This window comes from Rattus norvegicus, chromosome 18 (genome assembly GCF_036323735.1).
Source record: "Rattus norvegicus strain BN/NHsdMcwi chromosome 18, GRCr8, whole genome shotgun sequence".
NCBI lineage: Eukaryota > Metazoa > Chordata > Mammalia > Rodentia > Muridae > Rattus > Rattus norvegicus.
In genome coordinates, this window is record NC_086036.1 from 17,552,578 (window position 1) to 17,624,666 (window position 72,089).

Sequence of the window (72,089 nt, forward strand, 5' to 3'; positions counted from 1 at the left end):
AGTTCAGGCCTGTTCTCAAACTTGCAAGTGTGTTCACTCAGCTTCGTAAGCATTGGGGTGACAAACATGTGTTCTTTGCTTGGGTAGCATCTGGCTTATACTTGTACTAAGCACTCAGCAACCTGCAGCATCGATGAGCTGCTATGCTCATTGAGATCAAAGCAAGAGAAAGAACATCGAACTCTTTATTTGTATCAGGCAACTTCACTAAAAAATGTGTGTGGCCTCCTCATTCACTTTGTGTTTGTTGACGTCTCAGAAGCCCAGGATGCAAGGTAAAGTATCTTGTCCAAGTAGAGAAGAAACCGCCAACATTGCATGCAAAAGATAAGGAAGTCAGTGCAATTTTACTTCATTTTGTGCTTTTAGCTCTGGTTCACTTCCTGTTTTCTCTGTGGTTACTGAGGAATTTCAGGATTAGCAAATTAATAATTAATCATTTTTTACATTATTCATATTCTTCTAACTAAAACTGTTTTCATTTTGTCTTGAGCCCATTTTCCTTCAGCCACACTTCTGGAACTTGCCACTATTCCCTTTGAACGTTTATATTTTATTCTAAATTATTTACTATAATTTATTATTGCATTAGCTAATGTGTTTTAGGTCATTTTTAATTCACTGTTTTTATACAATAATCCTGTAGCTGTTGTATAGAATTTCTGAGGAAAACAGTCTAAGTGTTTCTTCTGTGTTTTTGAGTATTTAGGGCTTTGTATGCTTAGTGTTTTCTTTTTTAATAATATTCTTTGTTTAGACTAAAGTTTGATAGTGACTTTTTTACTCAATTAGTTTTTATCCCTCAAGTAACTCCTGACAATATCCTCCTCCTAAATATTAAAATCCTGTGGATTTAAAGAAATTGTGTTTGATCAACTGCCAGAAATGACTTTATCCGGATATAAAAGAAGAAGTCTTTAAGCAATATTTACACAGTGTAATCTATGAATCTGTGTGTGCCCATTGGCATGTTCTCAGATAACAATCTTACTGTATTATAGTGTGAATGTAGCCATGTGACTATTCTGGATTTTATTTATAAATGCACCATTAAATATGTTCTTAGAGAACTTTTTAAAAATTGCCCTTTTAAGTTTACATTTTAAATGCTATCCCATTTCCTGGTTTCCCCTTCAGAAACCTACTATCCACCCTCCCCCCACTGTTTCTATGAGTGCTCCCTCACCTACCCACCCACTCCCTCCCACCTCCACACCTTGACATTCCTCTACACTGGGTCATCCAGCCTTGACAGGACTAAGGGCCTTTCCTCCCACTGATGATCAACAAGGCCATCCTCTGCTACATATGCGGTTGGAGCCATAGGTCTAACCCTGTGTTCTCTTGGGATGGCAGTTTAGTCCCTGGGAGCTCTGGAGGGTCTGGTGGTTGATATTGTGTTCTTCTTATGAACTTAAACCCTTTAAACTACTTCAGTCCTCTCTCTAACTCCTCCACTGGGGACCCTGTTCTCAGTTCAATGGTTGGCTGCGAGCATCAGCCTCTGTATTTGTAAGGCTCTGGCAGGGCCTCTCGGCAGACAGCTATATCAGGCTCTTGTCAGCATGTACTTCTTGGCATCTTCAAAAATGAAAAATAAGTGTTGTATTTGCTGAATCTATCTGCCCAACTGGAGGCTGGGTGGATGTATTCAAGTTAGAGTAAGTTAACTCATAATATTGGGTTGGCTTGTAGTCTTAAACACATTTTCAGCTTATATCACTTTCTGTTTACTATGCGTCTATTTATCTTAGACTTTTTCTCTTAAGAAGAGGAACTACTGCTCCTGAATTACAGACTATTATAATTGTAGTGTTAGTACAGGTGAAAGGGAGTTGGGGAATATACATGGAATGTGTCAGCAGTAAATTCTACGGGTGGGTGAGAAATAGGTCCATAGTAAACTGGGAATATAAGAAAGAGGATATCTCAAGAAAGGTTAATGCCAATTCTCCTCAAATTATTCTACAATATAGAAACAGAAGAAACATTCTCAACTAATTTTATGAAGCCACACTTACCCTGATATCCAAATCAAATCACATAGATATCCAACAAAGAAAGAAAATTACAAACCAATTTTTTATGAACATAGATATAAAAATAATAAAATACACACAAACCAAATCCAAGACCACGTCACAAAGATCATCCACCATGATCAACTAGACTTCATCCCTGACATTTAGGGATGGTTCAATATCTAAAAATCAGATGTAATGTAATGTAATCTACCATATAAACACATTGAACGAAAAAAGTCCCACATAATTATCTCATCAGATGTAGAAAAGTCCTTTGACAAAATCCAACACCTTTACATCATAAAAGTCCTGGAGAGACTAGGAATACATGGGACATACTTGAACACAATAAAGGCAATTTACATCAAGATTATAGTCAACATCAAACTAAATGAAGAGAAACTCAAAGCAATTCCACTAAAATCAGGAACAAGAGAGGTTGTCTATTCGCTCCATGTGTATTCAATATAGTACTTGAAGTTTAGATATACCAATAAGACAAACAAAGAATAAGGGGATACGAATTAGAAAGGAAGAAGTATCATTATTTACAGATGATATGATAGTATACCTAAGTGAACCTAAAAACTTTACTGGGAAACTCCTACAGCTGTTAAGTATTTTTGGCAAAGTGACTGAATACAAGGTTACAGCAATAATAACAAGAGCAAAAAATCAGTAGCTCTACTTGATATAAATGACAATGGAGTAAAAAGAGAAATTAGGAAAACAATCCCTCTCACACTAGCCTCTAAGAATATAAAATATCTTGCTGTAAGTCTAAGCAAGCAAGTGAACTACCTTTATGACAAGAACTTCAAATCTTTGAAGAAAGAAATTGAAGACGATCTCAGAAGATGAAAAGATCTTTCATCCTCGTGGATCTGTAGGGTTAACATAGTAAAAATGGCCATCCTACCAAAGAAATCCACATATTCAAGGCAAGCCCATCAAAATTACAACACTATTCTTACAGACCTTGAAAGAACAATTCTCAATTTCATATGGACAAACAAACAAACAAACAAACAAACAAACAACCTAGATAGCTAAAACAACCCTGAACAATTTAAGAACTGCTGGAGGCATCACCATTCATGACTTCAGCTTGTCCTACAGAACTATAGTAATGAAAACCACGTGGTATTGGTGTAAAAGCAAACATATTGATCAATGGAATTGCATAGAAAACCCAGACACAATACAGATATCTGATTTTTGATAAAGAAGTCAGAAATACACATTGGAAAAAGAAAGCATGGTCAACAAATTGTTCTGGTCAAGCTGTAGAAGAATCCAAGCAGATCCATATCTATCAGCCTGCACAAAACTTAAAGTCCAAGTGGATCAAATGCCTGAACCAGATACACTGAATTTGATAGAAAAGAAACTGGGGTATAGCTTTCAATGCATTAGGACAGGAGCTGACTTTCCAAACAGAGTACAGTTAACAAAGGCACTAAGAACAACAATTAATATATTGGGCCTCATGAAATGTTTCTGTAAGGCAAAGGACACTGTCAATAGGACAAAACAGCAGCAGCCTATAGAATGGGAAAAACGTTTACCACCCCACGTCCAATAGAAAAGTAATATTCGAAATACATTAAGGACTCAAGAAACTAGATATTAAAAATTAAATTTAAAAATGGGGTACAGATCTTAACAGAGAACTCAAGAGAGGAATCTCAAAAGACTGAAAATCACTTAAAGAAATATTCAACATCCTTAGCTATCAGAGAAATGCAAATCAAACTACTTTGAGATTCTATATTACACAGATGAGAATGCTAAGATCAATAACTCAAGTGATAGTTCATGCTAGGTGGAACAAGGGGAACGAACACTCTTCTGTTGCTGGTGGGAATGCAAACTTATACAGACACTATCGAAATCAATATGGCAGTTTTCCCAGGGAGCTGGAAATCAATCTACCTCAAGACCCATCTATACCACCCTTTGAAATATACCCAAATGGACACTCCATTTTACTCCAAGGATACTTGCTCAATCATGTTCACTGCAACTTCCTTCATAATATACAGAAACTGGAAACAACCTAGATGCCTGTCACCAGAAGAATGGATAAAGAAAATGTGGTATAGGTACACCATAGAGTATTAAAAACAATGACACCATCAAATTTGCAGGCAGATGGATAGAACAAGAAAAAAAAATTATTCTCACTGAAGTAACTCAAACCCTAGGATGATAAAAATCGGATGGACTCAGTCATAAGATACTCATTAATTAGCAAAGATCATTTTGTTACATGATAAGAAATTTACAATCCATAGATCCAGAGAGGTTAGGTAAAAAGGAAGTGTCAGAAGGGGAGTGACACAAGGATCTTCCTGGGAGGGGGAAATAGATTTTTATAGGCAGACTGGGGGCTAGTGGAAATAAGAGTGGATGGATCAGGGTGAAGAGATGGGCTAGATGGACAAAGTATAGGGAGAGATGGCTGAAATTGGGGAGCTTTTGTTGGGAAGTGAAGAAACCGAGTGCAGTGAGAACTTCCTGGAATCCATGAAGGTGATCCTAATGAGGACTCCTAGTAATGGGGGCTATGGAGTCTCAAGAGGCCTTCTTTTGTTGCCAGGCAAGAGGCAAGGCTTACAGTAATAGGATTGTGTTGTAGTCAATTGAGTTGTTGGCCAAGGGATCCCCATGGAAATCCCTAACAACTCAGGTTGTTGCTCTCCCAAAACTGAGAGTGAGGTCTGATTGCTAAGGAAAACACACACACAAAACTCCTTTTGGTGACTAGGTGGGGCCTTTATTCCTATGTTCTAGTCTCTTTGGTGAGGAAAGTAGTCTGTAGGTTACAGAAAGAAAATGTTGAAACCAGCCCAGTCACACGACCTTTGAGTTCTGATCTTGTCTGTCCTGTCTCTAAAACATGTGAGGACAATGATGGTGCAGAGCTAGTGGGAGTAACCAACCAATGTCTGAATTGACGTAAAGCCCACTACACAAGGAGGAACCCCCTAACTGACACTACGGGTAACTAAGAACAAGAGATTAGATAGCCTATAGACATAGGGTAAAACTGTAGTGGCATAAAAAAGCATTTATAAAAGGGCTCCTAATGACATTCTACTATATTGATACATCAATGCCTTATCCAGTTATCACCAGTGATTGTTCATCTGGTAGCATATTGGAACAGATGCAGAGATCCACAACCAGACATTACATGGAAAGACAGTCTAAATGGGATGTCTCCATCAAATCCTTTCCTTTAGAGCTCAGGAAATCCTAAGGAAGAGGAGGTGGAAAAATCGTAAGAGCCAGAGGAGTCAGTGGACACTAGGAGAACAAGGTCCTGGGAATGTACTAAGGAAGGTACATATGAGCTCATGGAGACTAAAGTCTCAAATATCAGGTGTGCATGAGTCTGTTCTAGTTTTTGTGTGTATGTTATAGCTATCAGCTTAGTACTTTGACAGTGAAAACAAATGTGTCTCTGAGTCTTTTGAGTGTTGTTGGGACTCTGTTCCTTCTGCTTGCTTGCTGTGTCTAATTTTGATATTGATAGTTTTTACTTCATCTTATTATATTTCGTTTTGTTATGTTTGGTTGTTGTTTCTAGGAAGCCTGTTCTTTTCTAATGAGAAATAGAAAGAGAATGGATCCAGAGGGGAGTAGAGGAGATGGGGAGGAATGGGGAAGAACAGAGGGAGAAAAAATTGTAATAAGGATGTATTATATGAGGAAATATTGCTATTGCAATGTCAAGCTTGAGGACAGTCATATGACAAGGTATCACAGGAGGGGGTGGGGCTATCTTCTCAAGCTTTTGCCATACTTTTTTCTTATCAGGTTCATCTACCCAATTAATTTTTACTTCAACTCTACAGCTTATGAAACCGGTGAAAATTCTTCTCAATGCTGATTCTTACTGAGATGAATTTATTGCTTGGTATTCTTAGCTCCCACCTCATTTTTTTCAGTCTAACTTTGGAAAAATAAGATTATTTAATTATATAAGTGTTGGTATTTTTTGTTTTGGTGGTTTTTCTTTTTGTCAAGCAGACACAAGCAGAGCCATGTGGGAAGGGGGGAGGGTGCTCAATTAAGAAACTTCCTCCATCAGATTGAGCTGTAGGCAAGTCTGTGGGACATTGTCTTAATGATTGAGGTTGGAGATCCCCAGCCCACTATGGGTGGTGACTCCCTTGGGCTGGCAGGCCTGAGTAAGCCATAGCTGCACTCCTTTATGGTCTCCGCATAAGTCTCTGCATCCAGATTCCTGCTTGAGTTCCAGCTATGACTTCCCTCAATGATAGACTATAATGTGGGCTCTACAAATAAAACAAATAAATCCTTTTTCGCCCTAAGTTGCTTTTGTTTATGATGTTTGTCATAGCAATAGAAAGTTAACTTGGACAGCATAGCAAGAGGCAATCCTGGTGAGAAATTAGGACAGGCTGCCCTGAACAGGCAGGTTGCTGGAATGCCAGGGTTCCAGAAAATGAAGCAACAAGCCTTTCCCCAGCACACTTCCAATCTTTCCATAAATAAAGAGGGATGCCTCTATTCAAGATAAGCCAGATTTGTGTTGAAGAAGGGCTGACACTGTAGCAAAGAGAGGCAAAGAATGAATTTGAGCATTCTCTAGTCTGAGCTCAAGAACAGACTCTAGAATGATCCCACCTAGTTTACCTTCTGTGCCCAGTTTCTTAGGGATCCCATAAGATTTGGTTTCCCAAGTGAGCCAATTTAGTGAGAACATGTTTTCTCATTTTAATTGCTCCCAGGACTTCCAAAGAGCATGTGATTTTCAGATTACCACACTAAGCTGCTGTCATTCTTGGCAACTGCTGGGGAAGCTATCTCTTGAGCCCAGAGAACTTGCTGTGGGTAGAAATCTGAGCCAGACTTTTAGGAGTTTGGGAGACAGAACAATTTACTAACTTGTATGATATACATAATGGTGGCATCCGTGTTTTTAAAAGAACAAAGGAACAGAGAAGTGGAGATTTCTGCATTGCTGTGTCTCTAGGGTGGAGAAGTTATAGATCCCCCATGTTGAGTGCCTTGCTCCCTACCACAGCCATTCCAATCTGTTGCCTTTCTTATTTCATTTTAACACTTACTACACTCTACAATTATAGTGGGCAGCTTTCTGCTTGTCCATCATTCCCTGTGGAATGTATGTTCAGTGATCATTGAGGTCCTGTTTGTCTCATTGTCTGCAGTTGAATGAAGATAGTTCTCACAAAGGAGACATTCAATGAATGCTTTCAATTTGCCAAGTGAACATCTATATTAGATACCAAATGATGGAACATGACGTCAGCTCTGGCAGTGTCTAGCTTATAGTAGAAAAGCTTCCAGACCCCACTTGCCTTTTAGCTTTGGGCCAAAGGAAGGGCTTTTCATTTTAACCCATGAAGGTTAATGTCTGCAAGTTGGAACAATGAGACAAGATAAACACGAACACAGAATAATCTCGAATTTGGGTTCAATTACAAGTTTCATAAGTAAAAGGTAAGAGAAATAATGTTAACTATACAAGAATTTGTGGGAAAATTATGTCTTTCTACACCTATTATGAGTTAACAGCACAGACAGTAACTACAGAAACATAAACTAACCTTGTACTATAACATCCAGTGACATAAGTTGAACTGGCATTCATTGTGACTGTCAGTTATTTTGTAGTAACCATAGATTTTGAGAGTTAACTTGTCCCAGCATACACACGTAGGATATGGGATAGCTAAATTTATCATACTACAGAAACTGTTCCCAAGGAGTGAGTGCCTCGATGGCCTGTGTGGCTCTGAACACGACTGTGACTTTGTGGTAGAATCCACATTTTAAGATAGACAAAGCCCAAAGAGTGGCTTCATAGGGAAGGCACTTTTATGGTAAGGGATAAAGCAATTGTAGCTTACAGGGAACATTTAAAGAAAAAGGGGCACTTAGTTGCAAAATGATGGGAGGTGGGTGTCATGAATAAGAGGACATGGGATGGAAGGGAGCAAACCTGTCCTGTGTGACTCCACACGACATATTTGAAAGGACAGATGGAAGTTCGAGTGAGACATATTTCAGCTTGACACAAGTACCAACTGTCTGAGGATTAGGGGTGTGGCTTGCGGTTCTTGAACCCACTCCTTCTCTTCCAAGCCCATACAGCCATCTGTCTAAAATACTGGTTTCAGAAGGAAGTCATACTGTCCTCTAAGAGTCTAGGATTATCCAAACGAGTTTAGAGTGTATCTGAAAGAGGTAAAGGCTATATGAACTGATTTAACTGGCGAGTGTTCAAGGGCAGGGTGGGTTTAGCACTCTCTACAGACCTGTCCACCCTTTGATTTTCTGCTGCGGCTGAAACTGGAGCACATTTGATGTCAGAATAAAGACTTGTACTTGTTATGAACATAAAAATCCTTAAAATAATAATAATTCATGGACCATATTCATGTATTGAGTCCGCGTCAGTACATTTTCTCTGCATTTGTACTTGATCCTGACAGCTACCAATTTTTCCACCCCATCTTAAGTGCATTCCTGAGCCAAGACTGTGCTTCTTGTAGCTTTTTCTAAGCCTCTTGTGCCTTAGTGTACACAGACATTATGCATATGAGAGTTACATGTGTGTACTGTGAATAATCCTTAAAGAGTACCAGAGAGAAGAGGAATGAATCTCATGTGACAACAGAAGAGAGGGACTAAGCTGGCTCTAAGTGTATTCATACAGACTGGAAGGAGCCGGGTCTTATCTAGCAAAAGGTGTTTATTTTCAGCTTCCCACCAGTTTCGTGGTGTAGAGAACCTCTGGGAGTGCTAGATGAAACTAGATTCTATGCCATCTCACAGGGTATTCAAAGGGAATATCAACTCTTGGCATAAGACTTGACAAGCTGCTTCCTCTGAAATTGTCCTTCTGTGGTTCTGAAACCCTACAGTCAGAACACTGGCATCCAAGTTCTGCGTTTTCCTAGATGTTCTACAAGCCGTTCAGCTCCTGGAGTCATTTGGATGGGAGTCCTCACCCACTAGATATCAGTGGCCTGCTGCTCACTCTCTTTCCTGCCAGGTACCACCTTATGCTATAGTGTGCTTCGTTATTCACACCTCTGTAATTATACTCTGCACTGCATAGAGGAGGAAACTGAGGCTAGCAGGTTTAAATACCTCTTCTACACAACTAGTAAATGATGGAGTCTGGATTTGACTTCAGAATCTGTTCTCTTAACAAAGCAATACCATTTTTCAGACCCTCTAACTATAAGAATCATTGGCTTCTCAGTTCCAGAGGAGCTCTGGGCTTAGTATAAGAATGCTGTAGGTTGAGGGTGATGGTTAACAAGATGGTAAATGTGAATTGAACCTGATTCTGACCATATGTCTGTTACTAATTTAAATTTTCTTCAGATGGTCAAGGTAATCCTGAATGATATTAAGGTCACAGATAACGTTTTATTGTTTTCCTCAAAGTCAACTGAAGCAGTGTCATTCACTAACCTATGCATTTGCATCTCCAGTCTTCTTCTTTCCCTTCTTCTCTTCTCAGGTATCCAGTTAGTTCTCCATATTTTTGTGAGCCTGATACTGTGCTATGCACAAAAACAAAATGAATGAATTTCAATTTATATCCTCAGGGACCCTGCAACCTGGAAAGAGACTTAAAAAATAATTACTATTCTTTGTGGCTATGGCTAAAGAGGAAACATTTTTCCAACCTGGAGCTCTAGAGAGCAATCTTTGGCAGGGAACTAAGTAAGTATACAATGGGAAAGAAGTATTTTGCGTTAAAATAAGTTTAGAAAATCCTGTTAAAGAAAATTAAGTGGATTTTCTTCTTACTGGGAAATTTTCATACCTGTCTAACTGCTAATGAGCCACATGGATCTCTAATAAAGGGAAGGAGCATACTTTCTTTCTTTTTTTTTTTTTTTTGGTCTTTTTTTTTTTCGGAGCTGGGGACCGAACCCAGGGCCTTGTGCTTCCTAGGCAAGCGCTCTACCACTGAGCTAAATCCCCAGCCCCGGAGCATACTTTCTAAACCTACTTGAACTTGGAACCTTCTTTTCATTGACACACTTAAATATTTTTCATTTTTTCTAGTCATTTACAATCTACGTACTCACTTGTTCTTCCATGCATCCATCATCCATACACCTACCAAACTACCCATTACTCCCTGAATACTCACCGTGCACTAGATATTGAGCCAAATACATCCCGATATCCAACAGGAAAAAGATGTGCATGGCATTGCTGTGAAAAGACATGTGACCATGACAAGTCCTTTAAAGGAAAATATTTAATTGGGACTAGCGTATGGCTCAGCGGTTTAGTCCATTATTATCATGGTGAGAACATGGACGCATGCAGGGAGCCATGGTGCTGGAGAAGGAGCTGCGAGTTTTACATCTGGATCACCACATAGCAGGAAGAGAAAGTCTTGGGCTTCTGAGACCCCAAAACCTCCCCACACAATGACACATCTCTTCCATCAAGGGCACCTACTCTAAAGGCCCTCCTCCTAATAGTGCCATTTCCTAAGCACCAAGCATTTAAACACATGAGCTTATGGGGGTCTTTTCTAGTCAAAGCACCACAGCATTGTCGCTGGGAGAAAAAAGCATCAGGGAAGCAAGTAAATGTATGACATTATCTGAGTGTAGTAAGACTCACGGAGGAGATAAACATGTTGCTAAAATGAGAAGCAGAAGCCAGGTGATCCATTTAAGCAATATTTGAGAAAGCCACTCTGATTAAAATACGTTCACTGCAAGTACCAAAGGAAGAGGGTAGGCCAGTTTTACAGTGAGTGGAAGAGCTGTCCAGGAAGGGGAAATGGCAAGTGCCAAGTCCCTGGATAGCAGAAAGCTTTGGCAAGCTCCAGGAGTTGAGAATCCTCCAGGAGTGTATGGACTTTTTTTTTCTTTAGGCAGAAGGCTGGACTCAACACATTAAAAATACTATCATGTCAGCCTCATAATGTTGGGGGATTGGAGACTGGCAGCATTAATTCCGAGCTCAAGGGGAGCTGGCTCTTTAAGTGCCCACAGTGATGAACTCTCACAAGGATTTTCTTTTTAGGTAAAAGGTCACCTTTAGTTCCAAACAACTGACTAAAGTACTGCTTGTGACATTTCTCTTTCATATGAAATGAGGATCAATAGAAATTAAACACATGCTTGTGTTTTGTGTGTGTGTGTGTGTGTGTGTGTGTGTGTTGTTTTGTTGTTTTTGCTTTGTTTTGTTTTTTAAGGAAAAACTGCTTTTAGAGGTACAATTGTCAGTGTGAATGATTGAAGGAGATGACCTCAGCTCCTTCCTATACTTGGGTGACACGTCTTCAGGGAGAACTGACAAAGAAACTAGTTGCTTACTCTTGCCTCTGTGGCCATGGAGGGAATGTGGCTGACCCTGATCCTTGAAGCTTGGCTGCTTTGCTCCTAGAGATTTCATCTTTCAATTCTTCCCGCAAGATTAAGCATCCCCAAACAACACTTTTTATGGTCTGTGCCCTGGTTCAAGGAGTTAAAATGGATCTTCTTTACTGTCAAATCAACTGAAAAGCTCTCAGCTAGGCATCAGGACTATCTATTAAGGCATTATCGCCATTGGCTTCTCCTGACTGACCTGCCTTCCCTTTGCCCTCTTCTCCTAATACACACATGAAAGAAAGGGAGTGAGGAAGGGGGAGAGGGAAAGAAAGACACAGAGAGAGAGGGCGAGAGACAGAGAGAGAAAAAGAGAGAGAGACAGAGAGACAGAGACAGAGAGACAGAGACAGAGAGAGATAGAGAGAGAGACAGAGACAGAGAGACAGAGACAGAGAGAGAGGGCGAGAGACAGACAGAGAGAGAGAGAGAGAGAGGGAGAGAGAAGAGAGAGAGTTGTTTTCTTTTACTCATGTCATATCCACAAAAGAATAAGGAAGATGGACTTTGGATATCCAGCTCAAGTCCCGGTGTCAATTTGTAGTTTTCTTTCTTCCTCTGGTGAACTACACTCTGTCTTGAAGATCTTCAGCATCTTAATCTGCATTCACAGACAGCAATGATATTTGTGAAGCAATCATGGTCCTGGTTACCTCAAGCTGTCAGAACTGAACTGTTTGCAACACCTTCCAAACTAACTTTAGGAAATGCTTCCTCCTCCGGAACCTGATTCTTCCTTCCTTCTTGCCTTTTGAAAGACCCTTGCTCTTTCAAAAACAAAGCAGTCTTTCTCATATTCCCTCCCTCATTTGAATTTCCTGGTAATTAGCTAGATATAGTTGCCAGTTACAGTGGAAAGATTTGGCACTGGGAAATGGCTCTATCAGTAAAGGGCATGCTACAAAAACATAAGAAAAACAAAGTACATAAATAAATATTAAAAAATAAAAAGCAAGGTTGAAGAACATTAAGAATCCAGAGTACATCACGTGCTAGCTCTTGCAGAGCTCCCACCACAGCCATTGTGACCCTCCCAATCTTACAGATCATCCGTGTACTCTGTCTCCTTTGCACTGTACTATTCCAAATTCCAAAGTGCAGTGGGGGATGGGCTACTCAGGCCCCTTTCCTGGTGTTGCTATAGTTGGAGAAATGGAGCAAAATGTTGACTTCGGTGCTTAGGCCTCCTAGGAAGATGGTCTGGAAGGTGTACTATGGTGTGGTCACAATTTTGCCCCAGACTCCAGCCTAGGTTTGATTTTTCATGGATGCTCGTTTCTCTGGAATCTCAGGTTGAAAGTTTGACTCTCAAAGCTATGGTGTTTAGATGCAAAGGCCTTTGGGAAGTGATCAGACCACTGTGGTTCTGCTTTGCAAGTGGGCGTATGTTCCTGGAAAAAGTGGCCAGATGGAGGCTCCCGTGCTTCTTGTGTGAGGATGGAGTCAGGCATTTTCTGTGTGAAGAAGTAAGATCCATCCAGACACTGGGTCTGCTGGCAACTTGATCTTAGATCTCACATCTTTCAAACTGGAGAAACACAGATGCTTGCTGGGTTTTTTTCCCCCTTTGGATTGCTCAGTATATAATACCCGCAGTGGAACAGTCCTTGCAGCAAGGCTCTCTGTTTATTACAACCACTAACAAAGAACCGAAAGAAGGGGTTGAGACTTAGTAAGGATGGATCAGGGGAGAAGTGTTCTTGTATTCCTCCAGAAAAATGTCATTAAGAGCTCAGTTACACTGTGCCACAAGATCACTCTGAACAGCAAAAACGACCAGGAAATAGTCTGTGAAAATGACTTTCCCCCTTCCCTGGGTTAAATTAGAATTCTGTTTGTAGGATGGCAGTAATAACTGAAAGGCAGCTATATCCTGTACTCCTCTTAGGCACTGGCCTGCTTCCATGGGAAAAGCTGTTAACTTGGAGAATCACTTTTAACCTATGTGGGACTTGATATAAGGACTTCCTAAGCTCCAGCCACAAATAAAGGCCTATGTCAGTCATCTCTTACCCTGACATCAGTGAGATGCTATATCCCTATTTGCTGACAGGATGTCAGTCAGATGCACCCTGCCATCAGCCTACTCTGTCACAGGGAAGGACCTCAACTTTCTTGTTATTTGACCATAGATACCAATTTTAGCTTCGCAAATATATAATTTCCAGAGGGCATAGACCATCTTTAGTTATAGAAAGAATGATCTGTTATTTGGGCTACAGATAATTACTTCCTAATTCTGACTAATTAACCCCTAAGGCTAACTACCCACAGATCCTAAGCTGTGACCCAAGGTTACTCTATAATCACAATCACATAATTTTTACCTTGTTCTCATCACTACTGGACTCTTTCCTTGGTCACCAATAGCTCTGACAAAATATACATGTACACCCTGTTCCTAAAGGGAACCAAGGCTTCTAACTTCAGTCAAGACTCAGGCTCTAACCATAAATTTGAAAGATTGCAAGAACCAGCAACAGATCTTTTTGATGAACAGTTTAAACACACACAGATGCTATGAACCTGACACCTTCCAACTCAGGTACTTCTTTCTCATCCCCAGCAAGTAACGCACCATGGTTTGTGTTTCGTCACGACCACATTTACTCTCCTGCCCTTCTCCTCTTCTCCCTGAAGCACAAAGGCATTGCTGTTTCCTATTGTCTGCATACATGGTAGGCTGTGGCTCCAAACTGTGAGGGCTGTTTTGAAAAAGATTAACCGTTATAAGTCTGACATTCCACCACACATAAAACTTAATACAAATTCATTGTACACAAACATCTCTCAAGTGGACACATTTCTCAAATTGTTTCATATGCAGTTATTTCTAATTCTTTAAAATGCAAGGTATTCATTTACCAGTTCATATATGTTTATATGATGTGTTCGGACATATTCAACCCTATTCTCTTCTATTCCTCTTCCTTATCACCCATTTCTCTCTCTCTCTAAGTCCCCTCCCACTTCCCTGTCTTTTTATTTGTATTTTATTGAGTTTAACAAAAGCATCCAATGTAGGCGTGGGCTAACTGGAGCATGGGGCTTTTACTGGTGGCTCGACACTCCACCTCCCAGCATCCATCAACTGTTAATAGTTTCCCATGGAAGCAGGGAGCTTCATGAACTTCTTCATCTTTATCCATCAGCAAGTGTTGACAGACCTAGTCTTGTGAGTGTTTTCTTAGTTGTTAAGTGAGTAGACATCAGTAGTGTAATATATCTATATTTTTGAATTTATAGACTTCCTGTTGGTCATTATTGATTTTGTACATTTTTGTTGCCTTGTAGCAAGTGTTATTTGGTAGCTACTAAATTAGCTGTAGGGCCATAGTAGCCCTAAGTTCTGGTCACAAACTCTTTTATAGTAGGAAGGCTCTAGTCATGAGAGAAGCTGTCCCAGAAGTGGAAAATGATGACGCAGAGCATAGCCATTAATAGTATTAATAGGTAGAATTCTGCCTGCTGACAATATGTCCTGTTACCACTGCTTCATGACTCAAGGCTTAATAGCAAAAACAATGAGTTCAAACAGCTAATGTTGTGCATATGAAGACTCTAAAATTATGTGGGATGCCCTTGCCCACTATTGGTCTGGTTAAGGTGACATTTCACCTGAAATAGAAAGCACAGTCCATAGCCATGGTTGCCAAAGGATGCCAGCAATCTAGCCAACTTTGTCACTTGAAGTAGTTCAGAGAGGTGAGAGAAACCCGAACCGTATCTTGTATGTGGCAGAAGATTCCAGGTCGACCTGTCCTGGAGAGAACAGGTCCTGATCCTCAACTGGCTTGCCTTTGGGTGGTGACCATACTGAAGATTCTGTGTGCTGGTATGAAGATTAAGTAGCTGGTTTATATTTGAGTGTTGAGATTTTAGAAGCATTTGGCATGATTAATGTTGAGTAAAGTAACAAAAACAGCAGCTTCAGCAACTCTGCGTTGCCTTTAGAGAGGGATGCTCAAACCCCTTGGCAGATATCCAAGTTCCTGTCCGTCATATTCTAGCCTGTTTTGACAACCACATCTTCCTCTATTCTAGTGAAATCTTCTCCAGTCAGACTGAACTTCTTGCTGCTTCCCAACAGCCCACATGTTTCCTGTTTCTTTGCATCTGTTCATATTCTTCTCCACTCTTGGAATGCTCGTTCCACCTCTCTCTGTGCACAAGCCATCCAACTTCAGCATGATAATACTTAGGATAAACTGGAATTTCAAAGACGCTAGAGGAACTTAAAAAGTTCCAAGGTCTGCTTAGATACAAAACAAATGAAATATTTCTTCAGTTGACTGGGATTGTGTGTGTGTGTGTGTGTGTGTGTGTGTGTGTGTGTGTGTGTGTGTGTGTACGTACTTGGGTATGTGTGTCTACGTGTGTTTGTGTGCACAAGTAAAAAATTCATGTGTGTGCCCGTGCATGTGGAGGCTAGACTTCAATCTCAGGAGTTGTTCCTCAGACACTGCCTACTTTGTTTTCTGAGACAGGGTCTCTTACTGGGCACTAACCAATTAGGTGAGATTGCCTAGCCAGAAAACCTCAGAGGTCCTTTTGTCCTATCTCCATAGGGCTGAGACTATAAGCATGCACCAGTTGCCCAGTGTTTTCCATGGCTGCCTAGGTCTGTACTCAGGTCCTCACACTTGCATGATAAGCACTTTACTCTAGTCATCACCTCAAAAGCATGAATAAAATCTTGGTGGTAGAATGTTTCTGAATGTCTTCCAGCTGGAGGAGGAGGAAGAAGAGAAAGAGGAGGAGGGACAAACCTAACTCTGACCTAGTGTATTTGCTATGGCTTATGTCACTCACAAGGAAAGCTTACTAGAAGCAGATTGAGCAAAATCACTCATGTATTTTCTTACTAGAGCTTGCAGATTCAACAGTGGAAGACATTTATTTTGATTTGAATTTCTCCGGTTTTTTAGATACCATTTTCTCTCTCAAACTAGGTCATTTGAATTATCTGCTGATAGTTCAAATCTGTAGATAATTTGCTTTTACTCACATTCCTAAGAACTAATTACCTGTACATATAAAATGATGAAATCTCATTATATTTTCTTTTAAAACTCTGACACGCATTTAATTACATTAGTCAATTATTACCGTACATGCCGAGGATTTGCTATTGACCAGCTCGTGCTGGAATATTTACAGCACAGATGTGTTACTTTAATTAAACAAATGTGATTACACACATATCAATTTTTATTTAGCTTCAAAGCCCAGAATCTAAAAGTGATGTAGTTGGCAGAGCTGCATGGTGCGGTGCTGCTTCCCAGGAACTCAGAGAGAGGCCCTTCACTCCTGGAACACTGCCTGCTGTTCAGAGCAAGGAACTTCAGCCACAAGTGGGCTTTCTGGGTGTGTAAGTGCCATTGAGTGGACTTAAGCAAGAAACAAACAAACTGGCTGTGAATCTTCTTTGCACGTCTTAACTTTCCTCTCTCCTTGGTTGAAATGAGGTACCAGGCTTGAAGGACCTTTAAGAAAACTAATCTAAATTGAGAATGGGAGCTGATTTGGAATGGATACTTGGTTAAATAGGCCAATGGGTATTTGTGTTTAGACTCAGGAGTGAATTAGGACACTGGAATATTGGACTTGATCTCTTGGTCTACTGTTTCTCCCCAACTCTAACTGCTAAGCTGTGAGTTTAGAATTCAGTATGGGTGTCGCTTGGTGCCTAGACACAGTCAAGTGTGTTTGAGAACAATCCAAAGACTTAGTTAAAAAGTCTGAATGCATTTTATACACTGGTAAGAGACAAAATTCAGTGCGATTCCAATTATGACACATATTAGGCACTAAGCAAATAATGTGGACATGCTGCAAACCAATACATTAGTCAACAAAGACTTACTGGTGCTGGCTGCAGGGAAGAGAAGGTGTTTGTATCTGGAGGGTCGTCTGGTTGTTTCTTACACAGGGACCAACAATACTGCTTCTCAAGCAGGTGTTTGTTTTCTCTCTGGGATGCAGAGTTATGGCACCTGAAGAGCTAATCCAATTGGTCAAGTTAATCAAGGGTTCTCCTTAGACACTTCCACTCCTTCCAGGTCTCTTGGATACAGGCAGTCTCTCTGAGGATGATGTCGAGGGGCAGATGGATTGTGATACATCCAGATTCTTAATTTTTTTCTGAGCATGGGGACCTCCCAGAAATGCTGAAGTGACTTTTGTGAAAGGAGACACAGGGGTAATATTTTTTGTTTGTTTGCTTGTTTGTTTTATTCCTTTTTTTTTTCCTTTCCAAAAAAGGAAGAGGTTAGTGATTAATCTTTATTGCCAGTTTGACTATACTTAGAATCACTTAGAGGATGTTTCTAAAGAGATTCGTCTTGAATGTGGGGAGGATGGCACCATCCTGTGGACTTGGATCTGAGACTGAATAAAAGGGTGAAAGTGAGCTGAGCACCGCCAATCATCTCTGTCTGCTTCCGGGTTGTGATTGCCGTGTGACCAGTTGCCATGTACCGTATCGAACTAGGAGCTAATACAAACATTTGCTTTCTTCCTTGGATTGTTTCAGTCAGTTATTTTGTCACAACAACAAGTAGCTAACACAGAACTTATTCCTGAGGTAATGTGAGCTGAATGCATGGGTCATACGCAGCACCAAAATAGCTTGCTTCTGTTGCTTTCAGGTTTTTTGAAACAAGGTCTTTCTGGTAATTCAAGCTCCCTCACATCCACAATGTTCATGCCTCAGCTTCTAGGACACTGAGATTACTGGTTTGTGTAGGTATGCTTTGGGGAGATACTGTACTGTTCCATTTGGTTTTAACCTCCTTTCATGAAAGGTCCTTGTCTAACAGTGACAAAAAAATCCGTGTCACTATGTCCTTACAGGGATTGTGAACCATATATAGGTGACATCTGGAACACAGTAAGTCCTTGGGAAATTGCTGATGATTGCACTGGTAGTAAGAGAGTTGATATGTCTTAGCTATGGTCTATTCACCTCACCTGCTCTTTTTTTGCTTATATCATGCTGGATAGCATTGGGCTAGTTCCACCTCAGGAAGAAAATCCATGAAGGCAATTGCCCGGGTTTTTAAAGAAAGTTCATCTGTTTCAGTTCCCCTGAAGTAAACTGCACAAGAATGGTGACCTATTAGTAAGAGATTTAGGAGTCATGTCTCTTTCTTATTTTCAAGATCAATGTTTCTAACACTGCATTTTGTAAGGAATGAAAGGCATGCATTACCCCCAGAGAACATACTTGAGAAGGGGAATGTGGGGAGGGGGAGAGGGAGACAATGATTAACCCAAACCAGGAGTGCAGAGCATCTCTGTTTGCTCAAGCTGTGCATTGTTGGGATGCTCTCACAATATGGTTGCCTTCCTGAAAGCTCTTAGATTATCCTACCAAAGGGGTCACCATGTTTTTTTTATGGAGTAGACTTGGGGTTTTCAATCCTTATGGATGGAAATATTGATCTTCTTATTCACGGAGGGTGACACATTGATTTTCTTACCCACTGGAGGCTGAAGCATTGATTATTCTTTTATCTAGTAAGGATTGAAACATTGACACCCCCTTATCCATTGGCGGCTGAAGTTTTCATTAGATTCCTCTCCCTTTAATAAGAGTACCACACAAATATTATAATTTTTATGTGTGCCAAGAAGTAGGCAAGCTGGGGCATTGGTCTAATTAAGAGCTATTTCATGGGGTAGTTTCAGCTTTAGCATTGTCTTAGTATATCAAGTATTCTTAATCTGACATATTATTTGAGCTTCATTTTTCCCATTAGCAAAATTGGAATCATTCTGCAGCAAAACCCTGCAGTTTTGCTATAAGGAGTCATTGAGGCCATGCAGGATAGTGTCTGAAACTTCACAGGTCCTCCGTACTGGGAGCCGAATGCATCACATTCATTTAGGGAACTGATGGGATTTTATTCTTTAAGGAAAACAATGGGTTTCTGACTTTCTGCTATACTCACAGTTAGTTGCTAGACAGAGTCAGAAGCTAGCAGTTAAGTTTAGGCTTTGGTAGTTTCCTTTTTAATTCTGTCTGCTCAGTTCTACACCCCAGCTCCACCCAGCTCCCAGATGTTGATCTCACTTTTTTTTTCCAACTAAGACTGATTGTTATTAAAGTTACTTGTAGGAAGAAACACACAAGCACACACAGCCAGGCTTGGAGTTACTTACCTAAAAACAAGTTCTTTTTCCTTCTGCTCCAGTTCTTCAGCCTTCCCCAAAGCAGGGGTGTGGAGAAGAATCAGGGTTTACATGGTGTGTGCTGAGGCAAAGGGATCCTGAACAAGTTACAGACAAGTGGTATCCCTCCATTGTGCTCCATCAGGGCAGCTTCAGGTCACCTGGGGGAGGTCCAGTCCACAGGGAGCCCTGGGTTTCTCCCTCTCTGTGGGGTGGGTCAGTGCAAGTTGAACCCAGCATTGTGGGGGTGAGGGCTGGGCTGCTGGCCCACTGTACTTCATTATGTATTCCTTCATTGTTTCCTATGCAAATTAAGTTAATGAGAATTAGGAACATAATGGAGCCCATTCACCGTTCTAGTCGCTGGAAAATGGGTTTGACTACCAATTTTCCATTACAGCTGTTTTGTAATTACCGTGGAATACTCTGAATTCTAATGGAGACGCTGAGCTGCCTCACAGCCTCTTGACTACTTCTTTTGGAAGGTGAGAGAGAGAGAGAGAGAGAGAGAGAGAGAGAGAGAGAGAGAGAGAGAGAGAGAGAGAAAGAGACTTTGGCTTTGGTGATGGTGACCTGAACTTTAATAGATTGTTAGATTAGCTACAAGGCTGGGCCCCAGTTATCCCTTGACTTGTAAGAAAGCAAAGGAGTATAGGGTCACAGTTAGGAGCAGTCCTATGAGCAGCCCAGAGTCAAAGCTTGCTGCATTCTTTATCTTGTCTCACCCAAGACTCCATAAAACATCTCACCCATACAGCGCTGAGTTTGGAATAGAAGATTATAGTGGCCGTCATAGTCTGTTCAGTTGGTTAAAATGCATTGCCAAAATTTTCACAAAACTCCCATCTGAGTCACCAGATAATATCAGGAAGTCAGGGTCTCCTCTTAAGGGTTTTAATCTCATTAATGAACGAATTTAAATATAAACTCAAAATGAAACTAGGAAGACAATTTTATCAGAGTTTGAAAGCACACCCTATGGTAGGTAAGCTGTAAATCTCAGGAGATGACCAAAGGGATGAGAGAAGGGGAAAAAGCCAAACTGTTTGAATTAAGCCAGCCTGGACACCAGCCACCGGGCAGATAAGCAAACACAGGAAGAGAGGGGAGTGTTGGTTAAGTAAAGAAGCTCAAAGTGCTAGAGCTGACAATGCCTAGAACAGAAGTAAAAGGGGGAAAAAAAGACACATTGTGTTTTATCAAAGTAATTCAGAGAAGTGTGCAGAATTGCTAAGTGACATGGCTGTGATGTTTGTTGTATTAGGGAGAAGGAGTTCTGGGAAGGAAAGTTTGCCTCGTTAGCATTAGCATGCTTGAACTTGCCTTCCTAAGGAGATTCTACCCTTCTGTATGGTTCATCCTGAGCCAGGTCACTAGTCAGGCCAGGTGGAATGTTGTCTCCACCTGGACCGGAATTCACCCTCTTGAACCAGAAGGAATAGTGGGCCTTTAATGATGTTGTTTCAAATGTTCTATGAACTGGGTGCCTTAAAACAGAGGAAAGTCATGCTCCTTCTAAGTCCAAGATCAAGAGGTCAATAGATTTGGTGTCTGGTGCATGTGAGCTTCTTGGATGTGAAGAAGCCCTCCGGGCCTTCTTTCACCTGGCCTTACTCATACCCACAAGTCACTAATTATCTCTAAAGGCGCATCACCAATTACCACATATGATTCGAGGGTCATCACATAATTGGAGGAAAAAAATATATAACATTCTGGCATGACCTCCTCAAATTTATACACATCTCACATGCTATTAATTCAAAAGCATTAAAGTCCAAAATATCATCTAAATATCATCCAAATCAGAAATGGGTGAGATGGGAAATCTGAGTCATCCTTCGTGAGATTTCCTCTCTAGTTATGAACCTGTGAAATCAAGCATGTTGTTGGCTTTCAAAATATGGTAGTGCAACAGACACTGGGCAGAAAATTCATTTCTAAATGAAGGAAATAGGAAAAGAAGAAAAAGTAACAGGTTCTCAGCAAATCCAAAACCCAACAGGGCAAATTGCAGGAGAGCTTATGGCTCAATGACCTAATGAGGTAAGAAACATTAACTTCAAATCCAAAGGGAGCACATTTAAACACAAGGAGGTAAAAAAAATTCCTGTTCAAGGTGGCACAGCCAGGGAGTGGGAGAGTCAGGCCTCAAAGCTGGTGGTCTAGTTTGACAGGTCATGTCTGGCACCCTTGGAAAATGTCTCTGGGGATGGAGATGGGGGTTGGAGGTAGACAAAAAGGTAGAGGAAGAGGGAGAGAGGGAGAAGGAGAAAGACTACACCACAGAAGAGAAAAACTGGTCTTATAATGCTGGGTAATAGGTGTCCATGTGCAAGGCTTAAAATGGTACAAAATCTCTCAGGAAAGGCATATGAGACACTGTGGGCCAAACCATGGGCATAGGAGAAGGCACAGAGACAACGCCTTAAAAATCGGATGAAATAGGATGGAAATGAGTGGTTGCTTACCTCTCTCTGGCATTCTCCTCACTTTCCATGATCTGGCTTTGGGAATTTGTCTGTGTGGTGGTTTGAATGAAGAGGGATCCCACTGGCTCATACATTTGAATGTTTGGTTTCTTAGTTAGTGGTCTGTTTTGGGAAGATTGCATAGTATGGCATGCTGGGAATGGAGTTTAAAAGCCCACATCAGGTTCAGTCCACCTCTGTACTCCCCACTCTTCCTCCGTTCCCCAACCTACTGATTGTGGATAAGGGATAAATCTCAGCTCTTGTTTCAGCGTCCTGTCTGCCTGCCTGTTGCCATGGTCCTCTCCATGATGATCATGGACTAAACTTCTGAGACTGCAAGCAAGCCCTCAGTTAAATGCTTTCATTTATAAGTTGCTTTGGTCGTGGTATCTCTTCACAGTAAAAGAAAAGTACCCAAAACAATCTGGAGGTGAGACTTCTGCAGAGCGACCTCAAGACCAGAACAAGAGGGTCAGGGTCTGAGGAAGAAGGTAGTGAAACTTCAAAACTCTACAATTAAAAAAGGAAGGGTGTATTTCCAGTTGATTCTCTAGGAAGTATAGCCTAAAATAAGAAGCTCACCAGGAGATGTCTGAAGGGGCTTGAACAGGGACTGGCTTCACCTCCACACACATTTTCTAACTGGGGTTTTTCAAAACTATCAAGTCCTGGTTCTATTTATTTAATGTGTGTGTGTGTGTGTGTGTGTGTTTGTGTGTGTGTGTGTGTGTGTGTGTGTTTGTGTGTGTGTGTACAATGTAGAGACCAGGGGACAATCTAGGGTGGTATTTCTTGGACTTGTGCATCTTGATTTTTGAGACAAGGTCTCCACTGGGACCAGGGCTATTGATTGGGTTGTGCTAGCTGGCCAATAAGCACCAGGAATTCTGGCTCTCCAGAACTGGGATGATAAGAAGCCTTCACTATGGCCAGAATACTTTACTCGGGCTTGGGATTCCATCTCAGGTCTTCCTGCTTGCACAACGTGAGTGTTACCTACATCTCTGCCTATCCTTTTGGTTAGTAATTCTTCCCTGTCTCTCTTTACAACATAAGGAGAAAGAAGAGACCTGGTGATGCTGTCAGCATTACTTAATCACAATAGCTGGGTAGCCAGGTTCATATCATTGAAGTTGTCTATTCCTGTACACATATAGAAAATGACAGAGCTTTCTGCTCCTGTACCCAAGACCTGCTAAGCTCCACGGTCTAGAGTATGACCCTCAGCACCATCTGAGTCCCTTCTGGTAGTATTCTTAAGGTCTATTATCTCTCCAGGGAAACTTACCTATCTCTTCTGTGCTTCTTAGAATGCTTCTAGCCTCTATCCAGTGCCTACTCTCACGTTTTTAGGTGTTTATTTCAGCAGTACACATTTGTGGTACCAAATCCTATACTCTTGAGGCTCAGGAGAGAAGGGAGACTTGTAAGAACATGCACATATTTGTATGTTAGAAGATTTACTGCCACGTCACAAAACCATGGGAACTGATGAAGTGGTCTTTATGATGTTCTAAGTTTCCTCATGGGCTGTTGATGATCACATCTCTAAAGTAAGTAGTTGGAAAGGAAACTCATTTTTACAAGAGAACCCATAAACACAGGTTGAAACATCACAACATGGATTAACCCTTTTTGCCAATTACCTCAGTGATAGGATTACCACATAGAAGACAGAGCCCTCCATCTTGGACCTAATCTTAGAACGGTACAAAGTGGCACTGAGGAAAGGGAGAAAAACTAGCCACTCAGCACCCATCTTATGTGGTTGTAATGGACCAGCCAGCCAGCATTACACTTAAACTGTCCAATAGATCCTTGTTCTTTTCTACCTCTTTATGTCTTGAATTCATACATCAAATCTGTGTGTTCTCCTTATTAGAATTAAGGAAGGAAATCTGTATAGTTAAGCCTACTCAGTGGACACATTATGCAGGCAGCACACTCAGACTGTGTTTGTACAACCACAGTTCATCAGTGTTGTTCATGTAACTCACTTTTTCCTGGAGGGCTTTCTTCTTGTCTTCTGTCCTGCCCTGTTTGCTTAGCATCTAGGCAGTGACCATTCCAGGCTCTGATACTCTTACTTTAGCATTAGTCACAGCCATGACCTGCATTCATTTATTTAAGCATCTATCTCCTCTACTAGCTTTTAGGTACCTTAACATAATAAACCACATATTTCCTCATACATCCCTATAAGTTAATGCCTGGTACATACAAAATGCTTTAAATTTGAATGAGTGGAAACAATCACTATTTTTTTCTTAGTGTGTTTGCATAAAATAATGTTCTAACTCACATGATGTTGGTGAAGGTGAGCTATCCTGAGGTCTCATCTTTGATGAGTATATTATGGGAGTTCTGGAACCCTGGGCCTAGCTAGCCATGTATGTGTTAAAGGGTCATCGAGTTCCCTATACTATTGACCCTAAACCATGCCAACATATTCTTCCAGAAACCATCCAGGTCAAGGAGTCATCGAGATCTTGTTCTGATGGGTGACAACTTCCGAAGCAAACATCAATGTTCTCAGTGATAAACGGATAAAGTGTTCAATGTAGTATTTAGCTGGGGAAGTTGTTTCCCTGAATAAAACATCTGGTACTAAGAAAGGAGAGGAGAGTAAACATTGAGTATATAACCTCAGAGACCTGAGCCCCTGTTTCTATCAAAAGCCAAAAGATGACTTCATCTCCAGCTACTTGGATCTTTACAAGAACAAGTAAAATCCAAGTACTTAACAGGTGCTGTTCGGGTCAAAGATAGAGTAAAAAGGGCCTTCAGGGAGCTGGAGAGAAGGTCAGTGGTTAAGAACATTTGGTGTTTTTCTGGAGGCAGCCCCTGGTTCAATTACTAGTACTTGTGTGGTGGCTCACAACTCTCTGTAAACCCAGTCCCTGGGGATGTGAAACCCACTCTGGCCTCCTCAGGTGCTGCACACAAGTGATGCATAGACAATACATGGAGATACAACACCTACATGCATAAAATAAAGATAAAGGATTAACTGGCTTAGAGGTGAGGTTGGGTCATTCTTTGTTGTTTTGTTTTCTACATTTTTATTAGTCCTTTGAGGATTTCATATGATTATATTGATCATATACACTCCTTGCCCTAGCTCCTGCCGGAATACTTCCACCTCCACACTTCCCTAGGAGGTTAGGTTATTTGGCAACCACTTATAGGATGCCAGCTATATGGCATGTCCATCCAGTAATGAAATTTGAAGGCTGACCCATAGAAAATTCTGAACATTTAAAGATAAGATATTGGCCAGCTCGAGTATATCTGTTTATGTCTGCTGGAGCCACTGAGCGAGAAAATTTCTGCTCTGTCAAAAGGGAGACCGACATCAGTTTGAAAAACGGAAAGAGGACACAGCTACCTCTCACCAGGACTCAATTCACACCCAGGGAACATTTGATCCTCAGGCTCTGGGAGAAGTTTAATTGAAATGCAAAAACCAAAGGTCAAAGCCGTGTAAAATTTAAAGGCCATTTTTACTATTTGACAAGGAACAAACTGTAACTTTATATTGCTTTTAGATGCAATTTTGTTCAGTGAAATTAGATTATACTCAACTAAAGCACCTTCTTTAGAGCTTTTAGATTAAATATTAGAACTTATTAGAAGGACCTTGATTTCGTCAGTAAATACCAAGGAAAATATTTGGTGGGAAATGCAGCTGTCTAATTTGCATTAATACAAACGAGAACTATTAAGCTTAGTTGATTAGCATATTCATATGTACTGTAGTCCCCATGTATTTAAAATAGATTCTGCTAGATTCTGATTACAGACCAGGGTATGTGTAACACTGTGAGTCCAGGCTTGGTGACAGAGTACAGGGGTGCATTGCAGGCTGAGGGGGAGGCTGATGATGGCAGAAAACAACCTCTCTCTCTCTCTCTCTCTCTCTCTCTCTCTCTCTTTCTCTTTCTCTCTCTCTGTCGTGTGTGTGTGTGTGTGTGTGTGTGTGTGTGTGTGTGTGTGTGTGTGTGTGGTGTGGTGTAAGCATTCATTTGCTAGCTGAGTATAGAGGTCAAAAGACAGCATGGAATATCAGTCTTATTTGAGACAGGGACTCCTTATGTCGCTTACCTTTGTGTAAGCTAGACTAGGCATGAGATTCTGGGGATTTGCCTGTCTCCACCCCCCATTCCATGAAAGGAGCACTGAAATTACAGACAGGCATCCCTGCACCCTTTATGTGGGTTTCGTGGATTTGAACTTAGGTTTTTATGCTTGCATAGAAAGCACTTTACTCATTGAAGCATCTTCACAGCCTCAGGAGGTAATTTTCAAATAGATGCTAGACTAAGGATTGCTTTGACAACCTGCTACCATGCATACCCATCCTGAAGTGGAAGTTTCTGGATTCTTGGGAGACTCAGTTGTGTCATGTAATATTTTCCTGGAAATTGTCTTATGAGAGGATGTTTTTGCTGAAACAGACATCGTTGTTTTTCTGGAAGCTTCCTGGGAAAAGGGCATGTGGTGTTTTACTACAGTGGACACTTGAGTGGACAGTGGTGTTTGGAAAAGATATAAGTGTGACCAAACAGACAGTAGATGATGCTGTGTGACAGGTCTTGTCCCTCTTTGCTGGTCTTCATTGGGCTTGGCTGACACTGGTCTTTGCTGATGATGCTGTGGCATTGGTTTGCCTTGCCTTTTTTCACTGATCATTTTTTTTTGTCATGACTTTGTAAAGAGAAATGCAACACAGAATTTCTTGTGATATTCCAGCAGTTTCTGTAGACTCTGGCTGATTGGCAGAGCCTTATAGTTTCTTCTGGATTGAACTGCCATTGCTGATTCAAGAAAAGTGTTTGCTAGTGAATCGAGCTACCACTGCTGATTCTCATGAACTGAACTGCTGATATCCTGACAGCAAATATTAGAATAACCCCAAAGAACTATTTCTAAGCAGGTCCACCTCTCCCTTTGCCCTATTAACCTTTCCTTTCCACTACCTCTGGTGAGTGGTGGGCTAGAAGTGTTTAAGAACACTTATTAAAGTAGATTTTGAAAAAAATCTAAGCTCACACCAGCCTATCAGAACGGCTCTGAGAGGATGAACACACAGTCACCAAGGATAGAGCTCAGGTTGCCTGGGTAGAAGGGAAATCTGTATTCGTGTGTGTGTGTGTGTGTGTGTGTGTGTGTGTGTGTGTGTGTGTGTGTGTGTGTATGTGTGTGTGTGTGTGTGTGTGTGTGTGAAGATCCTGCTTCTCTTTAGAAGTAGAAGTAGGTCCATGGTTGTTTGATGACATGGTTGACTGATGATTCTGGCAAGAAAGGAGGCAGCATGGCAGGGCAAGCAGTTTGAATTTAGATACATATTGACTTTTGGGCCAAGAGGAGTTATTGCAAGATTGAGTGGAGGGCATGAGAGAGAAGCAGAGCTGAGTGTGAGCAGCTATGAAGAACCATGACATTTGGTGAGGGGCTGGGAGGTTGTGAGGAGAAGTAGAAGAATTTGTTTCAATTCACATGGCATTTGATGTACTCACCAGTCACTGAATGGTGGTACCAGCTATAGTTACAATAGGGGTTCTCAAGGTATGTTCACAGCACTGAAGACCAATACTGGAGGAAGTAGGTCCCCAAGAGAGGCAGCGTAAACAAGGCAAGGATAAGGTGAAGTTTCAGTTCCCACACAGTGTGCAAGTGAGAAGGAAGAGCAATGGAAGACAGGGTTAAGAAAGAACAGAAAGGCTGTAAATGTAGCTTCATTGCTAGAATGCTTGCCTAACATGAATACCGGGTCTAATTTCCAGCACAAAATATACTGGGGATGGTGGTGGTGGTGCACATCTATAATTCCAGCACTCAGGAAATAAAAGTGAGTGGATACTATATTCAAAGTCCTTTTGTTAAACAGGGTTTACAAGACTAGCCTGGGATATACTAGACCCTCTCTCTGGAGATAAGGCAAGTAATAATACACAGAGTCAAAAGTTAGGTCAGGAAAACATTTGTAGGGTTTTTGAGGCTCTGTCTACTGGGACAGTGACTTTTTAGCAGATTTAGTAGGATAGAAAAAGAGGCCAAGAGATGTCAGCTTGAGACCTGAGAGACTGCTGGATCATGAGCCTTTGAGTTCTAGATGGGGTGTGGGAAGGAGGGAGGATAGAATATGAGAAGATGCTCCCATAGCTGGGCACCTAGAAGCCACTAGCTAGTCTAGGTGACTCTCCTTGCTCCAGGAGTCCCATACTTTGATGACGTTATTCCCAATTGTACCTGCCATGCACCATAACCCCTAAGTATAAGAGGTAAGGAGAGATGGTCTGAGGGTCTCTGGGTAGATTACCAAGGAGAATTTAGGACTTGGAATCAGAGGTCAGATCTAGCTTCTACCTCCTTCTGCTTCAGCCTCTCTGAGCCTTTGTCCTTTGTCCCACAATGGCAGTCTTTACTCCCTGTAGTTCATGTGAGAATTAGAGAAAGTGAGTTATACTGAGACAACTATGGGGACTTCACTGGAAAGTCCACAGTGATCATTTCCATCTTTGTAGTTTTGTCATTTCTTTCTACTTAACCTGGAATGGACAGGGGACTTGTTTACCAAAGGAAAAGGGAAAGGAACAGAGGAAGCAGTCACTGGTTAGGGGGCACTTAAAAAATTTCAAAGAAAAACAAGGACTTGTCTGCAACTGTAGGGGGGGCTCCCGCTTCCTGTATAAAGAGGCAGTGGCTCTGGTAGAATCTGAGATGATGGTGTCTTTGTGATTCATTAGGGAATTTTACAGTCACTCTGTGAAGACAGCCTACTCCAGTGGACCCCTCCCAGGAAAGGGTGTGTAAAACAGAGAAACAATCAGTGAAGATATCTAGAGTCTCTCCTCCTGCCCAGTGAGGTGACTAAGGAGGCATAGCTTCCCTGTTTTCCTCCTGATGCTTATGAATGCTGGCAGAGGACATTTGTGCATAGGACAGTCTGGGTGCTGTCTGCTGATGGTTAGTCACTGTGGGCAAGAACACTAGACTGTACTGCTCTAGTTGATACAGTCCGTGTCTAGATTCAGTTCCCTGTTCCTGCTAGGACATCCTAAGAAGTCTGCTTTCTGTGGTCCAACCATATCAGAAGATGGTGCCCTATCATAGACAACTCCTCCCACTATTCTACCTTCAGACCATACTTTCTGGTAGTCCCCTGCAGTCCCACTATGAAATCAGATGCCCAAAGTGGGGCTTCCTTTGAGAAAGTGCAAGTATGAGCGTCTCTGTCCAATGGCATAGTCCAGCAACATGTATGTGGGCGATGACTCTGGAGTGGTGTGTCCCAAGCTTGAAAGGAAAGGTTGGGTGTGTCAGGCTGAGGCTCTGGGGTGACTGCATGAGGGCGGGACTCACTTTTTTCTTTCCACCTATATCTGTGGCCTTCATAGTCATGCATATGGCTGCATCTATGTACAGACGCCAGGATTAGGTAGTGGTCATATTCAAGCTGGGCATTTGTCACTTAATGTCCGGATACTTCTTCAGGCAGGTGTATGCTGCCCAAGAGCCGACAGAGTGCTGGGTGGGCATTTTAACTTCTGTCAATGCTGAGGCACTCAAGATCACATCCCATGCATAATGGTCATGTGGGTCAGACACATCTCTTCCAGCAGCAGCTCTTTGCATGGCTACTAGAATACCTATGCGGATGATGCTAGGAAGACTGGAGCTGCAGGCCGTGGTGGTAACAGAAATAGCTCAGTGCCAGCAAGCAGGCGTGCATTTCAGACTCCCAGTCTTAGAAATTCTCTCCTTGCTTCCTCCCTTCATCAGAACCTCTGACTCTGGCTGGGTGGACTCAGCTTTATTCGTGGGCCTGAATAAAAGAGTCTACTTATGTTCCCAGACGCAGCCACCAGGGGGCAGTGGAGCTCACTCTCAGGATGCCTGCTGCAGCACCAGGAGCAGCCTTTAGTTGAAACTTCTGAGGCAGGGGAACCATTCTCAGTCCCCAGGCTTCTCTCAGAATGGGAGGCTTGTGCCTTGGTTTCAGGTCAGCCAGTTTCCACAATTCCCCAGGAACCACACAGCCTCTACATCCCTAGAAGAGCTGCTATGCTCTGCTTCTTCATGTGTTGGGTGAGCATGGGCAGCCCAGAGAGGTTGAATCACGAAACTGAAATCACACAGCTAAGAAAGTGACATAGCTCTCGGACACTTCACAGGGTTATATAATCCCACGGAATCTTCTTTATTGCCTCTTCTCAACTAATCCAGCTTTCCCTTGGGAAGGATGCCCCATTCCTGATTCCCACCCTTACCTTTGTCAGAATCTCTTGGGGGAAAACATTCACGCTTGAAATTTAACTGTTTGAACACGCTCTCAGGTGACTCTGCAATATACCAAGTGAACAGGAATATTGCACTGACGGGAAAACCTGACCTGAGTGCATTTCCTTTTGTCTCCCTTTACTACCTGCTGCCTCCTGGATTCTGGCATCAATTGCAGCTTCCAAACCACTCTCTAGCTGAGGAATGGATGCATCAGGACCCTCTTCCCTTACATGGGACTACCCTGCATAGCCATCCTTCCAAAACCAGAGCAGGTCACCTGGGTGGAGGAATCAGTCTGGGTGGTGAGGATGGCCCTGCAGTATCCAAAGCCCAGCACACGGAGCTGAAAGCAGGGCCCTTGGCTCCAGTATCACTAACTCATCTTTTGATCCAAACACAGGGTGGAAGTCTTAGGGAAGAGGGACATGTGTTCCTTTTAATCAAAACATTACTTTCATTTTAAATTCTGTCTCTCTGTCTCTCACAGTGTGTGTGTGTGTGTGTGTGTGTGTGTGTGTGTGTGTGTGTGTGTGTGTGTGTGTGCACTCAGCTGCTCTCAGAATCCAGAAGAGGTCATTTGGTTCCATGGGTGCTAGAAATCCATGACAGATCCTCTGCAACAACATAATCCCCTCTTAACACCAAGCCAACTGTCCAGCCTAAGAGAGAAATTCCAAGAGTCAGAGTTGCTGGGTGCTAGGGCATGTGTTTGAAGGATTCTTTACTGCACTGTGGGTACTTGTCTCAGGGGTGAGGAGTGTTGGAAAGAGTGTGAGTTAGTTTCTTTTTGACTATGATGATTATATAGATGCATGCAAAATATTCATGAACTAAGGACAACTGTGAAAGAAAATTAAGAAAACCAAGATTCTTGGAACCTGCCGTTCTGCACTTCTGCATAAGCATGGCAGCCATGGGCAATGATACTGATCTTTGGTGAGAACTCATGGTATGCCATGCCTGAGCTCCCCTCATTCATTTTGTGATCTAATTATCGTATGTATCATAGGAAGGAAATGATAGTAAAAATGGAAGAAGAAACAAAAGCTGGAAGAGGAGAGTAAAGGTCTAGGGTAACATTCTGTATGACAGAGGAAGAAGCCACCACAGTATTCTCTAAGTCAGAACTAAGCTTTTACCAGCTACATCCAAAAGAATATATAGAGTTATGGAGCCGCAGGCAAACATAGCACAGCACATGGCCAGAGAGACAGGGAGCTCACATGTAGACACAGAACAGACACTTAACATTTAACAATGCATAGCTAGAGACAGAGCTCACATGTAGAGTGAAAACACTGAACAACACATGCTCAGACACATAGAGATCACATAGTCACAGATACATAATTATCCTGTGAACTTAGAAATATATCAATGATGTACAGAGAACACACACACACACACACACACACAAGCACAGAGAATAGTCATGTATACATAGAGACAAACATACAAGTATATATGTATCTCACACACCACAAATAGACATATTAGAGAAGGGGCTGAAGTTGTTTGCATCCCCATAGGAAGAACAACAATATAAACCAACCAGATCTCCCACATCCTCCAGGGACTAAACCACCAACCAAGGAGTACACATGGAGAGACCCATGGCTCCAGCTGCATATGTAGCAGAGGATGGCCTTATTGGACATCAATGAGAGGAGAGGTGCTTGGTCCTGCCAAGGCTTTATGCCCCAGTGTAGGGGAATGCAGGGCAGGGAGGTGTGAGGGAGTAGGTGGGTCAGTGGGAGGGGCACTCTCATAGAAGCAGGGGGAAGAGGATGGGATGGGGGTTTCTGAAAGGGAAACCAGGAAAGGGGATAACATGTGAAATGTAAATGAAAAATATCCAATAAAAGAAAAGAAAAAAATGACAGAACAAAAAAAAAATAAAGATGGACATGGTTTCACATATGTACACACTTTATAAAAGCATAGAAAACAAATACACACCATAGATTTATACCCAGAACTCACATGATTTCTATGTACACCAGAAACATGCACATGCTCATACAAAGAAATGTAGACCATAGACATAGAGAGACACTCACACACATAGCACTTAGGTGCACACAAAAACATTGAGGTTTTACTGAAAATGATTTTCTCTCGATTCAGTATGTTCGTGGAGATATTTTTATTCTTTTAAAGCCTGTATAGTATTTAATTATGAAGCTGTATCCTAGTATCATAGTGTGTTTAATTAAGTCCTAGTGACGGTTAGGCAAACTTACTTAAAGTGTTAGAACTCCGGGACAGTGACAAAATGCAAAGGTATTGGGTTCACTTTGGTAAAGGTTACACACATTCTGTACTCTCATCTTCACAGCAGTTCTTTTATGATCTCAGTTTGGAGATGCCAACCTTATATTCTGAAATCCTTGGTAGTTCTAACTGGTGGGGCCAGGAGACAGAATTGGAATTGTTGGGATTTCCCCCATATGAACATAAATGTGCAAACATTTTCCTACTGTGAAAATCTTAGACAAGTCCAAGTCCAGAGGTTTCTGCAGCCTCCATTGCACCTACAGAGGAGGTGGCTTGCCCTTTTGGACACAGGCACCAGCAGATTCCTCTCTGTGTCCATGCACAGATGCCCATTGACTCTCAACTTTGCCAGGACAGTGTGTTCTCGCTTTGGTTTGCTGACTGAGGAGTTAGATCCAAGTATCAGTGAGAGCTCTACAGAATGTGATGGATGTGTTTAGGAAAGGCTTGGTAATGGGAAAACGGCAAAAGACAGTCAGGTTTGCCTTAGCAGAGTTCTGCTTTTTTGAGAAGAGTGGAACCACACCAGCCATTGTATTGGACCTTCTAACCTACTGAGTTGCATGCAGAAGGTTCCCAGCTTATGACAAGAACTGTCTTTGTTGAGGCTCAGAGCTTGGAAGTCTCCCACAGACACAGATAGCCATGGTTTAGTCTTAGAAAACACCTTCGCCTGTCTCCCTTCATTGTCATTTTGAACCATCTGCTGGACATGTGACAGGTGTCATAGGAAGCTATCTTAGAAGCTATGGAGCTGTGGGTGTGGTCAATTTTGCCTTGGCCATGTCTCAGGATTCCTACACTTAGCACACATTAACCAGAATTACTCCACTGAGGTAGTTGTTTCTGCTCTTTAGTCCAAAGTAGTCACTAGCAGAGGCTTTGGTCCTGCTGTGTTTTAGGTACAAGTATCTCCAGGTTTCTCCTCATTGCTTTCTGATAGTCGTTGTACCAGGTCCACGCATTCCTAGGTCATGCTAAAATGATACAGGAAGCACTGAAGGTAAGACTGGTTCTACGTCAGATTTCTACCCTCCCCATGCTCTTTGTCAGGAGCTACCCAGCTCAGTCCTGCCTGGTCTCTACTGCCACCAGCCAAATTCTTTAGCTCAGTGCGGTACCCTGGAGCTAAGTAGAACCAGGCAACCTTCCAAAGCTCACTCAGCCATTGAAGAGCTGACGCCATCAAAAAGCAGTGATTCCCATCTCAAATTATTCCTTACTAGGCAACTATAAAATCCAGCTTTTTCTTGCTGGGTTCAGGTTGGGTTTACATCCTCTTTTGCTTGTAAGTGGGCCCCTCAGTAGGGCAGAAGAGAGAGCTAGGGGTGAGAAGTATGCACAGAGAACTGCCCCTTCTAATGCCAGTGTGACCTAAGGATACTCACTGCTTCTGAGAGGGGCATTTTCTGGACAATCTGAGTGCTGGGGAGTCAAGAGACAAAAGAGTCTTTGGGGCTCGCTAGTTCACTCCTGTCTAGGAAAACCAACAAGTTTTAGGCAAGTGATAGCTCTTGTCTCAGCAAACAGGGTGCATAGTTTCTGGGGACTGACTCCTGAGGTGGAACTCTGGCCTACACATGCATGCATACCTGTATATACATTAATACACACATACATACATTCAACACTCCCACACTCCCTCTCCACAAATGCCTCCACCCCCAGAGCTGTGAGAAAATACATCAGGATAGACTAAATTAGAATAAATGAGAAGAAGGTGGATACCACTTTCTCCTAATTTCCTAATAACAATCTGCTCCACTTTAGTTTGGTATAGAAACATAAAAATAATTGTACTATCTGTCTGATCTTGCTCTGTGAGGGACCTGTTGCTCTTTGCTTCTGGGGGGTGGTGATCAAAGTTTACTCTGTCCAACTGGGGTGTCTGCTGTGGACAGGGAGTTTCCTATCTTTTCTCCATGTCTATTGTCCTAGACATCCATGAGTTCATAGAGATCAGGGGACTAGAAAATACAGAGTTAAAGATTTTGGGTAAATGGAAGAGAAACTGTATATTCACAAAAATGTCAGCCCCAATTTCTTTTTATAGCCCCTGTATCATGTTCATCATACATTTTACATATGTTATAAGCACAATGTATTGCTTTAGACAGTTCTCTTTTAGTGCTATAACAAATAAGAACGAGTGGGATTTTACCTCTTCTTCATTAATGTCATTGCCATCCCGGCTCTTTTTATTTTTCTGCAGTTTTAGTTTCTGTACAGGGAGTCTGGTATCAAATCTTTCCCTCTCCTAAAGCTTTTAATATTTCTTAGAGTAAAGGTCTTCTGACAGTGTGTACTCTGTCTTTCTTTGATAAAGTGGGTTTCATTAGTATTTTTTTAAGACTTTTTATTTCCCAAGTATGGAATTCTGAATTGAAGACTTTTTTCCCAATAGGTTACTTCATGTTCTTTAGGTTTTTATGGTCTCAGAAAAGAAATTTAAAATGCATAATTTGGATCTTCGTTTCTCTATAGACAAGGCATCGTTTTTTCCCTCTGTTAATCTCAGGATTTGGCTTTGCTTTTCCTTTCTATTAGTCTAAATATAATGTGTCTTGTTTTAAATGTAGTTCTTTTTCTTGCTTTGTGTCATAGTTGTCATTAATTTAGATACCTCTCCTCCCTTTTAAGTTTTCTGTGATGTGCATGGTTTTCTGTTTGCTGGTCCCTAGTCGTTTTGCATTCTTCTCTTCCTCCTCCCTCTGCTTCTCTTCCCTTTCTTACTCGTTCTCCTCCCTTTCCCCTTCCATTTTGTTTGCTTTTCTTGCTTAAGTTTGGCCAAGAGTCATTGCTTCTTTCTATAACTATGTTGACAAAAGGCACAAAAAGAGATTTGTTGGTTGTTGTTTCATTTCTAATATTTTTCTTGATAAAGATGCCAATCTGATATGACAATGTCCAAATTTTCTGTCTCTCTCTTCTGTTTCTCTCTTTCTCATGCACTCACACTTATTTGTGGATGTATGTATGAGAGAACTCTATCTATCTATCTATCTATCTATCTATCTATCTATCTATCTATCTACCCATCATCTATTCATCTATACACTTCTATTGGCGATGCTATCTCTTTAAAGTGTGCTTTAAATATTTTGCATATGATTTATAATTTTTTATTGACAGACATACATTTTGCATGAGCTATTTGAGGCTAAGTTTAGTGGTTTATCTACTTGAAAAGTGTGAGGCTTTCCTTTTGGTAAAACTTTGGTTTGAGCATTTTCAAAAACCTACTTGGGTATTACATCAAGTTTTTAATTTGTTGTTGTCAGTTACCAAAAAGCTCTGCCTGCTTTGAATTCCTCAAGCCTTGTAAGATCTGGGACTTGACTTTTTAACTCTCCATCAGTATCGAACCTTCTCCTTATGACTAGATAGGCTTCCTCACATTCTCATCCCTCTGCAATGATTCTCAGCCTTGTAGTAGGAATCACCATTCTCTCTACTCTCTCTAACACCAGCCTTATAAAGGCGCTGCTGTCTGTGCTTTGGTGTTGAGGTCTGGAAAGCAGTGGAACTGCTGCTGTTCTTCCTTTGCAGCTAAGTAGTCAAGATTATCTAGAGGAACAGACCTGATAGAATTAACATATACACATGGATGTATACTCATATGAAATAACTTATTAAGTTAGCTTACATAGTATGTTGAAAATAAAACCCACAGCTGCCTCATATCTGAGAGGCTGAAACCCAGTAAGAGCTCCTCTTCTGTTTCATAGACACTTCTGTTTACTTAAATTTCAGATTAGTCCTTTGTCTTGTAGGCTCACCTTTCCTTTGTGAATCTGTGGATCCTGCATCATTTTTCTTCTTTTGGTGAGGTTAGGAATGATAATCCTCCCACTTTTCTGACTGCCAAGCTGAAACAGCACAGTTTATGAGGCTGGGTGCCTCAGTGTACTCAGACTGCTGCTAAACAACCGCAGGGTTCCTGGAGAGACACCGTTGCTCAGCCCTCATTTGAAGCCTTGCAACACTGGTTCTTATATCATATAAGGGGTTCCAGGCAGCATCAACAGGGAAAGTTACCTCGGTGTCTAGAGGGCAGGCTGAGCCAACAAGAGGAGAATGACCATCCTTCTCCCACATTCTTGTTTATCTGGGTTGTTCTTGGAAGGCGCCACCCCATCTTTGGGGTGGGTCTTCCTACTTCAGTTAAAGCAACCAAGACAATCACATAATTGTAAAGTGTGGCAAGGTGACAATTAAACAAACTATCAATGGACTTAGTTCATATTCCTGGTCCCTCCCCTGGAGTAAGGATTTAATTAACTCAATATATATACACACATGTATGTATTCATTCAATTAAGTCTGGTCCACTAGACAACTGTATTAATGCAGCCCAAGCTTAGGCCTAAAAGAAGAGCAGAAACAGTGTCAAAGTATGGGGAGACCTTTATAAGACCAAGGTTTGTTGGATGCCAAAGCTTTTAACTATTAGCCAGGAGGTGATAAACTAACATTTCTTATATTCCCTTTCCTGTCAGTTTAGGGTTTTCTTTCATGAAGAATGAGAGGCAAATATGGCTGGGGTTTCACTTCCTCCAGACTGTACCTGATGTTTCTCTTCTTTTAGGCCTATATTACAAGTGACACTCCTTTGGGACCTTCACCAGACCCTTCCCATGATCACCAGTAAGGTGCTTCTAGAGGAAATCAGGACACTTGTACATTCCTACAATATCATTATCTTCAAGAGATCTCTATTCTGACAAAATCCTTCACATGGCCTAAACAGTTTGATAATAGTTATTGCTGAGTCCTTGCCAGCGTCTGACAGTATTGTCCCAGGTGAGCGAGAGCTCCTCTTCTCTTTGATAGACATTTGGGTTTACTTAGATTTCAAATTAGTTCTTTGTATTGTAGGCTCATATTTCCTATGATTCAAGAGAAAACATGAATCTGTAGATCCTACTGCATTCTTCTTTCTTCTTTCTTCTTTCTTCTCCTCCTCCTCCTCCTCTTCCTCCTCCTGTTCCTCCTCCTCTTCCTCCTCCTCCTCCTCCTCCTCCTCCTCCTTCTTCTTGTCAGGGTAGGAGTAAGGTTCCTTTTTGTTTTCTGAATGTGAAGCAGAAAGCAGAAGTAGAACTGGTCTTAATTCTCCCAAACCTGAAGCTATTATAATTTCCACTAATAGTCAGGTGCTAGGTACATGGCAGTCTGTCCATCCAGAGGACTATTAGACAGCAGTGAAGATGAAGGCACCTCACCACACACAGCAGCATGAGCACAGTAGCATTGTGTGGACACACAAAGGGATGCATGCTGGACAATCCCATGTATATAAAACAATAAAATCAATCCATCCTTTTAAAAGCTAGAGGAACAGGGGCCCTTGCAGTCAGAGAGCAAGGAAGAAGGTATGTCTAAGATATGAGCAATACCCTGTGAGCTTATTGTCTGTAGATTTGAATTTTGAAAATATCAAATGCCTCCTTTCTCTGTGTTACTCTTTATCAAAACAATTGAAACATTATTTATTAACATAATTTAAAATATAGGTTGTTAACATTTTTAGTAGCTTGAGAAAGTAAAAGCAGCTAAGAGAAAATATAGCAAATGATAAAAATATGAAGGGAATGCCAAGGAAGCTTGTAAAATAATCTGCAAAAGCTCAAGAATCTCAATATGGCAATAAATATAAGTGCTCATATTTCTCATTAAAAGATGATGAAATACAAGAAAGCTCATATTTTTTTTTTAGTAGTGTGCAGAGGCAAAGGATTACTACAAATGAGCAATTTGCTCTTGAATTCCTTTCGTACCTTCTTGAAGTATGTATGAGCTATCATGCTGATGCTGTTGTGTCAACATGGCAGATACACTAAATGACAGATAGGGAAAACACAGACCATTAAGAGTAGTCATTTGAGACATATCCAAAAGTACATATTTCTTATGGATTAATCTGATTATGAGCTAGATGATCTTCAGAACGACTAGGAGAAATTATAGTTAATTACGCTGTGTGTATTACATGTGAGCAGGCAAGTTTGCATGTTGTATGAATACATGTGTAGATGTGCTATGGTGCACATGTGGAAGCCAGAGAAAACCTCAGGTTACATTATCACCTCTACCTTCTTTGAATAAGGGTCTCTTTGTTGATTGTTGCTGTGTCCATCAGGGAGCTGGCTCAAGAGCTTCTGGAAATTCTTCTGTCTCTGTCTCCCATCCTGCCTGAAGAGCAAAGGAACTCTAAATAGGCACTAACATACTGACACTCAACTGTATATGGGTCCGGAGATTTGAACTTAGGTCCTCATGCATGTGTAACAAATGCTTTTGACTTTGATCTTTCTACACAGCCCAACCTCCAAACTGTCTTACTTCTGTCTTAGTTCTGTATCTGCCTAGAACACTTCTATGCTGACTACTTCTGTAGTAGATGCCACAAGATACCTAACAAAAGCAAATTGAGGAAGAATTTATTCTCACTTACAGTTTGCAGGCATACCCCATTGGGTGTAGAAAGGCATGGAAGTAAAGGGGTGGCTGGACATATTATGACCCATAGTCAGGATGCAGACAAAATAAGTACTTAGAATGGATTTCTCCTCATTTTTAATCTCTTTACATTTAATCTTGGACTCCAGTCTATCAGCTATTGCTGTCTATATTGAGCTGTATCTTCCTTCTTGGTTCCACTTATCTGGAAACATCCTTATAGAGGCACCAAAGATGTGTCTCCTATGTGGATTCAGACCCCGTCAAGTTGACAGTAACACTGAACCACCAGAATTACTTTCATGAGATCCAGAATGCTCTAGCTCCAAGATAATGCACTCTTCCCTAGATATCAGGGGAAGCAATTCCTCGTATGTCCACTGTATAAAGCAAAATGAGAAGAAAAGGGACCTAAAGCATTTGACTAGAGAAGGATGTGGATTTAATGTGAATTAGAGAGAAGAATTTGAAAGCTATTTTATTATTTTAAGCTTCACTGAAGTATAATTGATGCACAAAACTGAATGTATGTAACACATATATTTATACACTTCCAGTCCCACTCTTACCACCAATGCCATAATGAAGGTATTTTTCCTCTTAAAACAGATACATTTGATTTCTCAAGTGTGTGTCATACACTATATATAAGGCCCAGAATAACAAAACTCCATCTCTATTGTCAAGAAATTCAAAACCCAATGACAGAGATTGACAGTTTTAGGGATAACAAGAACTCAGTGTTATAAAAACTGTGACTGTGTAGTGTTCAGAGTGCTGGAAGAAAGTTCTTCACGGATCTTCTCAGTTTCTCTCATCTTTTAAGTGAGGTCCTTATTCGTCATTTTTGATGATCTTTTCAAAGATTATAAACACTCTTTATTTAATCTCTTCTACAGCAATGAGCAGGTGATTTCTTGACCATGGTAAACAATTGTTTCCCAAGGCTCAGCTCTTCTCCAATATCACAATCTATGGTGTTGACCGAGGCTCTTAGCTCCCTCTGACTAGGCCTACAGGAATCAGGAAATGCCGTATCGACTGTTACTGTGGCTTCTACGATGCTATTAATAAGTTTTCCCCATCTCTGAGTTTTCTACCAGCATCTATGAAACTGCAATAAAATAAATGGTTAGTTTTCAGGAAGGACAATATTTCAGACCTTTTAGTTCTCAACACATTCTGATATAGAGATATGAAGATATGCTCATCCCAGTAAAGTCAGCAATGATTCAGTGGATGATGAAGAATGTAAAAACATAGAATCTATCAAAGTAGAATCTGATACCAAGAAAAGGGGCAGGAGGAAGAGAAATAAGAAGAGATAGTTTATAAACAAGACAGGAGTTGGCAGCTGTGGTTGGTGAAGGCTCTTTTAATGATATTTAACGATGTGGGTATTTTATGAAGAAAATTTAGTTGAAGAATAGGAATTAGAAGATAATTTAGTTACATGTATGTTGATGCATGTCATTTTGGTCACATTGGAGAATGTATGGGCTGTTCAAGATGAACAGTAGAGAGCTCTAAAGACAAACTGGAAATTCTTTGAGTTTACAATAAACAGAGATAAATGACAATGAAAGGCCAACATAGTAATGCATTGATAACGTGGAGTAAGACTTCACCACATATTAAGGGAGAATGATGAATTGATACATTGGCAGTATATATCCTGGCTTCTTTAGAATTAATCTTGTCATTCAAGTACATGATACTGACATATTTCCTGAAAGATGAGGAGCAATAAGGGTCCATCACATTTATAACTGTGCTTGGACTTAAAAATTCTGTAGGGATTTGGCTTACGTCCATCCTAGGTGGGCAGTGTGTGCATTTCTCTTGTTTGATGATGAATCTTGAGGGCTTGTTGGCTTACTGGGGACTATAACATGGGAAAGTTTGTACCAGAAACTGGGTAAAATGACTACTCCAGCAGAAGGTTAATTTTTGATGACTAGAACTAGTCATAGATGCTTCACCTACCTTCAGAGAATACTAGTATCACTTGTAACTGAAAGAATTATAGAAGGGCGAGCTTTAGGGTGATATGTATTTCTCATTTATTGGATAAATATGCAGTCTCTGCCACTTCACTTCAAAAAGAAAGAGAACCGAGGATTTATGTTTAACATTGTAGATCAGAGAAAATCTTCCTTGTTAAAGAAATAGCTCCTAAATGTGTATTTTCAGAAGTGTTGATCTTAGATGACTTTAGACAGTACATACAGAATGCAGATTTGCATCTTTTAGAATCCAATCATACTAATTTTGTTCACAACAGCATAGATCTATAGCATCGAGCTTGTGTCTACATAAATATTCTAACACATCTTGTGGGTTGACTTTGTAAAAAGTGATATATACTATTATCTTGTTTGACTTTTCACTGTAATGGATAGAAGTTTTTTTTTAAGCCATAGAATGATCTCAGGGTATTAATGTTCTTGCTGGATCTCTGTCTACTGCCTGCCACATGGTACAATCTCCACAGACTTGTAAGATCATTTATCATCCAAATAGTAGGAATATGAGAATTAAATGAAAGAGTGTGCAGAGCATTGAGGCAGTGAGTTCATAGCATCAAGAAATCCACACTTAGAAGCTATGGATACCAGGAGAATCTTTTAAGTGTTAGAAAAAATAATCAATGAAAAATGCAAAACATGAATCTCTACAGAACATGTGTTTCTTTTTCTTTCCCCAAAGGAATTTTCACTTCTAGGAATTTAAGGATTTGTTGACTTGGGTACTAACTAACTTCTTCTTACACCTATGCAATGCCTCATGTAAGAAAATTCAAGCAGGAAAAATTCAAGTTCCATCTAAAAATTAAAATCCTCTTTATTATAAGGAAAACAGAAAATCTCACCTTAAATTCCCTCCAAAATCAATCCATAAAAGGAAAATAATTTCTCACTCATAACATTATCAGTCTTGCAATTCCTTCATAGTTATTTTTCTCTTTTCATCTATGTTACCATCACCATCTCTAAGTAAAGTTATGTTTCTTTAGAACATAATTTTAGTACATATTTAATAATAATAAGTTTATGCCCATTTAGTAGCTTAGAATAATATCTGTCTTGTGAGAATGACAGAGACAAACTTGGAGTTGAAGACTTAAGCATTAGAACCATGAGGAGGTCAGGTATTCTTATGGTTCTTCTTGCTGTAGATCGTTTGATCTACATTAAATGAACCAGAATTTCTAGGGCCTCAGGTTATCTCTGGAACTACCCCTGCCTCTCTTGTCTTTGCACCCTGACTCGGGAGAGACAGCTAATCTTTTCATCATGTAGGAAGAACACTCTCAGAAAACAGCTGCACTTAACTGCTGGATCCAAATGCTGCATGCCACTCTTGGCCTTTGGCCGAAAATGTCTCTGGTTCCCAAAATAACCCTAACCACAGGGTTAAGATTTTCCCATAATTAAAGACTACTAAGAAAAAGCATTGACTGTGTGAGGGATGATAGACATTTAATCCCACTGTACTCAACAATTTGCATTTATTTTGTTGTCACATTGGTTATGCAGGGAATGTTTAACCTTTGAGGATCTAGTGTCTCATGATAAGGTGTTAAGAGGTCATTCAGTCATCCATAGTGCTTCAATCTGTAGTGATTTCCAAGTGTTATAGGCTTGGTCACCATCCATTGGTTCTGCAGAGAGGTAATGTGACCTAGAAGAAAGAAGTTAGGTCAATGAAGCAGATATAGGAGATAGTACAAGGTGATATTGGGCCCCTGGACATATTTATTTCTGCTTTTATGTATAAGTCATTATTAAGTGAATAAGACTCCCCACCATAAGTTTCCACTGTCACATCCTATGTTGTTATAGGCTCCAAGTAAGAGGGCTGAGCACCCAGGACCTGAAACTGTGAGACTAGATGAACTTTATCTCTCAGGTAATTTGTCACAGCAATGAGAAATATGCTAACACAAACACACACACACACACACACACACACACACACACACACACAGAGAGAGAGAGAGAGAGAGAGAGAGAGAGAGAGAGAGAGAGAGAGAGAGAGAGCTAGAGCTGCAACTTTTATAGAGACTTCAGCCAGTAATGGCAGGAAAGTCATATGTAGATTGACTATTGGGAATTTTTCGATTCTTCTGGTGTCAACACTAGGGAGACTGCTCCAGAAGAATTATAATCTTATAATCCCAGGCTACATAATAAGACAGTTTGTTCACAAAGAAAAACAAAGCAAAAGGATTATCATGAGATTTAATTCCATTGACACTTTCTAGTGAATAATGGGTTCTTCCTGGTAATTCACCTACCTGTCACCAAGGTAGGGTTTGTGAGCTTTTGGTATTGGAGATTGAGCATACAGAATCTTAGAAAATATTCCACTATCTGAGAAAACTTAAATCAACCTGAAAGCAAAGAAACGATTCTAAGACTTCCCAGCTCAAACATCTGCAATGTACAGTTGTTAACTAAATCATGCATTTGTTTATTATAATAGAAATGTTTTAGTTTATAATGTGAATTCCACATTATATGTAACAATTACAGCTACAATCACTTTATTTCATTACAGTAAAGCAATTAAATATAAATCATGTGTTTCACTAAGGATAATTAAGATTATCAAAATAATTTATTATTATAATATATGGAACTCCCACATTGTAACTATTGTGTGCATTATTATTTGAAATTCAGATTATGTTTCTTTGCAAAATCCTTTTCCAGAGGAGTTATAACTGTTGGAGACCTCATTGACTACTTTACTTCAGGCCTGGGCCTTTCTCCTGGGGTTAGCTATACCAGTTACTGCCCGTGGCCAGCATAGGGCTATTACAGCTGGGAGAAGTGGTTCAAATCTTACTCAGTCTGTCTTGTTCCCCGACACATCACTATCTCACTTGCTGTATGTTATGGGACAGAGAGATCTCCCTCCATTTACCTATTCTCAGCTTCCTGTTCCAACTCTTTGTAGCTGCTTACTTCTGAGCCCCAATTACCTGTCCATCGTTTTGTATTTTCTTTCAACCATTGTATTACAGAGAAATTGTATTACAAGTTGTGATAAAAACTTCATGGTATTGGTACAGAGACAGGCAGGTAGAACAATGGAGTAGAATTGAAGACCCAGAAATGAACCACACAACTATGGTCACTTGATCTTTGACAAAGGGCTAAAACTATTCAATGGAAAAAAGATAGCATTTTCAACAAATGGTGCTGGTTCAACTGAAGGTCAGCATGTAGAAGAATGCAGATCGATCCATGCTTATCACCCTGTATAAAGCTCAAGTCCAAGTGGATCAAAAACTTCCACATAAAACCAGATACACTCAAACTAATACAAGAGAAAGTGGGGAAGAGTCATGAACACATAGGCAGAGGGGAAAATTTCCTGAACAGAACACCAATGGCTTATGTTCCAAGATCACGAATTGACAAATAGGACCTCATAAAATTGCAAAGCTTCTGTAAGGCAAAGGAAACTGTCAATAGGACAAATAGCAACTAACAGATTGGGAAAAGATCCAATTCTACATCTGATAGAGGACTAATATCTAATTATACAAAGAACTCAAGAAGATAGACTCAAGAGAACTAAAGAATCATATTAAAAATGCGGTACTTTGCTAACCAAAGAATTCTCAACTGAGGAATCTCGAATGGCTGAGAAGCACCTAAAGAAATGTTCAACATCCTTAGTCATCAGGGGAATGCAAATCGAAACAATCCTTAGATTCCACCTCACACCAGTCAGAATGGTTAAGATCAAAAACTCAGGTGAGAGCAGATGCTGGCGAGGATGTGAAGAAAGAGGAACACTTCTCCATTGTTGGTGGGATTGCAAATTGGTACTACCACTCTGGAAATCAGTCTGGAGGTTACTCAGAAAATTGGACATTGCACTATCTGAGGACCCTCTCCTCGGCATATACCCAAAAGATGCTCCAACATATAACAAGGACACATGCTCCACTATGTTCATAGCACCCTTACTTATAATAGCCAGAAGCTGGGAAGAACCCAGATGTCCTTCAACAGAGGAATGGATACAGAAAATGTGTTACATTTATTCAATGGAGTACTACTCAGTTATTAAAAACAATGACTTCAAGAAATTCTTAGGCAAATGGATGGATCTAGAAACTATCCTGATTGTGGTAACTCAGTCACAAAAGAACATACATGGTAGGCACTGATAAGTAAGCTTGAAATACCCAAGATACAATTCACAGACCACATGAAACTTGAAGAAGGAAGATCAAAATGTGGATGCATCAGTCCTTCTTAGAAGGGGAAACAAAATACTAAAAGGAGGAAATACAGAGAAAGAGTGGAGCAGAAACTGAGGAAAAGGCCATCCAGAGACTGCCCCACCTGGGGATCCATCTCATATTCAGCCACTAAACCCAGTCAATATTGTTGATGTCAAGAAGTGCTCACTGACAGGAGCCTGATATGGATGTCTCCTGAGAGTCTCTGCCAGAGCCTGACAAGTACAGATGAGGATGCTTGCAGCCAACCATCATACTGAGCACAGGAACCCAAATGGAGGAGTTAGAGAAAGAACTGATGGAGTCGAAGGGGTTTGCAACCCCATAGGAAGAACAACAATATCAACCAACCAGCCTCTCTCTCACCAGAGCTCCCAGGGATTAAAACATCAACCAAAGCATACACATGGTGGGGGGCATGGCTCCAGTTGCAAATGTAGCAGAGGATGGCATTGTCTGGCATCAATAGGAAGAAAAGCCCTTGGTCCTGTGAAGGCTCTTTTTCCCAGTGTAGGGGAATGCCAGGGTGTTGAGGTGGGAGTGCATATGTGGTGGAGCATCCTTATAGAAACGAAGGGAGGGGAGGTAGGAGAGGGGGGAGCTGGGAAAGGGGATAACATTTAAAATGTAAATACATAAACTATCCAATAAAAATTATGTATTACTAGGTGAGCTCTTCCTGCTTGAGCTTAACTGTATGGAGGTTTGATAAGTCTTTAGGGATACACAAACCGCAAGAGGTGAGTCTGGGACAGTGGTTCTCCATCTGTGGGTCATGACTCTTTTGGGGATTACATATCAGATCTCCTGCATGTCAGATATGCACTATGATTCACCTTAGTAGTAAATATAGTTCTAAAGTAGCAATGAAATAATTTTATGGTTGGGGTTCATCACAACCTTGGGAACTGTATTAAAGAGACACAGCATCTGGAAGGTTGACATCTTCTGGAGGGTGGGACATTGTAACACCGAAATAGGGAGAGATGGGGAAAGGACTAGATTTATGATTTTTATCTGAAGTCTTAGTATCAGTAAGTTATGTGTCCCTAAAACAAATATCTTTTGTGACCTTCTGCCTCTGAATGGGGGGTTCTGCTGGTGTAACTTGCCTCTTTTGCTTTCATTCAAAGTTCTCCTTGCCATGGTCTCTTCTTGGACCTTGTGGTGGCTAGTATTTTACATGCTAACTTGCTGCAACATAGAATCATCTGGGAAGAGGTGCCTCAATTGAGAAGTTATTTAGATTAGGTCAGCTTGTGGGCATGTCTGTGACAGACTGTCTTGATTGTCAGTCAACATAGGAAAACTCAGCCCAGTAGGAAAAGCACCATTCCCTAGGCAAAGCCCACAGCTGTAAACAGCAGAAGAAGGTAGATGAAAGCAGGCAAGGAGGTAGCATGGGTACATTTGCATCCTTCTGCACCAGGCTGTGGCTAAGGCGTAAGCAAGCACTTGCTTCTACGACTTCCTCTCAACGATGGACTACAGCATGCAGTTATAAGCTGAGCACACTTTTTGTTCTCCCCAATTTCTTTGTCAAGTTATTTCGTTGCAGCAACAGAAAACTAAACAAACAAAAACACATAAGCACAAACAATTAAGGCCACAAGACGGCCATGAGAAAAAGATATGACAGGGAGACAATAAATAAATATGCCTTGGGGCTAGAAAGACAGCTCACAGTGAAACTAGAATATTTACTACTTTTGCAGAAGTCAAGGGGTTGATTCCCAGGACCCTTATGGCAGTCCATAGGGTTATAGTTATCTATAACAGCAGTTTCCGGTCTCAGTTACCTTGTCCTGACCTCCATGGGCACTATACATGCATGTGGCAGACAGACATAAATTGTGGAAAAAACAACAACAACAACAGCAAAACAAACAAAAAACCAACCTCATGCACGTAATACCAAAGCCAGTCTTTGGTTGGTTGTTATGAGTATATTCACGCGTCATATGTAAAATGCATAGCCCTTCACTGAAATCTTCAGAACAAGATGCCCTGGAGAAGAAGAGGCTAAAAGTGACCTTTTGGGGTAGAAGCACTTAAGCCAGCCCAGACATTATAACCCATATTTAGAGGCGGGGCATATATGTAGGAAAGAAAAGGCGAGTTCGTGTTGCAAAGGGACTCAGCACAGTAAACTGTTCTGTAAAACTCGCTAGGTAAGGCTTGGGCTGCAGGCCTGAAAGGCAACAGAAAGCCTGGTGTCTCTTCCCTTGAAGTTGTGATTCTGCTCAGGGACCAAGTCTTCATGCCTGAGGCAGAGCAGAGAGGCAGTACGTGCTGGATATTTAGTGGCCATGCCACTAGGGAGAAAATTCTTGCTCAAGTACTTTAGAGAACGTAAGTACTGGGAACGTAATTGAGATAAACAGAAGTGGTTGACAGTGTTCCACTCTGATTGGCTGAGCTGTTTCCCAGCACTAGAGTGGCTACAACAGCTTGGAAAATGTCTTACAATCCACCTTAGAGACATTAGGGCCCGAGAAAGCTCCTCCCTCCTGGAGTTCACAGACTTATCTGGATGGGTGTGTCTCATGGGTTCACTCCTGGGTTCTCAGAGTGCCTGGCTCCTGTGACGGGCAGAGCAGAGCCACACACCTTCTTTTATGAATTAAAACATGGGCTCCTGTCCCATGAGAGCTTCATGAATTGGAAAAAGACAGCACCATGAAGTAGAAGGGAAAAAGAAGTCTGAGCAATTCTGACAGGCACTGTATCTGTGAGCCAACGCTGCTCTGGGGGCGCCCAGAATTTGTGGATGTTTTGCTCAGCAAAGGGAACCAAGCGTGTGTGTGCAGAGGAGGGATGGGTGCAGGTGGAGAGGACCAGAAACAAGAAGGCTCCCTGGGAAAACTGGGACTGAAAGGAAAGTGTGCGAAGGGGAAATGGCACACTTCTCTTCTGCAGAGAAAGCAGGGAAGAGCCTGGAAGTTGGCCAAGCTCCTCTCCAACAAGGCCTCCTTCCATCATAAAGTGGTGGTTATCGAAGAGGGGCCCCTGATGAAGCCACTTAGCAGCACTCATGCTAAGGGGCGGTGACCTCCAACCCTGGAACTGGGGCACTCTGGCAAAGGCAGCCATAACCACCCAGAGTGTAATTTGTCAGGGACGCGAAGGTTAACATTTTTCTTCACGAAAACCATCTTTAATGACCATCAGCAATCAGGACCTCCGATTTCTGTCTCATTTGAAAGCTTTTAATGCTTTCCGAGGGATAGATGGGGTGACCTAATAGGTCTTTTCCATCTCTGATTTTGTATGATTAATGAAGTTCAATTGTGCAGAATAAAATGGTGAGTTTCTCGTGTCGGTTCAGCTGCATTTCTTTTCCCTCCCTTTTTCTTTCCCCGTTATTATTTTTTTTAGATAGATGATAATCATGCACGTGTTCACTTAATGCTTCAGAGAAAAGGGACGTTTTCTTCTGAGCCAGGCTTTGAAAATGTCAAGGTGGGTGGATTTATGCGACGTGTAAATCCTTGCCAAATGCCACAAGCCACTCTTCACTATCCCTGTACCCAGCAGACATGCAGGGGACCTCAGGGAGACAACAGGTGTGGTAGAAAGTGAAAAATGCTTTTGTTTGTGGAATTTGTTACTTATTCCTAAGTTGTTCATAGGCTGTGTTTGGTTAATAATGTACTAAGTTTATGTCCTCATGAGAGACAGGGATAAGACTGTTTTATTGAAGGGAAACCGAGGTCTGGCACTCTCATGGGACTTCACTAAGGATGCCCTGCCTGGTAATCGGGACATGATAGCCAGTGCTTTCTCCATTCCACTCCTCTGGATATAGGAACCACAATTTTTGGAAAATCTCTTGAGGAAAAATCTAGAGATATTTTCATCCTGTAGATTTTCTTGGGTTGCCACTCCCCTATACTGTGAAATAGCAAGGCCTATAGAGACCTCTCTTGGGGCAGGAAGTGTTTGACCTCCATATCACTCTGCATTTGGAAGAGAATGGCTTTCAGGAAGGGATTTCTTTGGGCTTATATGTTTAGCCGTTTTTTTTTTTCCTAAAATGACACAACCAGGCTCTGAATTCTTGGATGTCCTTTTTTAGCAAAGGCAGAGGAAGAGGGACCCAGACAGGATGCTTTGCCAGGGGGAATGAGAACTCTGGCAGTTTGACAAGTGCTGCTGTCTGGAATTCTAGTACAGCTGTTGAAGGAGACTGTGCTGATGGTTCAATTAGCAAATGCTTGCTGTGTGAGCATGAGGCCCTGGTTTGGTCCCAGCAGTCATGTGACCACTCTTTTTAAGGCACAGTGGTGCCCACTTGTTATTAGAGTGCTGGGAGGCAGAAGCAGGTAGATTCCTGGTATTCCCTTGTCAGCAAGGTCCATGTTCCCGTGAGACTCTAAAAAGGCAGATGGGCCTGAAGAACTACATCGAAGGTTGGCTTCTGGCTTCTACAGGTGTGCACATACATACATCTGCATACATCTGTACACACAGGTGCCTGTTATTTTCTGGTCTGAACACACCCACACACCCATAATTAAAACCATCAAATATCTCCAAATGATTGAACTAGACTTACTAGTTTTTAAGATCCCAGGAGTTCAAAAAGAACACTCTAGCAACATCCCCATCCTAAAAGCATGCAGGCCTCTAAAGCAGATCACAGGAAGAGAGCACATGCATCCTGGTCTGTCACCATACTCCTTGGCATCCCAGGTATGCTAACACCATGAACGAAGGGTGGCATGGTCTGCAGCTGGCTTAGCCTTATGGTTAGACCAGGGTTCAAGGCCTCCTTTGTTCTTTATTTAGGAGGAATCAGCTGGCTGTACCCAGAGCTTACTCTTGTGTTGCTTGGTTTTGGAGTCACCACTCTATATGCAGGGTATGCACAGGTGAGCAGCACATCTGCTCACAGATCTGCCTTTCCTAGCGCAAAGGAGTTGACATGTGAAATAGGCATTGCTGTTTAAAGCTGAACAGTAAGGACTTTCCCTGTCTCTGTCTCTGTCTGCCTCTGTCTCTGTCTCTCTCTATGTCTCTCTGTCTCTGTCTGTCTGTCTGACTCTCTCTCTCTCTCTCTCTCTCTCTGTGTGTGTGTGTGTGTGTGTGTGTGTGTGTGTGTGTGTAAGTGTATGTTCAGACCAGAGGATAACCTCAGTTGTCATCTTCAGAAATGTTACCCACCTTCCATGAAACAGGGTCTCCCATTGGCCCAAAGGCCACTAATTAAGCTAGACTTCCTGGCCAATAAACTCCAGGGCTCTCCCTTTTCTCCACCTTTCTAGTTTTAGGATTATAAATACTCAGTGCCAAGCCTAGACCGGAATTTTTACATAGGGGTTGGGCCATCTCTCCAACCCCAGATACATTTTATTCTAATTGGAAACATGGTGAAAGGTATTTGAATGGAGTGGAAACTTGATGTATGAGGGTTATTGAAAGGAACTGGCATTCCATAGAGATCACAGGTCAATACACCTCGGAGATTAAGCAATGAGCAAAAGGTGGGCCCAGTTCTAGAGGGATGAGTGACGGGGAGATTTATTCTGAGGCACAGTTTTAAGTCAGTTACTTCTGTGAACACCTGCTGGAAGATTACAATCTGCACCTGATTTTATCCTCTGACCCACAGTAGCTCTAAGACTAAAGAATGGGCTCACGGGACCACAGGCAGCCCTGTAGCTCAAATGTGCTCCACCTGTTCAGGTGCTGCGACTGTGACACCAGCGCAAAGTGGGACAATTAAGAGGCATCTCTTTAATGTCATCGGTGGGATTAGGGCTTAACAGAGGGAGTTCATGCCTTATACCATGTGAGGATACAACTTTTAGCTCCCCCTCTCAGGAGAACACAAATTCAAAGCACCATCTTGGAGGCAATAAATTCACTGATGCCTTAATATTAGACTTACCAGCCTTCAGAGCTGTGAGAAAATGCACCTTTGCTCTCAGGTATTCAGATACAGTTTCATGAAACAGACAGAAAATTTAATCAGCTTGCGTGTGTATTCATGTGCTGCTTACTGAGAGGAAGATGGTACTGTGGATCTCAGACTCTGTAGATGGGTCTCAGGGATCTGTGTTTACCTGCCTATCGCCTACATGGGTGCCAACATGCAGGGTTGGGGGCTTGGTCAGAAGTGGTTTTTGCTTTCCAGTGGAATTTAAAATTGGGTTTAAAAATATATTGAACATAACATTTGCCATTTTCGTCACATTGGGTATGTGCTTTGGTGGTCTTCTGTTCACAGAGTTCTGCAGCCCTGCTGGAGAACCTTTTTATTTTTCTAAGCTGAAGCTACACGTGTTACCACTTTTGAGTCTTCTCTCCATGGCCTCTGCAACTGTCATTTTTCCTTTTCATGATGAGAATTTCATCACATTGGGGACTTCATGTAAGTAGAAACATACTGTCTTTGTGATTACTTAATTTCACAGCATACTTTTCTCCTCATGGGTTATCCATATCATAGAATTTGCAAATATTCCTCACGTGTGTGTGTGTGTGTGTGTGTGTGTGTGTGTGTGTGAGAGAGAGAGAGAGAGAGAGAGAGAGAGAGAGAGAGAGAGAGAGAGAGAGAGAGAGAGTGCTATCGCATACATGTGGAGGTTAGATGACCTTCAGTATTGGTATCTTGTTAAAGATAGGATCTTTTTTTGTGTGAGTACACCAGGCTGACTGACCTGTCAGTTCAGGGCATACTCTTGTCTGCCTGTTTCCCCTTAGGATCCTGGGGGAATTACAGGTATGTGGTATCATGTGTGGCTTTAAGTGACTTCTAAAGATTTGAACTAAGGTCCTTATGCTTTTGCCTCTGAGACATTTCTCCAGTCCCTCAGAATTTCTGCTTTAAAGATGAAGATTATTATTTTAGAATTATGCATTATATTTGATTATTCACTTATCATGATTCCCCCCTTTGGCTGCAGTGAACAATGCTGTTGTTAACAGTACAGACAGACATCTTTTTAAAGTCTGTTTTAAATTATTTAGGGGTTTCAAACAGCAGGATTATGTATTATGTAGCTCTTTGATTATCGTGTTGCTGTTTTCTATACCGGTTGGAACACTTTGTGACCCCTGTAGCCATGGACAAGGCTTCTAATGCCTTCACTTTTCAGGGAATACTCATTTGTTTCTTTTTCTTTTGATAACAATCATCCCAACACTGTGAAGCCGTGTTTCACTGTAGTTTTAATTTGCCTTTATCTAATGATTAAGTACACAGAGCCAGGAGTTTCGACTCCGCATTCTATCTCAATGATTCTCAGTCCTGGTGGCACACTAAAATCTCTCTTGGAACTGTTGACAAGAGTTATTTATGTCTGGGCCCCACTGATTAATTCAGAAGCTGTAGTATTTGAGGATTGAGGTTGAAGGATTCTGAGTCTTCAGAAAGGAATATCCAGGTAAAAATCATGGCACTTTTTGAGCGTTGTCCTTAGGCCAACACTTTTAATCTTATGTGTTGAGAAGAAATATACATATATATTTGGTTTGGCTATAGAGTTTGCTGAACGGACCCTCAATAATTCCAGGATGATTCTGGTTGATTAGCTGTTTGAGAATTTCCATCTCAATCCTGGGCCTCAAAGAAACAGGGGGAGGAGAGTTGCCTGAGACTAGTTACCAATGGTCAATAATTTAATTTATCATGCTAATATAATAAGCCTTTAATAAAAATGACTGAATAAATGATGGGATTCCAAGTTGGTGACTACAGCAAGATGCTGATAGGGCAGCATGCCTACATACAGAGGCACAACGCTACATATAGTTAGCCTTCCACCCTGTTTCTTCCACTTGACAATTCAAATTTATGTTTACTGTACACAAGTCATAGGAAAGGAAGTGCTTTCTTTAGTTCTATGAATATTCTAGCACGTTATCAGCTATGAAGAGGAACCTGGAACTCTTTTGTGGGGCTAGTGGGAATTTAAATGTAGCAACTACTGCAGGAAACCATGGGGTAATTCTTCAAAAAACATAGAATTATATAACCCAGCAATTGATAACCAGTAGATCCAAAGTAGCGGTGCAAAGCTGGGGTGTGGGGTTCATGCTGTTGTTGAAGTACATCGGGCTTGTATCTTTTAGATGTAAAGTAGTACTAACTCCAGGGACTTAGTGTCAAAATTCAATTAAAATGTAAGGCATCTCTCTATTAGTATTTGGGGAGTTGGAGAACTACTTACTATGAGAAAAGTTCCCAGGTATTTTCCTTGGAATGAGAGTAAAAACAGTTTATGCCTTCTTCATTGTCAGCTAGGAATTACAAACAATGTCTACTGGAGGAATGACCAGTGGGACATGCTGGTATCCATCAGTACATTACTCTTGAGGAGAAAGAGGTACTTATGTTATCATTTGTTCTTACTGATACCCAGGGGAGACCTGCCCACTCTGAAAGAGAGGATAAGATACAATAAGACTGACAAGAGCCTGGATCTGTGGCTTTTGGCCCTGGGCACACATGAAAGTCACTTGGGGACGTGTATTACACTTGATTTCCCCAGGAGATTCACGGTCAAGAGCTGTAGGATCAGTAGCTATCATCTCTGGGGCCTGGTGAGGGAGATTCTGTTTTCCCTGCTCTTGGAGGAGCAAATCTCACTGTGGATCCATTGGAGGCAGAAAGGCTAACTCACCCACAGAGGACGTTACCTTCAAACACATCCTGGAAATAAGAAGAAAATTCAGTAAGCACTGAGAGCTCTGTAAAGCCCCTTGGCCTAATGTGTGTCAGTAATAATTTAGTTGAGTAATTGGTTTAAATGTATGATTTCTCATCTGATACAGAACTCCTCTAATTTCTAATTCCTACCCTGCAATGCTGGCTCCCGTGTTTGGGATAATACCATTATTATGTTCTATCACCTTATAGTATAACAAAGAGCCAGGTGGCACGATTTCAATAAAAAATATTAAGTTCAGGTTCTTTTGTCTGTTGTATGCATCAAAAAAGCATTTTCTTTGATAGAATATGGCCATTATTGGATTTTAATTAAGTGACTGGTGATTATGAGAACCACACTTTTTTTTTGGCACTTTATATCTTGCTTTTACAAAGCTCAAAATCTATAATGCTGTTTGGAGAACCCTATGTTTCCTATCTAAGCGGTGCATACTCATTAGTGCTAATCAGTCATCATCTCCTACTTTATCACCAGAATTATCCTTTTTTTTGTGTGTGTTATAGTTCTTTTTCAATGGAGACAAGAGTCCACTCCTGTGAATCTGGATGAGAAGGATCTGGGGATGGCAGCCATGTCCAGGAACCACTTTTGGCAAACTGGAAACATTCCAAACAACCTAATTTACACTCCTTCCTGTCTCCTCATTCTCAATTCCTCACTGCTTTTTGACCTGTAAAAACCTAACTAGTGGTTTTTACTAAACTAGTGTTTAGTAACCTTTCCCATTATTGTAATAAAATGCAAGGGCAAAATGAACCTGGGTAAGGAAGTATTTGCTGTGACTTACAGGTTGAGGGCATAATCTGTCATGGAAGAGAAGGTCAGGAAGCAGTACCCTGAGGCTGTTGATCACATTACATGTCCTGAAGTCAGGGAGAAAAGAGAGAAGATTGCTGGTTCTCAGCTCACTTTTTCACTCTTGGAGCTTAGCCCATGGGCTAGTACTGCCTTCATTTAGAGTAGACTTCTTGTCTCAACTAATTTAATCTAAACGCTTCCAAATCGACATGGCTAGGTTTGTTCCTTCAGTTCTAGATCTTGTCAAGGTAACAATCAATATAAACCATCATAATGGTCAACCAAGTCATGTATAATGTTTACTGTTTTATACAGTACCAAACTTAGGGAAAGGCTGACTTCAGGCCACCAATGACAAGTCTCCATAAGGCAGGGAAAAAGGTTGTGAATTCAATTTCTGCACGCCATCAACACCAATGCTATTGGTTTCTCCTCCCATCTGGTTCAAATCTCACTACCTCCATACTCTTGTACATCATTGGCTTACAGTTTTATGTAAATTACTTTATCTTTTCTCTCCATCTGGGACTTGTATCTATTCACTCTGCAAGTAAAACAGTTATTTTCTTGACATTGACCAGGTGGAGAAGAAAACATCCAGAAGATGGAAAGGCATACTTACACACACACACACACACACACACACACACACACACACACACACACACACACCTATATTGTAGGAGGGAAAGAACCTGTTAGGAGAAGCCACAAGGGTATATTTTAATCCCCAGCTTATCACCTCTGTGAACCTTGAAGCTGGCTGTTTCTTTGGTCTGAGGTTATCATGAAAGGCCAAACCAGTTGCTGGCCTCTAAGGTAATCTGTTACCTTTTTATATGACTTTATTTTCAGCCACATTTAGTCACAAAAGGACATTGTGAAAAGTGGTGAAATGAGATAGAATACTTCACCATGTTTGTCTAATCCGTCGAATATATTTATCTGATAAATGTATAAAAGTGGGTATACTAATCAATGTGATTCTTTCTTAGTGAAAGGGACTATAAATTGTGCAATGTTTTTTTTTCCTATCTACCAGCATTTGTTAATACTCAGAGCATCTATTCCTTGTAATCAAGCACTATGTATTTATCATACAATCGTTACCTTATTAGGCTATAATAAATGTCTAGTTAAGTGCATATAGGCTGTTTCTGTTGCAGTTTAATTACCAGCACAGTTAATTAGGCAATACACTCCATCACAATTTCTATTCAGAACTTGACTTCACTAAGCAGGTTTGAAAAAAAAGACCATTGGACCCAAAATCTTTGCCTATGAGGCACAGTGAAGACTACAAAAACTCATCAGCACTTACACAGCACCTACTATGTGTCAACACATTATGCAATGATCCGAAAACCTTCATTTAACAAAGTATTGCCTAAAGTAAGCATGGAAGGGAGTCAATGGCTCTTGCGCCTTTTCATTCAATTTAGTAGCTATGCTTGGGGACCTCAGAGAGAAAGGATGCGTTCTCTGTATCAGACAAGTACCTCAATCTCAGAACTGCAGCTAGAACCATTCATAGATCCTTAGAGACATGTGCTTCTTAATGTGACGGGTATCTTCACCTCAGAACTGTAGTCAGAGGCCCACGGAGATCCTTAGGAGGCTATCTTTCTATAAAGAGCGCATTTAAGGATCACCAATAAACCTCAACCACATGACATACCCTGATTCAACTGGGGACAGAAAGTGGCCTTTAGTTTAATATTCTGAAGATTGTCAAATGTGCTTTTCCTCAGGAAGAATTGGATGTGAAGATTGTTGTCAATCCCTTTACTTCAGAGAGAACCAAAGCCCTTTGAGAACTGAGATTAAGAAGAAAAGGGAGGAGAATGATAGGAGAGTTGGTAGGGGTAGGAAATATGAAAATAATAAACAAATTTATAAACTAAGACTTACGCTGAACACTAAGTCCTCAGGGCTTGGAAAAGTCCTGATGTAGCAACTTTTATGAAAAAGAGCATGTTAGGTCTGGAAAATATGTAACAGGAACTTTTACAGCAATTAGTTGAAAGCCTGAGGTTTGGAATAGGACCATCTTATAACTAAATCCTTATTTGATAGTTTAAAGTTCAAGAATGTTTTCATGATATTTGGTTCTGACTGTGAAATGAACTCAGGATGAGTGCTGCATTCTGTGGAGGTCAACAGTGAGTCAAAGTACAATTGGTGTAAAGTGCCTGAAGTTTCTGTAGTAGTCAGCTTTTTGTCACTATAACAAAATACCTGTGATATGAACTTTAAGGAGAAAAGAGTGCTTATTGAAACTCCAGGTTCACAATTGACTGACAGCATTGCTTTGGGCCTGTGGCAAGGTAAGCATATCCTGGTATTAGTATATAGAAGAACCAAATCTTTCAGTTCACATCCAAATGAAATATTGGAGAGTGTGGAGTGATGACCCCAAATTCCCTTGGGACATGGAGAGAGTGAAATGATGATCCCCCATTCCCTTGGGACTTGGAGAGGGTTAAGTAATGATCCCCCATTCCCTTGGTACATGCCTCCATGACTTAACTTCCCAAAGCATCCATATCACAAAGATTCCACTCCATGTTCTCTATTCTTCACACTTTTGGAAATATACCAATCACGCAGTTTCCTCTGGCCTCCAACTTTGACTCCCTTTATTCTGAGGTCTTCAGAAAGGGACTAAACTAAGTCACCCACTGCAGAGAATCTATAACTGGGTATCTTAGCCCTTATAAACATTGACTCAGTTCTCAGAAATTCTCTTTCTGTCCCCACTCTTCACCCATTGTATGGGTCTTCTTCTGCAAGAGGAACCCTGACTAATACAAGGAGGGATGAGGCTGTGTGGAAATAGGGCTTACTAATTTTATAGTGCATATGGATAAAATTTTACTGGGGAGGGGGCTTTTGGTAAATGGCTGAGGAAATGAGGCAAGAAGGTGTTTGCAAAAACAGCAATTTTTTTCCATTTTATTTTTCTTGGATAATTTATGTATTTACATTTCAAATGTTATGCCCTTCCCCCCTCCCATTTTCCCTCTTCCGGTTTATAAGAGGATGCTCCCACTCCTACCCACTCCCACCTCAACAACCAGGCATTCCCCTACATTGCAGAAACAAACCTTCATAGCACCAAGGGCTTTTCTTTCTATTGACGCTGGACCATGCAATATATGTGGCTGGAGTCATGGGTCCCTCTATGTGTACTCATTGGTTGGTGGTTTAGTCCCTGGGAGCTCCGGTGGGGTCTGGTTGATTGATATTGTTGTTCTTCCTATGGGGTTGCAAACCCCTTCAGCTCCTTCAGTCTTTTCTCTAATTCCTCCATTAGGGTCCAGAAACAGTAATTCTGATATGGAGAAGAGCAAAGCACAACAGGTCAGATGTGGCAACATGCCTGACACTACAGGGAGAGCCAAGAGGAGAGGTGGGATTCTAGGCAATGTGAATGACAGAGGAAAAGAACAGAACACCCAGGTCCAAAGAGCCCAGAATTTTTTTGTTTTGTTTTAACTTGAGAAAGGTAAGCTTTTGAGTAGGTAAATGATCAGATTGGATTTAAATTTGGCAAGTTCACTTACTTTCAGTATGAGGAATAAATGGTTGAAGAGGACAGAACTAGGTAGACTGATTTAGTAACTATAATTGTGGTGAGAGCTGATGTTCTGTGAAGCATGGGTGATGGTGGTGGTGGTGGGGGACAGTCAAGTGTGGATAGAGTGAGATGGTATAAACCACAGCATCCTCTGATTATGTGGCATGTGAGTGAAAGAGAAAGCAAATGTGACCTTAAGGTTCTGATTCAAAAAATGTGTCAGTTCCTTCTCTTGTTGTCGTGCCCGAATATCAGACTAAAGTAATTTGAGAGAAGGGAGGTTTATTTTAGTTCACAGTTCAGAGTATAAAGTCTATCATGATGGGTGACACCATGGGAGCAGTGGGAATTGTTCCTTTCTATGAGTGCGGGAGACTGCTTGTGATCACCTCCCTGGGTTACCCAAGAAAGGGGAATGTGGTGCTCAGCTGGTTTTCATTTCTCCCCTTTTTATTAAATCTAAGCCATGCTCATGAGGAGTGCCATGTCTGCTCCTGGTGGTATGGGTCATCCTCAGTTCTCTCGGTTTGAGTCTATTCTGGAAACATCCTCACTTACTCAGACACACTCAGTGTACACTCCACTTGTGGTCCAGGTATTTCTCAATCCAATCAATTTGAATAATCAACATTAACCTCACAAACAGTAAGACAGGGACTACCATATACTGGAAAAGAAGTGTAGTGATGGTGGTGGGGAGGATACTTAGGGGCCTGGAGTTTATGATAAATTCAGTTTTGTGCTTACCATTTAAAATAACAAACTTGTGTTAAAGTGATGTCATGACTTCCTGATTAGATGCAAGAAATTGGCATCCAGTGAGGGTCTCTGGTCTGTAACATCAATTAGGAACTTGGCCATAGGAATGGGTGCCCACATCAAAGAATATCAGGCAAGAAAGTCATACCATATGTGAATCCTGGAGTACCAGAAAACTGCAAGACCAGGGCACAACAGGAGAGGAAACATGTAAAGAGAAGCAAGTGACAGAGAAGAACATCAGTAAGAAATAATTGGAATAAAATTACTTCAAAGAGGAGGGATTTTTCCATTTTTGTTGAGCTCTGCAGGTAGACGTTAAACAAAGATTGAGAGTTAACCATATATTTATTCCTTTAAAAACAATAGAAACACCACTGACATCCTTGAAAGCGAATTTATAAGAATACTGTGAATAAACCCTGAATTGGTTTGTACTGAAAAATTAAGAGGAAGAAGTTACAAGAAATATTACAAAGAAGAATAGAGAAATACGGGAATCACATACCTGAGTGTGAGGCCAAAGGAATAATTTTAAAGAAGAGAAAAATGACAGCATATTTGTGGGTTCTTCCTCCCTCTCTCCCTCCCCTTTTTCCTCTTTCCCTTCCTCCCTCCCACCCTCCCCCTCCTCTCTCCCTCTTTCTTTCTTCACTTTACATTCAGGGTTGCACACCCACTCCATCCATTCCTCCCAGTTCCACCCTCACAAATTCCTTTCCCATTACCCTCTCTGGTTCTCCTCACAGAAGGGGAAGCCCTCATTTGGGACATCAAGTTGCAGCAGGACCAAGTGTATCCTCTTCCACTGAGGCCAGACAAGGGAATCCAGCTAGGGGAAGGGGATACAATGGCAGGCAACAGTATCAGAGACAGTTGTGCTCTAACTGTTAGGGGGCCCACATGAAGATGGACCTGCACATCTACTGCAAATGTGGGGGACCTAGGCCCAACCGCTGCATGCTCTTTGGTTTGTGTTTCAGTCTCTGTGAGCTCCCATGGCCCAGGGTTAGTTGACTTCATAGGATTTCTTGTGGTGTCCTTGATCCCCTTTCCCACTAGCCTCCACCCCTGGCTTTCTAAAGCTTGTTCCCCACTATTCCACAGAACTCCTTAATCTTTGCCTGATGTTTGGCTATTGGTGTCTGTATCTGTTCTTATAAACTTCTGAATAAGCCTCTCAGGAGACAGTTATGCTAGGCTCCTGTATGTAAGCATAGCAGAGTATCACTAATAGTGTCAGGGGTTGGATCTCTCACATGGCATGAGTCTCAAGTTGGGGAAGTCATTGGTTTGCCTTTTCCTCAGTCTCTGTTCCATCTATATCCCCCTGAATCCTGTAGGCAGGAGAAATTTTGGGTCAAAGGCTTTGTGGGTGGACTCTCTCCACTGGAAGTCCCTCTTGACTACAAGAGGTGGACACTTTAGTCTCCATATCTCATACTGCTAAGAGTCTCACCTAGGGTCATAGACTAATTTTATTAGGATAATATAACCCTGGTAGTGTTTATACACCTCAAGATCAAAATAACTAATATGTAATGTGAAAATTGACAAAATTAAGCTGAGAAATAGAAAATCTACAATCTGGATGATTGACAGAACAAATAAATAAAAAGAAAGCACTGAGGCTACAATCTGTGTAATATTGTCAAATGCTTGGCCTAATTTGCTTTTTATAGAACCCTAAACTCAGCAACAGCAGATTATACATTCTTTTCAATCACATATGAATCATATACCAGGAATGACCATATGCTAGCTAATTAAATTAGTCTCAATAAATTTTGAAGAATTGAAATCATGCAGTGTACATTCCCTGAAGGCCACACATTAAATTATAAATCAACGACATAAAGATATCTAGACAGACAAATATTTGGAAATTAAGCAATATACATCTAAATCATCCATATGCTAAAAATAAACTTCAGAAATTAAAAAAATGAACTTAATGATAATGGAAATCCAATATGTCAGAATTTATGAAGTGTAGCTAAGATAGCACTAAGGGAAACTTATAAATTTAAATGCTTATATTAGAGGCAAAGAATGCTAAAAAAGCAGTTGCTTACCCATCCATATCAAGAGCCTAGAAAGAAGAATAAATTACAAATGCCCGAAGAATAGAGGAGATGAGGATAAGGATGAATATGAACAAAGTATGAAGTGAAGAAAGGATGGAGAAGATGTACCACGGTTGGTTATGTATGGGGAAATTCTTCACATATCGGCCCCCAAAGCGGGATAAAAGAGGTAATTACTAAAAGCCCCACAGATATTAAAAAAATAACATGCATACTTCAAACTATATTATACCTAAATTTAAGTTTATTGTCAATTCTAACTTTTGAAAACGAACAAAAGACTTCAAAACTTGGAACATTTGACCTGAAGAGATGGTTTTCTTGGCAAAAATGCTACCTGTGCAAGCATGAAGACCAGAGTCTGATTCCTAGGACCCTAATAACAGAAGCTAGGTGTCATAAATGGTTTAGCTATATTGTGTTTTGTGGGTCTTCTTTTAGGGTCAAATCCCTTTGGTGTTCTGAAGCCTCTTGTGCACAGAGAGAAAGTTTTCTCCTATGACTCTTTTGAAAATATTCTCTATGTCTTTACTATAGTGCTCTTCTTTTTCCATGTCACCATCTAAAGACTAGGTATGTATTTTCATAGTTCCCAGAACTCTCCCATATTCTCGTCAGTCTCAGGACTGCTTATAACTCCAGATCCAATGCTCTCCCTTGGCTTCTGAAGGAACTCACAAACACTGGCTTGTATACTTACTCCCACATACACAAAAAAGAGTAACAAAGTAAATCTCAAAAATAATTTACAATGCCAAATTCTTTTAAAATTTTCTTTGAAAATTATCATGTGAAACAAAGGAAAATGAAGTTTATGTTTGTAAATTAAAAGGTAATATATCTAATTCAATTGTCTAGGAAAAAACAAAGTTTCAGATATACTCAATTTTTAAGTAGAAAGTAAGGGATTTTAGTTAAATATAATGAAAATAAATTCAAAATTAAGTCTTGTAAAAGGAAATCCTAAGTCACTATAGAACAATTTTAATTCTTAAGGAAATTAGCTAATTGCAAATTTTAAACAGAATAGGTGGAAACTTTACCAAAGGAAACAGAAAGCTTCTCTCTCTCTCTCTCTCTCTCTCTCTCTCTCTCTCTCACACACACACACACACACACACACACACACACACACACAAGCACACACAGAGTGTATACAAACACACACACACATATATATATTATATATATATATGATTTTTCTAACAGTCCATATTAAGTTAATTTCTATTTCAATCTTGATAGAATTTTTTTTATGAAACTTTACTAGTTACCTCTTATATTTGTATGTAAAGTAGTGAGGCTTATTCTTCTTAAAGAATAATTGTGAATCTTTAACTTATTAGGAAATAAGACAAAGTTTTAGTACCTAAAACCATATGGTTTGGGTGCTGGGATTAAATGAATATAAACCAAAGTTTAGAGTTAGAGCTGGAGTTACGGTTAGGGAGGTGGAGTTACGGATAGGGAGGTGGAGTTACGGTTAGGGAGGTGGAGTTACGGATAGGGAGGTGGAGTTACGGATAGGGAGGTGGAGTTACGGATAGGGAGGTGGAGTTACGGATAGGGAGGTGGAGATACGGATAGGGAGGTGGAGTTACGGTTAGGAAGATGGCTCAGTTGTTAAGTGCACTAATTGCAAAGCAAGAGTAATGGAGACTAATTTTTCACCATCCTTGAAAAAATAGTGTGGCTGTAAGTGTCTGTAACCCCTGACCTAAGAAGGAAGATCTGAAGAACTCACTGGTCAGCCAGCCTAGTTGCAATGGTGAGCTTCAGCTTCGGTAAGAGATCCTGTCCAGAAATACAAAGGAGGGGAAAACAGAAGAAGACAATGTCCTTCTCAGGCCTCCATAAGCATGTACATGGGTACATAAATGTTATATACACCCAACTACCACATATAAACATAAATATACAATAAAGCAAATAAAACAACAATCTGAAAGCAAATACACACAGAAACTCTGTATATGATATCACACAGTAGTTAGGAAATGAGAGGCTATTCAATAAATTGAATTGCCAGAATTTGATTTCCATTTGAAATGAATTTGATACAAGCTTCATAATAAAAAGATGGAAATAGACACATATATTACAGATGTAATGTGAAATGGCTTATAGCAAAAAAGGTTCATCTTTTTAAGAGAAATAAATGTTTCTCCAACAAGACATGTAAGGAGAAATCATTAAAAATTTCTTGTATTTACTCACACTAAAACATGTGCCTTCCATATGCCTGAGAGACAGTGTATGAATTTCAAAGGCAAGTGGTACACACACCGAAAGGATGCTTGCAATAGTTTTAATCAAAAGACACATGGCAGCTTCAGCTTGAATTTGTAACGTCCTACAAACCAATCGGAAAGGATGAGCCAGTTAAGAGGGAAAGGAGCTAAAGGAAGGTGCAAAGGTAAGTGAGCTGTCAGTCACGGTAAGAAAGCTTGGCTAGTCCCCACTCTTGAACAGTAGTAGCTCAAACATAAGTAAAAGCAGTTTGGAACAAATCTCTTTACATGTGGCAGGAAAACATCTAATAATCCCAAGTGTTGGTGGAGATTTAGAGAGACACGAGTCTTTATACATTGTGATGAGTGACTCAGTAGGTAATGAAGACTTTGGAGAGAGATTTATCAATACATATCGAGGTTGAGAATGCTAATAGTAAATGAGCCTGCATTTCCACCCTTAACTATATAGTTCACAGCAACTGAGCCTCAGATGAAGAAAGGGTGTCAACAAGGCCATCTTTCAGCTGGGCTTATGGTAGAAAATTGGAAAAACCATACATGTCCATTCATGTGCAAGGCTGCAAGTTTTAAGTTCATTCAATGAACCTTCCAGCCATTATAGTCCCAGACCCTAGGGTATGTGTTCAGAAGGATCATTTGAAAATACTTCATATTTAAAGGATATTGTGCACACCTATGGAAAGCTCACCAACAACACGTGTTTTTGTGGCTTTTCATATGTAGTGAAAGTAAAGTCTCAGGGAGAGAATGATTTGCTGTGTTCAGTAGACATCTAGGTGAATGAGACTGAGAGGAGTTACACAAGGTATTTCACTTGTACATGCAACCATCTATGTTCTTGTATACAGAATAACATGAGGCAGATCCATCAAAATATAAATAGCTGTTTCATTTCGATCATGATGAATACAAATGAAATTCTTTTCTAAAACATCACAATCTGGATGGAGATAAGATGAACAAATAAGTTACAGACATTCCAAACAGAAAAAGTAATAAGAGTGGCAAGAAATACCTCCTTCCTGTTGCTTTCTGGTAAATGAATGAGCTTGCTCTTCCTGCAGGGTGCCCTGTAGATACTCATTGATTCTTTATCACACATGCCAGAGCGGAATCTTGATTTCAGTAAGAGCATCTTAAAACACTAGGTATTTCAAATTCCTTCAAAATTAAAGTGTTTATGGATCTTTGACCAAAAGTACCTCTGGGCAATTTGACTGTGAACATGAATGGGTATGTGGTACCATTCTCCTTGGTGCTGTGAGGATGGCTTTAGGTAGATCTGTGTAAGCTTTGGTTCTTTCCAAAGAAAGGTTCTGACTTTGTCATGAATCTCTTTTTGGTTCTCAGCATCACTTTCTAGAGTGATTACTTCTTACATTTAAGAAAAATTTTTCTCCTATTTGGCTGTATATGGTCTCAGGTTCTAGAAGAATATTCAAGGTTTCAACCATATTCCTCTGGGTAGACCCAGCAAGCATATCACTGCTGATAAAATGTTTTGGAGAGCTATAACAAATTTCCTTAGCCAGAGAGGCATAGGCCTTTATGCCTTTATGCCTCCATGGATAGGATTTAGGAAGATGAAGAGAAAAACAAAATCAGGGAGCAACATCTAGGGATTATTTTATTCGTTTCTATATCATCTTACTGTGTACAGTGAACATATTCATATTCTTTTTTGCTTCTGATGAAGTAAAAGACCTGGAGAAGACTACTTGGCAGAGGCTCTTTACCCTTTGGAAAGAGGATAAGAAGAGAAGGAGGAGATTGAATTAAGTATGGTGGCTGTAGCATTGTGACTATCCTGGTTAATTTTACTTCAGATTTCCACAAGTGAGAGTCACTTGTAAGGGCAAACATCTACTGAGAAAATGCTCTCATCAGATTGACCTGCAAGGAAGACTGTGGTACATACTTAGAATTAGTGATTGATATGGTAGGTCCCACCCCTTTCGGATGGTACCATCTTTTACTAGTTGGTCCTGGGAGTATATAAGAAATAAAACTCAACAAGTCATGAGCAGCTGGCCAGTGTGCAGCACCCCTCTGTGGCCTCTGCTTTAGTTCCTTTAGTCTCTTCCCTGACTTCTCTTGGTTGATGGACTGTTACTTGGAAGTGTAAAATGAAATAAATCCCTTCCTTACTAAGTTGTTGTTGTCCATAGCTTGGTCATAGTGTTATAGCAATAGAAACCCTTAGACAGTGACTTTGAAAGTAATAAATCTTTAAGAATTTACCTACTTTTTTTTCCTGTGTGCTAACTATATGCGTTAGATCATTTGAAATACAGAACACTTTTCACATTTCATGGACCTGAAAGTCTGTTGGCATATACATTCACAGACAACATAGAAATTGGTAAGTTTCAACCATTTCCTTTTGGGAAAGGAATCTTTCCATTCTTGCTAGAAACATGTTTTTTGGTGCAGGCTTTACCTTACCAAGCTAGGCAAGAAAATGACCATTCATGAGACAAAGAGAGGAGAAAGCACACACATTTTTAATATGCATATTTCCACTTTATATTTCTATGGCTCTCCCCCAACCCACAGTCGCTCTCTCCATCCTCCTTCCCTTCTCATGTGAGAGAGTGGACCCCTTCTTGGTATCCCACCACCCTGGCATATCAAGTCTCTGCAGGGCTAGGCTCTTCTCCCACTGAGGCCAGACAGGACAGCTGAGGTAGGGAAACAGATTCCACAAACAGGCAACAAACAGCTTTAGTAATAGCCCCCGCTCTAGTTATTGGGGGACCCCATGAAGACTAGGTTGCACCTCTGCTACATATTTGTGTGAGGGCTAGATCCAGTCTTCATGTGCTCTTTGGTTGACGTCTCACTCTCTGAGAGCCCTCAAGTATCCAGGTTATTTGACTCTGTTGGTCTTTCTGCGGAGTTTCTATCCACTTCAGGGCCCTCAATCCTTCCCATAACTCTTCTGTAAGAGTCCTCAAACTCCATCCACTGTTTGCCTGTGGGTCTTTGCATTTGTCTGAATCAGCTGCTGGGTAGAGGCTCTCAGAGGATAGCCATGCTAGGATCCTGTCTGCAAGCATAACAGTACCTTAATAGTGACAGGGTTTGGTGCTTACACGTAGAATGGGTTTCTGGTTGGGCCAATTATTAAGTTTTTAATTCCACATGAAAATGGTGGTAGAGGAAGGAAAAAAAAATCATGGACCTAAACTATTATTCGGCCAAGAAAAGCTGTTCTTGAGATTAAAATTGCTGACACACTCTATCTGAAAAGCCAAATTCATGCCCAGAAGTTAAGCTATTTGCCCCATGCAAAATGACTGTAAGTGATCTTCAAACTAAACTATGAAGAGGGTTCTTGGGACTTCCCTGGAGAACAGGGGATGAATCATGTGAAACTCTAGTCTTTAATCTTCAATCACTCCTTCCAGGAAGAATGAGGTACTTCTACCCACTTGATAATTTACGGGTTCTGGTAATACTTCATTTGAGAAAGATCTTTGCCATGCCATCCCTTCCATTATAACTCGGGGGCTTGTGGTCTTCAACCTGAGTGTCTCATTGTATTTGATTTAGCCATTGCTTTGAGCAGATGGTCTTCCATTAATTAGATTTATCATCCAAAGATTTAAAGAGGCTACCTGATTTGGAGTTTTAGAAAAACTAGGGAGAGCGTTTGTTCAGAGCAGTCCTAGAAAGCCTTGTTTTAGAGGTAGAGCTATCAGGTTTAAGAGACTAATACTACACTTGCCTTTGTGCCATGGCCAACTACCTTCTGCAACACCCCTCTCCCCCGTCCCAGTCCAACCTAGGCAGCACTGTGTGAGGATATGACACCCTTGCCCCGAGAGAAAACCACCCTCTTCACTTGTGTCTGATGATTAACCACCTAACAGCAGGAGCTGAGCGTATAGGTTTCAACTGTAAATCTACTCGATGTATGATCCAGGTGATGAGTCTTTCATCAGTGGAAGATACACTATTATCAATTAGCTAACTGAGAACAGGTTTCTTCAATGGACCTTGTGTTGACAGACTATCAGGGCATTTGAGGGAGAACTGAGGGGAAAAGATGCAAAAGTATTCCAGTCCTTGTTATCCTGCTAAGCTATAGCTATCAGAAAGACATGGATCAACTAGCTGGAAGGCTGTTTGGTATATAGACTCCAATGTGACCAGCATGTGTTTTCTTCTTTATTATCTCGACACACAGGAATCATGTGCTATTCTTATTTGTCAACTTGAGTATATCTGGAATCAAGTAACACTCAAACAGCTGGCAACACCTGTGAATGATTCTTGATGAATTATTTGACTTAGGAAGACTGACCATAAATATGGGTCACACCTTCTGGTGGCAGCCCACATAAAAGGACATAAAAAAAGAAGTTTTTGATATTTTCCTGCTTTCTTGTTAATCTATCCAGTGGAGGTATTCCTTTGCCTGCATCAAAATTTCTGGATTTTAAAGTAGACTGAAGACCAGGAACTCTCCAGAAATCCTCAGCCTGATTGGAACTACTGAGACATCTAGCCTTGTGGAACGAGTAACTATTGGAATCTTATGCATTTTTCAATTGAGAAAGAGAGAGAAAGAGAGAGAGAGAGAGAGAGAGAGAGAGAGAGAGAGAGAGAGAGAGAGAGAGAGAGACTGACTCTTGGGCCACCTAAACCACAGCTATAAATTACTCTAATAAATACCTCTATTCTAAAAGTTTTGTTCATTTGGAGAATCTCAAAGAATATAGTGATTTTTGCTTATATTCTTGACAGAACGTATTGAGACATAATTTTAACAAATGTGTTTCATGAATTGATGCAATATATTGTTTTCAACAAAATGGGACTAATGTGCACAGAAGGGAGACTAGATTATTAGCAAAAAGGAGCTAAAGAAGGTAGAAATAAGAACAAGGAACATTGGTTATTTTAAAGACAGATTAAATTTTTTGTGCCTTTGTCACATAAACCGGTCCCTTTCTGAATGGTTGCTGTGAATTTTTTCCACATTTCTTAAAATTTTTAAAATGAAAACCAGTCTTTCTAATGTTAATCTTATTTATGCTTAGCATTGGTTTTTTTTCATTTTGCTTTTTTATTAAGGCCCAGGTTTCATGTAAAACAATGGTTTCCCCTGAGGTTTAAATTGGTAAGGGTATATATGTTCTCACAAGACTCCCCTGTTCTTGGGGCATTCTCCATGAGTTGTCTGTTATGATGATGTAAACCTTCAGAGAACCCCATTTCTACCTGTTATCTCAAGAGCCATGTAGGATTAGCCTCCTACATATGACACTCTCACCGACAGTCTCTCAAGGGGCTTCAAGTGCTGCTTCTGTCCTCTTCCCTCTGAGATCACTCCTTAGCCCTGGCTGGCTTTTGTGATCCAGCATTGTAGATCTTTCTCTCCAACTTTCAACATTTCTACCCTCATTACAGTATATGCCTCCTGGCCTGGGACAGCTCCCTAGAAAGTGCCAGCTCAGAATTCAGTAGAGTTGTGCTATCCACATCTCTGGTCTCCTCCTATGCTAGTATGGGCAGGACTGATCTAAATGCTTAGCATATGTCAGTCTCGCTATAAGTGAATGATGATTACCACACTCTTCTCCAATACCTTTCACAAGAAATTTTTAAATTTACATTTATTTATTTATTTGTTTCTTTATTTATGCTTTTACTACAGTCTCATGTAGTTCAGACTGCTCTCAAACTTTCTATGTAGTTGAGGCTAGCTTTGAACTACTACTCTACTGCCTTCACCTCTTGAGTCTTGGGATTTCAGATATACACCCTTATGCTCAGTTAGGTGTTGGAGGGAAATCGGGACATGATTCACTTGGCAAATGCTTGATGTGGCAGTATGAGGACATGAGTTTTGATTTCCAGAACCCACATAAAAAGCTGTTCATGTTTGTAAGAGCACTGGTGAGCTGGAAACAGATAGGTTCTGGAAGTTTGCTGGCTTTGCAGCCTATCTGAATCCTCAAGTCCCAGGTTCAGTGAGAAACTTTGTCTCAAAATACTAAGTCAATGAAGGAATAATGGTGTGAAATGTGATTGAGGAAAACACCAGATATTGGCCTCTAGCCAATGCACTCATACACTTCTGCTTCTTGTGCTGATCTCTGTACTGTTGATTGAAAGGCTGTATCTTCGGTTTAGGATTCTGTTACCCACCATGTCACCACCTTTTTGGAACCATTCCGTGTTGAGGGGAAACAAGTGATCTTTGTGCGAATTCATTCTGGTCTTTGCATTCTGGATTCCTGACTCCAAGGGCTTTGTGGGTGTGAGACGCATTGGTGAGGAATTGTTGAAGGGGTCAATGGGATGAGTCACTTGGAAGCACCTTCCTAGGTACCCAGACACCACAGAAGAGGCCAACATCTTCATCTGTGAATCTGCTTCATGTACACCTGGATTTGATGTCATTTCATTCTTTCTGTTTTATCTAGATCATGAGCTGTTTTGTTAAATTATTCATAGAAGCAAAATTTTCTCTAAATAGGGAGACTTACATTTTCCCCTTGTTGTCAGTTTCTGCAGGATCTTTATGCTCGCTTTCTGTCTAAGGTATTCCAGCTGCTGTCTCCACCCAGCAGAGGTTTTTAGTTTGAACCCAAAGACTTGAAATAACTTAAAGGGGCTATATATTAAAATTCTAATTAAATGCACAAATGTACTCAGACACATGGACTGATGGAGCAATAGGGAAATATTACTTATGCTTTATGTTCATCAGTAAATGGCAGTTTGTGGTTATTATTTTATCTATGATTTTCTTTTATTTCAACTGTTAACATGTGTGAATTACCTGTGTTATAATTAGACAGAGAATATTGTTGATCTCAGACTTTTATTTCTATTGTGATTTCATTACTTATGAATCTTATTATCCGCTTTGCAAAAACCAGAGGCCTTTTTTAACATGATCAGATTAAACAGCACAAAATCAAAAGTAAAGGAGAGAAAACTTTGACTAATAACCATTAAAATGATAATGTCTTACATGAAACATTTACTCCCAGCATCACATGCGCAGGTTTTGTGGAAAGATTTATTGTCTTTACTCTCTTATCTGATGTACCCTTATTACAATATTTTCATAGGCCCATGGACTTTATGGGGTATACATATTGTATGTATGGGTCCTAGTGACATGCATGACTCTAGTCCCAGAATTTGTGGAGTGGAAGCAGAGGATCAGGAATCATCCTTTCCAGAAGAATGAGTTTAGAGGAAGTTTGGGTTACATGAAACCCTGTTTTAAAAAATACATTTAGAGGAGGACCCAGAATTAGTTTCCAACACTCAAATGGCAGCTCAATACCATCTATAACTGCAATGACATGGAATCTGGTGCTCTCCGTGGACAGTAGACACAAACATAATACACAGATATCTATGCAGGCAGAACACTCATCCACACAAAATAAAATGAAATCATGATACATAAATATGTGCATAGATACGCATAGCATATAAACATGCATATATAAATAGGATTTTTAAACCTCATATTTATAATATTGCTACATTTTATTATATATATATATATGATATAAAGTTTGCCAGGATAACTAGTTGAAGAGCATGAAATCTGATGGGCTCAGGTTAGAAGGTTTAGGGGAGAAGTGCTGTAGTACTGTCCACTGTCAGGAAGCATGCATTTAAATGGGTAGCAAGACCCATGTAAGGAGCCTGAATGAATCCCACCACAGTATAATTTCAAGAGTGATATTGAGGAAGGCAAACTTTACATTTTCCCCAAAAGTGTTGCATATGGTTAAGGAGATAAGTATTAACCTCTAAAGCATCAGCGGATATGGAGGTGATGGAATATTTTCCCAATACCCTCATAGCACAGAAAGTAAACCTTTGATTACTGTGATTCATGACAAGGGGCTAAGTCATAGAAAATATCTATTCCTGGGTTGGGGATTTAGCTCAGCGGTAGAGCGCTTGCCTAGCAAGCACAAGGCCCTGGGTTCAGTCCCCAGCTCCGAAAAAAAAAAAAAAGGAAAAAAAGAAAATATCTATTCCTATCACATGCTATACATGTCACATAGAAATGATATTTAGCATTTCTCTCTCTCTCTCTCTCTCTCTCTCTCTCTCTCTCTCACACACACACACACACACACACACACACACACACACACACACAGCCACACACACAGCCACACAGTTCTACCTCAGTTCTCAATCCTGCTACTTCTACTTCAAGTTCTGTGCCCTCCTGCCAGATGTTGTCACCTGTCTTTCCTCCGAAGGTCTTGGTAACATTCCACAGCTGAGCCCAGCAGGCGCCTGCCCCAGGCCAAACAAACATTAACAGAAGAGAAATCTTTCAGACTGGGCACCGGGGAAAAGTGATCTTGATGCTGTCTGTGGCATGAGCCAGGGCGATTGATGAGTTGGCATTCTGTCCCCGAGTCATCAATCATACAGAATCAATCCTGGCTCCCTCAGGAGCTAGCCCCCGGCTCACATAATTCTCTCTCCCTGCCACCAACCTGAACAGTCTGATCCCAGTGGTGGGAGCTGTTTTGTTCTGCGTTCAGCATTGATTCACTT

General features: G+C 40.8%; 1 long non-coding RNA gene across 1 annotated transcript; it reads right to left on the reverse strand.

The window, feature by feature from the left end:
• Positions 1–10,593: 10,593 nt before the first annotated feature.
• LOC103694180 (uncharacterized) lies at positions 10,594–19,830 on the reverse strand. The gene is made up of 3 exons (XR_005496213.2): positions 19,604–19,830; positions 17,304–17,441; positions 10,594–14,142 (listed from the first exon to the last, which is right to left on the reverse strand). It is a non-coding gene; the product is annotated as an uncharacterized LOC103694180 (long non-coding RNA).
• Between the last annotated feature and the right edge of the window lie 52,259 nt (positions 19,831–72,089).